Here is a 72,089-nt window from a genome sequence, read left to right as displayed (position 1 = left end):
GGGAAAAAGCTGAATTTGCAAAGGCTTCCACCTGCATTGTGTAACAGGACATAACTTCTTAATGTTTCTGATTACCTAAGATGAATTCTAACGAGCACATTTTTACAACCTAGATCATTAGATGGACATAAAATATTCCTCCAGAAGTGTTTGTAGAAAGGATTCTTAACAAATGAATTGCTAAACCTCTGAGAGCTTCTTCATACATTCATTTGCATGCCTTTGTAACAAAAAAACCAGTTTGCTGGAAAATAAACATGAAACCTACAATTCAACCAAATCAAGAAATATTTTCTGTCTTCACTTACTATTTGAGTAAAGTGATACTTTTCATGGAATAAGAAAACTCTCTAGAACAGACTGAACTCAAAATGGAGGAAGAATTTCACCTTTGACATATCTGCTTCCCACAGAAATGTCCCTAAGGTGGTATTATGGACCCAGATGAGGGTAAACTATAGCCTGTTGGATGAGGCAGCCACTAAAAGTTGGAAGTGTGTATGATGGAAAGCTATTTTATGCACAAGTGTTTGTGCACTTGATTCAAAGCTGGATTATGAACAAAGTTCTTCACCATCTGAAGTGAATGGTCTATAGCAGGTTACAGAATAAATTTCTGAGCCACATGTAAACAACTGATTTATGTCATGTATGACAACTGTAAGAACTCAAAAATCAAGCTTTGAAATGTTAATTTTTTAGTATCTATTGTTTTATGCTCCAAAACCAATCTACACTCAGTGATAATGCAGCTCTTTTATTTTCTCCCTAAAGCATTCCCAACACTGACATGTACAATGTAGTGACGTGGTGTTTTGCACCATTTGCAAAGCATTGTAACTTAATGAAGCCATCAGTTTTGTTCTGTTCAATAGGGCAGTCCCACCATACACACACCCTAGGACTCTCAGTGCTCATCTACTTAGGTTACTTCTACAGAATCTCTGCAATATAATACATTAAATTTTTGTTTCTTATATCCATCTGTTTTCAAAATAACTAGAGATCATGATGACTGGAAACATTGCTTTACACCTCCAAAGTTATTCTTTTCTATGGATTGCTGTGCATTTGTGGAATTTCTAGTACAACAAAACAAAATGAAACAAAAATATAGGTCCAGGCTTTCTTTGCTCTTCGATATTATGGAATATGCAAACAGAGAGATCTCTACAAGGTAGATGAGAGAGTGACCAAGAGCTAGGGATGGCTGATAACAGAAGACATAATACTGCTTAAGGTAAGGCAAGCAAAAGCTGGGAAAACGAGAGGATACTAAGCAGAAGTACTAGAGAAGAAATGAGGTAATATTTGAGCTAAAAAGCTAGATTGAGAGCCTAGCCCACAATCAGGTTAAAAATCATTATCTGTATTACAAGAGAGAGAAAGGGGAACAAAGGGAAAGATTAAGGCCAATGTGGGAGTGGCAACAAAACTATAGGAGGCTGGAGTGAGGTAACCTTAGGCCATTCAGACTAGAAAACAAAATCACACACAGAGTTCCTGGAGTATGTCTGCAGTGGAATGACACTTTTCATGGATTTTAGCTGCTTGGATTGTGTCATGTACCTGATGGGATAAAATTTTGAGTGTGGCCCCAAGATCAATCTGAAACTTTCAAGTAGACCCAGTAAGCAACATGTATCAGATCTTAAAGATAGGGCACTGAACTCTGCAACACAGAGTTGTCCAGTATAGACCGCTGCATGTCCTAGAAGGATGGTTACTTAGCAGTGTGTTTTTCTTTTCATCATTTTGATAATTAGGATGTTTTTCTCACTATGTTTGAAAAAAATACAGTATTTTCATTCATTTTCCTTTTATTTTTAATTTAAAAATCCATTCCTAATCTTATCTTTTCTGTGATCAAATTTTGGTTAAGCTGTGCATAAACTTCTTTCCAAGGTGGATTGTCCAAGTGGACACGCTTATGGTACCAAGGCGCTTTATTGACCCAGGCAGGGCCAGTAACAGTGTCAGGGAAAAACTCTTAGGGAGGCGCTTATAAAGGGGAAGGGGTGTGACGTAAGGAGACACAAGGGACCAATGAACAAAGCCCAGGGGAGGAGCGAGGGACACAACTGAACCAATGGGAATGGCCCAGGGGAGAGAAAAGGCTCAGGGGACAAATCATATGTTAGGTAAGGGAAGATTGATGTAGAAATTTCTAGAAATGAAAGGGGGTTGGTTACAATGAGGGACAGGTAACTGGTGGAAGGAATGAACCATTATGAGGGAGAACATGGGGGGAACTGAGGGTCAAACCAAATTCTTAACTTATAAAAAATAACCAACTTTACAATAAACCCATACAGGACGCACAATGCTACAGTGGATGAATTCAAAATACTTCAGCTGAAAGAAGAGGTATTAAAATGGTGTAATTTTGTAAAAATGTATATCAATGTATTTTTCTATTGTATATCAATATTCTTACTTTAGTTGGGTCAGAGTCAAGCAGTTATAATTTTTTTTTCTTTCTATCAAAAATGAGTGTTCCTATTATCACTGTTGAGAAGAGGATCACATTCTAAGCATCAGAAAGCATTTTGTTGTATCTACATAGATTTTTGTAGTCTATGGGAATGTTACTTGTTTGCTTTAACAATAAGCATGACATATCTAATAAATAACCTGCAAAAGTAAGTTAAGGGCTCTTTTTCAGACATTCTTTCATCTCTTACAAACCCAATTTTTTTCAATGACTTGAACTTGGAAGATAGGAATAGTGCAGAATGATTCTATACTACTTTTTAAAATGCTGCTGAAATCTTGAGCTATGTCTTTTTTTTTTTTTTTTTTCCTGTGTAGGCAGGGAACCAAGAGGAAAGAATACTTGGAAGAAGAGAGGAAATAGAGTTACAGTTACTTTTTACCTGTAGACATCTAGAGAAACCTTGGACTAAGAAATATCTATTAACTGTAAGAACAGCAGGTGATGACAGCATGAGTCCATTTTTCCCCTTTAATGAGTAAGATCGTTAGTAAAATTTTGCTTGAAGATGTTAATAAATCTATTCTATGCAGAATCTGTCATGATGCAATACCTTCCCTCACCAAGGAAAAGTTTTTTTTTTTTCCTTTCACTCATTCATTACTTATCTAAGCTTTAACCTTTCCAACATCCCCTGAGTTAGCTTACAGCACAGGCTTTTCTACAATGATTTATGCATCACATAATGAAAGATTCATAATAAGCTACACTTTTTCTCAAATAACCCCCTAAGTAATTTTGATTTGCTCTTTTTAAAATATTTTTCACAGTAGTTGATGCCATTTTATTCACTGATTAAACAAGACTACTTTGGCAGCACATAATTTTATTAATGCCTGTTTTAAAAGTAAGTTGAACTTGGTTTATAATTATGCACAAGTAGAAAGTTGGTTAGCTTAGGAACAATGGAATCTGAATTTCATCACCCCATGAATAAACTTTATTGGTATCAGGAAATAATAGCATCTTTGTAGCCATAACCCACAAACTTTCTGAGACACATATGGCCAAGTATCTGGTGGTAGATGGTGCCTGAAGGCTGAAGGACTTCAACTGCACTGGATTCTGGGAGGTTCAGGTCTCCTTTCTGCCAGGCAGTGTAGGATTTCATCTCTGTCTGCTTTCCAACTGTGAGCCTATTTCCTATATTTTCCCAGAAAATCTCATAGGTAAATTGAAGTGAAATGGGAAATCAGTCATTTTAAATACAGACCATCTATCTAGTGCACAGTAGTTTGCTTTCAGGGACATACTGTTACTATGTTAGGCTTGATAAGAAAGGTTCTCCTGAAATATTTTGCTGCAGTCAGATTCTTGGCCAGAAACAAAATTGATTTTGGTGAGTTCACTGAACAAAGTGGAAGAAATATGCTGAATAAAAATAAGTTATTACATATTTTTATTTATTTTTACAGTCTTTAATTATGGCAGTAACAATGAACACATTAATTCTAATTTCCATTGGAAACAACTTTTGCTTTAATTTCATTCATTAACAGAATGCTTTTTTAATGTACTCCTCAGAAGATACAGAAAACCTTGAAATGTTGAAATTTTCTAAAAGATGGATATCTTCAATTTTTTAATATACTCAGTAATAAAAAGACTTTTGCATTTAAGACAAAGATGCTAAAATGAAAAATCAGATGTGTGATATCTGGCAATGTCTAAATGAAACGATACAGGGAAGAATCTACAGGAATCATAATTAGACAAATTATTTCAGATTGCCAATTACTGCATGTAAGCACTTAAAAACAGAGGTAAACCATAATGAGCTAATTATTACTGAACTAATGTTTAACTGTAATTAATAATTATTTCTAGTATTTTGAGGTTCTAATTTTAAATCAATATTCTATCCACTGAAACAAAATATTTCCCTAATGAGAAGTGTTTTTTTCTAATTCACCAGAAGAGACTCCTAGAAATAAAATGGGAGATAAGCTCATCTGGAGAAAAAAAAATCACAAAAAAATTGAAAGGAAACATATAGACTACAACTTTGCTGTAAATATGGAATAAAACAGATTGAGTACATCGAAACATTTATTTTTAACTTGAAAAAAAACATGTAAATGAGACAAGTAGACATATCCAAGTTATACTTTATTTCAATTTTTTTTTTAAGTAATTATGTCAACATTGTCTTGAATAAAGGGGAGCACCAGTGTCTAAGCACAACAAACAATCTTGGAGGCAGAAAATCCAGTTTATTTGGTTTTTTTAAATCTTAGAAAAGTGGAGATAATTAGAAGTTTGACAATTATTGAACCACGAAATTGTTTGAATTGGAAAGGACCTTCAAGCTCATCCAGTTCCATCCCCACTGCCATGGTCAGGGACACATTTCAGCTAAAGATACTTTTAACAGCCATCTTGTCTCACTGCCAGAGGTCTGTTATCCTAGCAGCTCATGTAATCTGACTGTTCTACTTAGAATTATGATTTCAGAGAAAGAATAGTTCTCTTGTTTGTTTATCTTTTCATTTCTGAAGAAACTACCTGCAGTATCAATATTTTTGAATAAAATAGTAACTTGCATTAGAAGCTAGAATTTAAGGAATTCTGAAAAACTCCTCATTGATGTACAGCATTTTAACTAAAAATTATGATTATTACCCTAGGAGGACTATGCTGGATTATTGCCGTTATGGGTTTGAAATACATTGTGGATTTTTAGGCTTTAATCAAACAGTATTGTTGTCTGCTGTTTTATGTCCTGAAAAAAAATAATGGTAGGACTGTAATCCATTTGTCTTCTATTTTCTGGAGATTTATTGTTTGCTTGGCTTTTGTTGTGGATTTTTTCTTTTTTGGTTTTTCATATCTGAAATATTTTTGCTGATGAATGGGAGAGATTTGATCCTATTGTATGTTTTAACTCTCTCCAGTTTAGAATCCTACTCTTAAACCTTTTAAAATACTCTATTTTGAGCCTTTCTAACCGCAATGCAGGAAAAGCAGAATATTATCAGAGATATTTTTAAAAATTTAACTGCAGAGTAAGAAAAACAAATTAAATGTCCACCTCTTAATTAAATAGTATTTCAGGAAAAGGTTCAGTTAAAGTACTTCACCATTTTTAACCTATCAAGTGAAATGGTGCTTCTGTTGTCACTATTATGTTGTTTCTGAGATGCATCCAAACAAGTGAGGGCAAAAGTGTCTAACAGTGTCTCTGGATATCTATGGATGCTTTGATATTTAATGTAAAAAAATTATATGATCTGTCACGTTATCTACTCTTCTTCAATAGATTCTATTTTAATATATTATTTAGTTGTTAGTGCCTGTCCTGGAACCCATTCTGCTCCCCTGGCAGTCAGAAAGCACAGATTCTAAGAAGCATATTTCTGGTTAATAGTAATGGTCACAGTATAATGAGGTTTAAGTTGGGATTAATTTTTTTTTTTCCTCATCCAATTTGTCTTTTTTTCAGGTGGAATGGAGAGATACTCTCTAGAGAAAAAGGTGTTATCATTTGAAATGAAGGAGGGAGGCATCTTGGGTCCAGTTCCTAATCAGGAATCACCATGGAAACAGGAGCTACCCCCTTATATGTTTCTTGTGAGGAAGTGAGGAAGCAAGAACCCCACGGGTAGGAGGTTGTTCCCTATTGCCTATGCATGCAGATCTGTGTAAGACGCTGTCTTTTCTTCTTTTAAATAAATTTCTTTTATGTGATACTTTTGCAAACATATCCAATATAGACACAAATTTGAGCTCTTTAAGTTATGTTGAAAACTTGGACCTTTCATATATGCATATAAAGCAAAATCCTTAGAAAACTGTGCGCTAGCTGCTCATAGTTCCCTAGGCATGTCTGTCATCAACACCCTTTGCCTCCAGAGTTAAGAACCAGACTATAAACACAAACTCAGCTCATCATCATTCTCCTGAAAGGGAAAGAAAAACACAAAAAAAAAGTTAATGTGATTCTGCATCACACTAACATGCAGAATCAGATGAGACTATTACCTTTGTATTCTGATAATGCATTTTGCTTGAAATATGCCCTTCTGCTTTCCTCTTTCACATATACACTAGAATCTTCAAATTCTCAAGTTTTTTTACCTTTGTACTTGAATTAGCCTTCAGAAGCTTCTTCAGTAATAAGATAAAGTTGAAAATTTTTTTTAACCATCTAGTCTTTTGGGAGAAGTATTTAAAAAAATTCACGTCTTTCTGGAAACATACAAATTTCTGTAGTACCAGTAAACCCATCAACTGTATTTATAATGCCCTGTAACATAGGTTCTAAAATTTGGTAATTCCTATTGCAATAGGTCTATTAAGTTTTTATAACTAAATAAGTATTTGGATGAATGAGTTATTGCATAAAACAAGTTAATCATTGAGATCCACTGCTAGGAAAGTTCTGATCCTCCTTCTCTTTGAGCCAGGAAAATGCTGCTTCAGGATGAGAATGCAACCAATCATAAAACACATTTTACATATTTGAAACTGTGCTGAACTGCCTGTAGAATCTTTAAAAGACAAGACAATGTTCTCCAAAATGTGCTCACACATTCTATGTCGTTATTATTCATCCCTAGCCTGATTGCTATAGCATAGGTTTTACTCCAGTGGTTGATTTTATAGTGAAGATTTGTTCAGTAGAAGATTTTTGTATAGAAGGAAGATTTAATCCAATGAATTACTTTTTCTTTGGAGTTTGTTTTGGGGATTTATTTTAATGTTCCTGCTGAAAATGCCTTTGGTTTGGTTGTTTGGACTATAGCTGCAGCCTCTGTGCTAGATTTCTTGAAAAACAACCCATGGAAATGTATTTGAAAATGAAGTTATTTCATTGAAGCTCTTCTTCATGTATTTTTATGTCTCTTCACATGTAAAGCTGTCAATTATTTTAATATGAATTAAAATTTTCTGTGTAAGAGCATAGCTGTAGTTAAGAATGAGCTAATGAGAAACTAATGAATCTACAAATAATAGAAGTTCCAGCTTAGAAAAAAGATCAAAAGCTTATTTAAAGCAAATATTATTTTCCTTAGTGAAATTCTATTCAAAAATAAAATATCTATATTTATTGGCCCAAATAGAGAGCAATTCATCTTATACTACAGATCACTCACGGCAGAATTCAGTTGTTTTACATTGGTGCCAAATGCTGTTTTAAACATCCTTGAGTGCTGATACTTCCCATTTCCAGCAGTCTTTACTGAAGGCTGTAGGTTTTTTGAAGATCCTGTGTCATGGCAGTTGTACCTAGCAGTAGCTTCCAGAAAGTTGTTTTGCTGTCTTGTCAGTAGAGGTAGCCTTTATTTGCCTAAATCTAAGCCTCAGGTGCCATTTGAGGGACACTCAACAGTCATGACTGCAGGACATGACAGGACATGGCATGGAGTGCTAACTTGAGTTTAGCCTAAGTAGAAATATCTATTCTTAGTTTTCAGCATATCCACTGTTTTTATTTTTCAGTAAAGGAATTGATTTCTTTATTCTTGTTTCTAACTACCTATTGCTATTCCTCCATAAATCCCTACCTAGCAATCTGTCATGATGCAGTACTACAGAGCTCATTTGTACTTGTATTTCCATGTTTGTGTCATGAATGTTACGATAACTTTTCACCACTTGGAGGTCTTCTCTTGGTTCATGTTGATATCTTCTTCTTTTTCAGTCTAGTATCTGCTTCTATGTTTTCTAGAATGCTGTTATAACTTTACTCTTCTTTTCATTGGCCTGCATCTGCAATTTACATCTGAACTTACCATGTACATTGACATCTACATTTGTCAATGGCTATTTCTTTTTATTTTTTCTTTTAATTAGTCTGAAGATCAGGTTTTTTCCAGCTTAATGCTTTGAACTCAATAGCTGACCATGCATGAGCATTTACAGCCATGTCTCCAGTGCCACCCTATGTCTCAACTCATCATCCTCAGTAGGTGCACCTCTGTGCCACATGCTGTGTCTCCCCTTCCTAAGATATCATCTGTGATACTAAGACTGTATTTTTCAAAACAGTATCATTATGTCAGTCATAAAACCTTTGTGGTGCTGACATATAAAGATAAGATAGCCAGAACCACCTGGCCAATTGTTAGGTAAAAAAGATCTGTTAAAAAACCAACCTGCTAAATCAGGAAGTTCAGCTAAAGTTTAGAGAGAAAACATCTGTCAAATGTCAGTGGGGAGGGTATAAAGCTTGCAATCTCCTTGTTAACAGTGTCAATGTGTATTATGGGGCTGCAAGGTTATGATAGGTATATAATTAATACTGATGAAAGAAAACTTTTTGCAAACCTTGCCTTTCTACATATTCTGCAGGCAAATTCAATAGGGGTAACATCCAGGCTGATTCAACAGAAATCATTTTGGTTAGTACATTGGATAATGCAAGAGGCTGAGAACACCAGATAGTAGTTATTAAAGAAGAATGACGTACTTGTGCTGGTAAAACAGCACCATCTGCTTTAAATGTTAAAAAAAATGTTAAAAAAATTCTGCCCCAAAATTTCATGCACTAGAAGAGATGAGTAGGAGAAAGGTTTTATGGCATTTGTGAGAAGCAAGATGACTTGTAGAGGAAACTTTTCTTTTACAGTAGCACTTCAACTTCTGTTTCACTTCTTTGTATTCCTTATCTCTAGGCTGCTAGAGTTACCTGTTCTTCAGGAGTAATTCAACAGCTACTTTAGTCTGCCTTATATGTCTTTTCCTTTTAGGAAACGACGATTTTCGTTGTTCAATTGCAATGCTGTGAAAGAGTGTTTTAGAGTGTGAAAAAGTGTTCCCTTATTCCTCACTAAATAGAGGAATTTAATTATATTCTATCTTTTGCAGAAGAGTACCCTGTTAGAAGATACTCCTTGTTGCCTTAGAACTAAAAAATGAATATGACTAAGAATGGTTTTCAGGAGAAAAATTATATAAGTTTTGTTTGGAAATCATAATTATCCTTTAAGGTACTTACTGGCCTTTTATTATTCCCAAGACTATAGTCTAGGGGATAAAAGTGCATTCCCAGTTAGATATTCCCCTCTGAGGGAATCCTCTTTATTTACCCACAGTTTTGTTTTGCTGTACCATGACTTTGGTTTCTTCAGGAAGGACTCTTGGCAAGTACAATGATAACATTCTGAGAATGAGCATAATCACCCATTAATAAATTCATCATTATAGTGTATTTCCTACTTCAAATCGACTTTGAATTTTAATCTTTAGTTCATGTGTAAGTCTAAACACTCAGGCTTAGGAATTGCTGGAAGGGGAAAGATATTCAAGGAACAAAATGTCTTTTAATATAAATGAGATGTGCATGTTTCTACATCTTCTGTTCCCTGTACACCCTGGCACATGCACAGACACATTTTTGAGCCAAATTTCCATGATTTGGGAGCAAAAGAACTAAGACAGGAATGAGCCCTCATCTTTAGTCCTTTTCTTGAATAAGGTGCTGTCCAATGACTTTCTGTCCAATGACTTCCTGTCTGAATATTTTACTAAGCCTAGTAAATGTCTATGTATATAAATAGACACCTACACTGACACAAAGAAAGCATGTTTCCTACAGGAAATAATTCCTAGAAAATTCACTGTCAAACATAATGAAAGCAGATCTCACTGAATCTTTCTAAGGGACAGGATTATCTACAGGGTTTTGTAGAGTTAAGTTTTCAGGATCAGCAGTCGAGAAAAATTTTCAACAAGAGAAGTAATTTTAAAAGTATATTAACTTCCCCCCCCACCCCAGGAGCATCATTTAGAAACCCAGAAAAAAATCAGAATAAAATTCTACCAAAGATTTCAAAGGAAAACTGGTAACCTGGTAATCTTACCAGTGATTTTGAACAATTTTCCTATTGACATGTTTAAAGTATAAGGCTCTAATCGGTTTTAAAACCTTGAAAATAAAATGAATGGCATACAAATGATATTAGGAAGTACTTGATGCTTCTGTGAAGCCATATACTTCACATACATAAACATGATGGACAGGACGTGAATATTACTACCAGGCAGTTTTAGTGCTGTCATTTTAAACGAGCGCAGCTTTTGTTAAGATGCCATTAATTTTTATTTAATTGATGCCTTGGTTTTAAAGATTGGGATCATTCTGTAGCCACATTATTATTCTATGCAGCAGCTTACTCTGGGCTAATTTGTTTTCATGTCTGCATTCTTTGGGAATGTCAGATCTGTTTATTCAGAGCAGATAAATCTGCCATGTGGTAAATGATAAGAAGGAGATGGTCAAGTATGTTATGTTTCTAACCCTTTGAGTTCTGTCAAAATTATTGTAAAATGTGTGATATATTTTGAAAGGAAAAGAATAATGTGTTGTTTTATTCTGTGGAACACTTATGAATTCCATATAGAATACTATTAGTCTAGAAATTGGATGTGCCAGTATGCTATAGAGAAATGAGTTTTTTAATATAATCTTCTGCATAAAATGAAAAATGCTATTTATCATAACATTTGGCATTTAGATAGAATTTTTTGAGACTCTAAGAATTTTATTAACATCTATTAAGTGCAGCACATGACGCATTCTTTGAGGTAAGCAATTCTATCATTAAATTAAGAAAAAAAAGATAGCATAAAGAGTTGGTGAACCATCATAATCTGCCTTTCCTAGGCTTCTTGCTTCTGTGAGACCACAGTCCTTCATTCCTCGAAAAGAAATAGCATTCCAAGAAGCCAGAGAAAATTTAAGATTAAGTTTGTATTGCCTTATTTCAGTAAGAGAAACATTAGGGTGTATTAGTTTATATCAGTTCTTTGTTTTTTATGTTATTGCTGTTCTCAGATATGGAATAAAATTCTCAGTATATTAACTCTTGTTAGGCTGGTGGGTGATGATCTTTTAAATTCATACGACTACTGATAATGAACAATTCAAAAGTAGTATTTCATTTAAAGATATTTCTTAGCATAAGAAATATCCCATTGCATTTATACATACTTTCATTTAGAAAATACATATTTAGTTAAATGTATTTAGTTAAATGTATTATTTGCTATAATTTTCTAATGGCACTTAGGTGTTGCACATAGAGATTTTCATAAAATAATTGTCTTTACTATTAAGAATTTATTATGACAGAGGTTTAAAAATAGGAAGTGGACTGTTCATTGCAATATCTTAAAACTGAGTTTCTCTTTGACCTCCTGAATTCTTGTGATTGACCAGGTGCCAGTTTGCCCTGTTATACAGTGCAGCTAAACGTACTGTTTAAGTTATATACAGATAACTGCTGTATAAACAGTTATATGTATAACTGTTTATAAACAGATAAAAGTACAATACAGAGTTACTAACAGAAATGTGTTCATAACAGGAAGCTATTTGCTGCTATCATAAATCATGTCATATCCCAGACAGTTTTGGAATGACATTATCTTTGGAAGATCAGTAACTAGGTGTTTCTCTGTAGTTTGCCCTGCAGTTCTTACTAGTAATGAGAGTTTAAGAGCCTTCAAGACCCTCAAGGAGAGAAGCAAAATGAAGCCACTAAATTTTATATTGTTGTAAGGAACAAATCTAGATGAACTTGTAAAAGTGTCACATAAATTTGGTGCTTGCACAGAAAATATATTTTTCAATTGACTGATGAAAAAAGAAGAAAGTATTAAAGAAGTTTAAACTAGTGTTTAAAATGTTCAATAAGGAAAAAAAACCAGCTAACTATTTCTTATTCTAAGAAAAGTATTATAGGTATGACCCCTATATGGTCCATTCACTTAGGAGTAGGACTTGAAGATCCTTGCTGGTCCCTTCCAACTCAGAGTATTCTGTGTTTCTATGATTTAGATACACTGGATTAGAGACTAGAGCACAGAAATAAATCAAACCTTGAGCTTTTGTTTTCAAAAGATATTGCAGAGCCCAGGACATTATGGAATGTTTCTGCACAGCAATGTTTGATAAATATGAACTGAGAAACAGGTAGTTTTTCCTTGAGAACACCTGCAAGAGAGAATTGGAATAGGAACTACTTAATTATCTGCCTTGCTCTTTCTCATTCATAGTCCCATGCAAGGTGGAACACTGTGCATTGGATTTTGCTTTGTGAGTATTGAGATCTAGTAGTCTGTGAAGACAGAATAGCCTACAATATTAGGACAAGGTTTTTTTGTCTCCTTCTAGTGAAAATATGCTTCAGGCAATCCTTCTCAAAGTACACATGAATACTTTAGATTCTCTTATAAAACTTGTAATGAATAGGAAATCCAACATGGTATTCTTTGCTAGTTCTTCTATCTTTCTTCTTCTTACCTATTTCCCCTGGGATTTTTTTTCCTTGCTTTTCTTTTTGCTCTGTTTTCATTTTTGTTTTTTTTTTTTTTTTTTTTTAGAGATTTTACGAATCCTCTTTCCTTTTTCTTGTAACAAGCCATAATACCAAAGGATTGGAGAAGTCTTCATAACACTCATCTAGACTAGAGAGGGTGACACACTTAGTCTTAAACACCAATTACCTATGTCAAAATACAAACAGAAGTCAATTTTACCTCTACTTGTTCCATCTGTTCATTCCTTCCAATACTGCAGTTTTATGCTAAACCTCAAAATCTCAAAGTATGTAATTTAAAAGATTATTCTAAAGAGGTTTTTTGAGATGCTTTTCCTATTTAAATAATAAAGAAAAATCAGTTACCTATGTGATTTGACTGTCCCTCAAGTTTCTTTAAGTGAAGCATGACAAATTTGCCTAGCATGCCAAATACAAGATAGGTCTTTCAACACTTCATGGACCATAAAGGACTAAGATGACTTTATCTGGAATCTGTAGTACAACAGAATTATCTATATCCTACAAGAAAAGTACTTTTTGTCCACTTTTTTTTTGAACTTTTATAGAGGTGAGAAACTAAACTTAAAACTTAAATAAAAGTTTAAAAATGAGATTATCTCTTTGTATTGTCATGCAAAGTGTGATTTCTGTTGTTTTTTCCTTAAGTTCTACAAAACTATCCTGATAAAACAGAGAAACATTTTCTCCCCTTTTCACGACAGTGTCTTTTTAGTATAATTATTCTTTTTACTTATGGCATTTAATAACAAAATATTATCATGGATTGTTCTGAGTTGCAAGGGACACAGAAGGTGCTAGTAACACCAGGGTCATGGGTTCAATCCCTATGTGGGCCATTCACTTAAGAATTAATCATCCTTCTGGGTCCCTTGCAACTCAGAACAATCTGTGGATTTCTGCTTTTTTGCAGAACTGCTGTCTATACTATTGAAATGGATTAACAATTCTCTGAGGTCAAACGAAATCTATAGAGTTTAGCCAGCTGGACTGCTTTTCCACCTTTTTTTTTAATTGTTCTGTGTAGAACATTCATTATGCCTAGTTTTTCCAACTACAGAATAAACCACCATGTCTTTCTGGGAAAATAGGAAAGATTAACTCATCCACTGGAGATTTTTCAAGTGTTTGTTTCCATAAAAGCAATTATATTTCTCCTTTTCCTATGTTAGAAAAAAGTCGTATCTAGAATCTCTAATCTTAACAGTGAAGGCTTGCTTGGCCTTTCTGTTACCTAAATGTTGTGCTGATCGTGGTTAATGTTTTGCTTTTGTGAAAGTGTTTTTTGTCTATGTTGGAAAGTAATGTCCCCCTTAAAGGGTCATGACTTGAAAAGATACATGAAGTGAAGTGAGTGGCACAAAACAGTAGGTAGCAAAGCATTGTACAATTCGTTGAACAATAAGGTCAATTACTTCATATGTACTTGTAGTTCAGCACAGCTGGATGGAAAAAAATGCAATATCAGACTGGCATCCTGTAGCAGTCTAATGTAGAATAATAATAGAGTTTAAATTGCCAGTTTACCAAAAGTGTCATTCTGGGTGGGCCAGCACAGAAATGAGAAGCAAGCTGTCTGTCAGAAAAGTATTACTAAAAGAAGTAAAGAGTATTAGTAGAACAGAAAAGAAAGAAAATAGTAGACAGTGCATTCCTTGTTAAAGCAGGGGTCTGATGTCCTAGTTCTTATACATATTTTTGTCTTAAAACTATCTGATCAGACTATTGCAGAAACTCTTTACTATTTAAATGTTGTTAGTAGCTTGTTATAAAGGCAATTAACATCCATAAAAAGTTCCCAAGTAATCAACATATGAGTTCAAAAGTTCATTTGCACTAGTTAACTTCTTTAAAATGAATGAGTACTGAGATCATATACAATTCTTCAAGTACTGCACTCCAGTGGAAAATTTGAACAGTAAAGATTAACTTCCTAAATGCATAAGAAGCGTGAGTCAGTACTCTAGTAAGGAGAAAGAGCATTAAAAAGTAATAGAGGACAGTCAAGGAGGAATTTAGCATATACTGATAAATATGCAGTGGAAAGGTCATTTTATGTCCTTAAAGTCATCCAAAAACAGGATGAACTTGCTAGGAAAGTCATATATATCCTTTAACAAGCTTTGTGATTAAAAAAAGTTGACAGGAACTGTTAAAGAATGGTTTTGATGTGATCTTCCCAAATTTTATATCAAGTCCACTGCTACAGACAGTTTAGGGCTTGCATGCAAATTCAGAAAGAAAGTAATTACAGAACTTGGTAAATATTTTCATAAGGATATTTTTGGCATTACATGAAATATATTAACTAAGATGGGTTACCTTCATTGTTATAAAGGAAGTACTATATTTTACTGATTTTTAGGTTTTCTTGCACACTTTAGGATATTTGGTTCAGGTTTATTTTGTCCAGAAAACAGGTGATAAAATTTTTTATGTTTTTCATTGTATCATTTTTATTGTGTGGGTTAAACATGTTTTTAATGCTGACTCAGAAACATAAATGCAGTGATAGGATTTGTAAAACAATTTTTCCTTTCAATATTGTTCCTCTGTTCAGATAGTACAGGGCTGCAAAACTATAAGAAAAATCCAGATTATGAAATTTACTTTCTCTATAGTATTTCTAAGTTTCTTCAAGTTCTCTTACATCATCATCCGTGGGTTATCCTTCCATTGGAGTTTCCAGCAGTACCATTTTTTTTGGGGGGGGGGGGGGGGGGGCCAGTTATTGCAACTTTAAACCCCAGGTTCCTTATAAAAAGTCATACAGCATAATTATTTTTCAGTTTTTTTGAATGTAGAAACTTCTGTCTCTTTTAATGTTGCAGGTGAGGTCCCTACATAGGAAGGAGTCGTCACACATAACTCTGTCTAACTCTTCCCATCGCTGTCATCCAGCTGCTTCACTATGTCTGCTGTGCAGGAAAAGGAGGAATCCCAGAAGTAGATGGTGAGAAGGACAGAGATGGAAGTTAAAACAGCAGCTGGTGTCAGAAAGCTTTTGTTAGTAATTGCTTATCCTGAATTTAAGTGGCAGCAGCGTCCACACTGCTTGAAAGGCTAGTGTTCCAGCTATTTTCACTAAGAAATCTGGCAGTCACATTTGCAGTTTATGCCTAACCTAGAGTGCAGTTTTCTCTCAAAACAGTGAAATGTGAAGTTTCTTTACTCAGGGGAATATATTCTATGCATCACAGGGAATTCTTTCTTGCAAGCCTTTTCAAATAAAATCGGTATAACTTCACACACTTGCTTTTTCTGAGTTAGAGGTTAGTAAAAGCCTGGTAGATACCAGTTCATATGTTTCTCCTACTAGCACAGTTTTTAATTTCACACTTCTAAGCAATTAAATTTGTGTTAGCTGCTTGTTAGGTCAAGCACTAATTGTATGTTAGTTTTCCTTGATGAAGAACCACAGAGTGTGTGCCAAAGATATTAAAATCTCCTTCTTTTAGAGAGAGAGTAATCATGGTGCTGTTAATGAAGGAATTGTTTCTGATGTGAATGTAGTTATTTACACTTGGCTTTTTGCAGCATGAGAACATTCTTTTACAACAGACATTACCCATTGCTAGAAGCTTGCTGCCAGAGTAAGTGAATAAATGGTCTAATCTACTGTGGCTGCATTTCTAAATTGAATAAAATAAAATTAACTTTAGTGTTGTTATCAGTGTACTTGGCTGTTGTCTATATGACAGTTCCTTGGGAAAATTATGATTGACTGCTCTCAAGGCAACAGTTTGAATACAGAGGATAATGGACACAGGAAAACAAGACAAAAGTGAACAGAATTGTGTGGTCTCGTAGTTGCTGATGTCATCAGTAGTGGCAATATCAGCAAGTTCTGATATTTTCATTCAGTCTTGCAGCACACATACAGATTTTGACAAGCTGCCAAGCTCTAAATTTGACTGTTTCTAGCCATGCTGGCTGTCTCAGAAAACTTTTTTTTTTCTTTACTACCTGGGTAATGCTTTTTTCTTCCTTGTCACAAAAAAAGAAAACATCTCTTGCTAACCAAAATTTATGGAGCAATCATAATTGAATTCTGTTTAGTCATACCAGCAGTTCAGGGAGAAAGTTGACTGCTAGAGATTTGCTCTATGCAGGGTATATTGACATAAACATCACAAGATAAAACCTGACAGCTACACTTTCTTCTGAGTTTCAAATCAGATTTTAGTTCATTACTTGTGGTAGGGATTATGAAGTACATAAGCTTTCAATTCTAAAAATTGGTTCTGTTTTTTCTTTTCTCAAATCACATAACAATAGATCAAAAAATAAAAGTATTCCAATCTAAAATATAGCCATAATTTTCTAACATTTTTTCCTCACATATCAGACTTTCTAAAAAGTGTAATTTTAATCCCTATAGTGTCCTTCAGTTTCTTCAGAATTGGTAATAGTTGTAGAGCACTGTTAGAGTCCACAGACTACTTTCCTGTATGAAATTCTAAAAAGAGTTAAAAGCAATTACTGAATTACTGGGTAATCATTAATTTAAACTTCAACATCAATATTATCTAAGATCACAAAAACCAGAAGAATTTATGTAAAAATAGTATATTACTTAATTTGTTCTGAAGGTAAGTCAAGAAACTCTATCAAATGAATGAACAGGTTTTTTAGTAATAGGAAAAGAATGAGAAAAATCTCAAGGGTTGCAGTAGTCTATTCACAGGAAGGCATCAATGTCTCAAAGTACCTCAGTGGTTTCTCACCACAGTGCAGTTCTGAAGTTGTTCAATCATTTTTAGCATTTTGAGAAAGCCCACAAATTCTTTTTTTTTCAGTATTTATGTCTTTTTCTAAAACCAAGGTAAGAAATTTGCTCTAGAGTTTACTTAAAAATTAATTGGTTTTTCATATTGTTTCATATAATTTTCATTATTTTGAGAAGTTAAAAATAAGAATAACACATTGCATTCTCAGATACAACCTGAGGGAAATATGTACTGCAGATTATCTTCACACACACACAACAGTGTGCCCCCACTCAACAACCTGCTAGATAGAAGGTATTACATAATGACAGTTTAATGAAGAGTGACACTGAAGCTCTTAAACACACTAGACCTGCATCTGCTGCCAATGGTACATCATTCCATATGTAGCCTCACTGAAACTAATTGTGGACAGAATTATTTTGTTAAATTTGGAAGAAAATATCTAAACCATGGATGTTTGAACATATGTATTTATCTTTTATTGAATTTCAGTACAGGACTTTCAAATGTCCTTGTAAAAGTGGCTATAAGTTTTAGCTAAGCAGAGACTAGAGGATCTATTCACCTAAATCTAAATCTTTGGCCACTATTAGAGAAAAATCAATTGAAATATAAGAACATGAAAAGGAAAAAAATACAATTATCTGTCTGTCCTGAAGTAAGGAAGGAGGCCTAGCATGTTGCTCCTAAATTACACAAACAGTCAGGTTATAAAATGAAGGCACAGCCATTCCACATTACTTTTTCATGTCCTTTTGTGAGGTAGAATGTCACTAAGTTAGATTGATGGACCCACTGGGAATCTTTCTAAAGCTTATTGCTCTCTTGCACATATACTGCTGGTGTTTTCACAGATGTATGGGAAATTACAGCACAGCAGCAGTAGCAAGTTTATAGGTGAGATCAAGGGATGCTGAACTGTGAGGGAACACTTAGCCTTTGTGAAAAACTAGCAAATTTGTTATCTACAGCTTCTCCAAAAAGGAGTAGTCTCCGTGGTCTCCTTAAAATTATTAGTATAGCAAGTAAATACAATTAATCTTCACATTGTTAGCAAGGACTTTCAGTACTTTGAAAAAATCTGAGAGATTCTTTATGGATAGGGGAGATTTTCTTTGATTTTTTCTTTCTGAAACACAATAGAACTGGAGAGAGATGACTACAGGAAGACCAAAGGATTTAGTAAAAAGCCTAAGTGAATCTTCACAGTCAGAGATGCAAATAATGATCTCCAATATGCTGATAACATTTTGGGAAAAATACTCTCCTCTGGGGTCCTGCAGATCCTTTCAGATTTGGCAACCCAATCTGTGGCTTAATGGCTGACCTGAATGGAGGGCAGAACAAAACTTTAGTATTTGGAAGAGGAGGGAAAAGGCAGTAAAGGCACCTTCCCTATCAGAGTGCAGAAAAAGTGGTGCTAGCTCCATTAATCTTTGTAATGACTGCCTGCTACCTGTTCCCATAAGCTCCCTCTGGGGCATTGTAAACTGCAGTAGGCACATTGGCTGAACAGGAAATCCTTCTCTTCCTAAGTGAAAGGCCAGAAACTGGACCTGAGGGTTTGCCTCATGATCCTCAAGAAAATGAACTTCTATTAACTTTTTTGTAGTCTGTGCTTTATCATGACTTTAATGGTTTAATGATTCAATGGTCCCTGTAATTCCGTTTGCAGATAATGTAGCACTTGGCTCCACTGTAGTTTGTATTTAAAGATAAAATTTTGCATGTTACAGCTTTCACACATGAGAATTTACATCCAAAAATATATTTAGACTATCTATAACTTTTTTCCTTCAACAGATTGCTTATGCATGATGAAAAAGAATTTTTTTACTTGATTACTAATTTTTTCCCCTCCACTTTTCATGACCAAAACCAGCTTGGTTCTCTTTGAATACATGGATCAATTTTCAAAGAAAATGAAAATTAAAATGAGATAGGTGTGTTTTATAGCTGCCTTTCCTTATAAAGTAAATATATACATGTCTTCTAAAAGATTACTGCTGTTCAGCATCTCTAACATGCAGCAATCACATTCATTAAATTTGCAAATTATCTCCTAAACAGTGACTTATAAGATGTTAATGCTGAAGTAAACACAGAAAATTGTGTAACAAACTCATAAATATGTCTAGGTATGAATTAACTGCTTGAGATAATACAAATAGTTTTAAGTTAGGTTTTTGGAGAGAGGAAGTGCAAAAAAAAAAAAAAGATGCAGTCAGCCCAAATACACTTGACTTAGATGTATAATTTTAGATGCTAGTCTCAGCAGGAGTGGCATATTGCATCTCAGTAGTCAGTACTAAAAGTACTAAGAAGTACTTTTGATTGTGTGGGGGGGGGCACTTGGTTTATTTGTTTGGGTTTTTAAAGGTATCTAAGAAACAGGCCTTTGTTAAAATCTAAATGATTTTAAATATAGTCATACGTGTATACATATTCTCTTATGTGACAGGTGGCATGTTTTTCTACATTCTGCTCACAATTTTTCTTCCTAAACTTGCCAACTTTCAAACTTTCTTCCTAAATTTGCCATATCAATAAGAGGTCATTTTTTTTTCTTTCCCTATTATATAAGGATTGTTTCTGGAGTATCTGCCTGCAATAAACAATTATTTCTGCAGAGCAAGTATTCAGTTTTTCTTCTGCTTGGACAAGGAGGAAGAGCAAGGTCTGTCAAAATGGCTAGGGCACACAAATTGTAGCACAGCCTTCAGTTGATTCATCATAGAGGTTTAATTGTAAGTAGAAAACCCCCCAGCTGTAAACCCTATAGCAAAGGTAGTAGTCATTGGGGTGATTTTCACCCCACATGGTGAAAACTTTTCTTATCTCATTGGAGAGTTCAGCTATACTGCATTGCAATAGTGGCACATAACTCCTGTTAATACCATCATTGGAATGTCTCATATTTTTGGACTTTTAAGTATCTTGCTAGTCAGTATAAAAACATCTTCCCTTTTGAGCAGGTCAGTGAAGGGATGTCCTTATTTGAGCAAAAACTCTACAGACAGGCTGGATCACAATCCTAAACCCCCTGATTCCCCAGCAGAAAGATTAGAAAGAGAAAGATTCAAACCTTTCAACCTCCTTTCCACCAACAAAAGTCCCACTCAAACCTAGGCTGCTCATTTGATGAATCCATTTGGGGGTGATGATGGGCATTGGGGAACTTCTCTGTGCAGGATTCTGTGCATAAATATCTTGCAGTAGGAAGTTATCCATATTCTAGGCAATAGTATCCACATCTGCCAAATATTTTTGGAAGAGAACATAAACCAAAAGAAGATCAAATTACTTGAATTGTTTCACTTATGCCTCGCAATCATTACACTTCCTTAATGAATATTTCACCTCCTCTAATTTAGTCTAAAAATCCAAATTAGGCATTTTCACTCCATGTGCAGATGTTATTTTATACAATTAGGTCAAATGGAAGATTTTCTTGAACCGAGGAGCCAAGTTTTATATACCTGTGCACTTCCATATGAGATTATCCTTTTTACTTATATATGTCTACAACAAGATTTGCATGAGCAGAAACTCAATTTGCACATTCATTTTCTGCCATAAGAAAACATAAATCCTACATTAACTCTGAGAATCTGAAGAAACCAGATTTTGCACTTGCATGACATTAATAATGCCAAGTTTTCTCCTTAATTAAGATATCCTAACTTCACCTAAGAGAAGTAAAATTCAGCAAATATTTTATGCTAATTGAGAGTCCATCAGTCTGACAAACAGCATGTCATTAATTTAAAGACAGTCAAAATGATGACACATACCAGAGACTATAACATGCAGTTGCTGACATTGGTAACAGAGCACATTTCATTAGTAAGCCTTCTGTCACATGTTGGTGGCCATTCTGCCCTTAAAATAATAAAAAAAAAAATCCCTTAGTAATAGAATTAGACTTATGTTGTCAGTCAGAATAGCCAATAAACCAACTATCTCTCTGATCCTGACTCAAATTTAATTTTGCTGCCTGACTATGCAGGACACTTTATAATAAGAAAAATAATAAAAATTTCCTGAGGCCCAGTTTTGCATCAGCTGTAAGGTCCATCTTAGATCTTACCATCTAAGGTAAGATCTCCTTTTTTTCTTCCTGCATATTAAAACATCACTTTTTGGCTTATTCAAAAGAAGCAGTACATTTAAAAATTTGAAGTACCAGTTTACTAAGTATTTTAGAAGTTAATTACCTCAAATATAATGCTGGCCAAAAGAGATTCCACCCCCATAGCTCATTCATATCTTGCATCTCGCATCTCTGTGTACTTCCACATTTTGGATGTTTAAAGTATGGGTGACATATTATTTATATTGCTTTTGCACCTGACATTTATTTGTTTCTCTTCTCTGACAAGATGAGAAAATAATGTGTCTTGTCTTGTCTCAACACATTCCACTTAGATTCTAGCTTACATAAGTGGAGAAACATGCATCTTTTTGTCATATACATGGTTCAGTGACAGTCAGTTTAGATATTTGTGGAGAAGAATATACCCAATATATTGTTCAGTATGCACTGTGCTTTCTCTTTCACTCAAAGCCTTTAGAGTGTACAGGACAGACACCAAGTTCAGTAGTTATTTTTATTCCTTCAGATTTCCTAGAAATTTCTTGCTTTTGGCAGTTCATGTGCAAGTGGAGACAACTCTGCAAAGTATTACCACTAGTGAATTCACACTGCTTAGCGAGCTGGTGAGTAGCTTGACTACTGTTGAGGAGACCTTTTTTATATATTTTGGCAGGAAAAAGTGGAATACATTTCAGAGCAGTCAACGCAATTTAGGTGAGACTGACAGAGATTAAGAGTAAAATTCTTTTGAAGACTTCAGCAGCCACTCAGAGAAGAGAACACAATGAGTTTAGATGATAATACAGACAAACACAACTATGCACAGAGAATATGTAGGAATGCAAGAATTGGCTGCATCCACACAGGATTCAGCAAATATTTTAATTTTATGCCAGTAAAAATCAGTGATTGTGAGTGCTAAAAGTTGGAATTGCTGCCTGTGGTATTGTTTGTCTAACTAAAGAAGACAGCACAGGGCCCAATTAACTCATGTTATCTTTAGTTAGTGTCAGGAGATCACTCAAGCAGAAATCACGTAGCTTTTGTGTAGAGGCCAGATTGCTAAACTCAAATCAGTTTTTCACCTTTTTCATTTTGCACATCCTGGCAGGAGTACGATATTATGAGTGCTAGAAACAGCCTTGGAAATATTTGAGAGAAACACCCCCTTAAATGTATATTTAACATTTTAATTATATATTTTTAAACATATTTGATTACATATTTGCAATTGTTCTAGTTAATATGTCAAGATGTTCATTGGTGATAAATTTAATAAATGCATACCATTATTATGGTGATTTAAAATTGTAGTTATAATTGACCTAAACTGTCTAATATCTCCTTCCATCACTAACCTGTAGGCTTGCAGAAAAATAGCCTCAGTATTCTCTGTCAATGTTTCTAAAATACTATCAATTTCTGTCAAACTCCTAATGTTGATAATTTATCAACTTCCATTTCTGTGAAGCTGTGCTACAACAAAGGCCAAAACCAGCAAGCATTCTTTTGGCCAAGACTCTATCATGCTGGTCTAACCAATTTTAGTTTAAATTTTTCCTCAAACCCAAAAGTCAATAGCTGAAATAGATTGAATCTGTGGAACAAGACCTGTCTACAAGAATTGTGGAAAGGAAAACAAAACTAGAGCCATGTTGCTCCAAATCAGAAGAGTAAAAGGGAGATTTTTCTGACTGCTTTTTGGCAGGAGAAGGAAGAAAACCGGATGGGCTCAGTCTCACCTCCTGTCTCAATATGTGTATGTAGTCTCCAATGCAGTGATGTTCTAAATCAAATCTGTTTGGAAAAAATGCCAAATGGACATAGGCTGTTAAAGTGAGTAATTGGCAATGTCATTGTGATTGATACGGTCTATTGCAATTCACATCCTTCTATTGGTTTTCAGTCATTTTCTCAGCCATCTGGTTTAGGTTAAATTTTTAAATGTTCAAAGTTAATCCAAGTAAGACAGTTTTCAGGTATACTGCTCTGAAGAAGAGAGAAAAACTCTAAATGGAAGTTGGAATGCAGTCAATATTTTACATGTTTATACTTTGAATGCAACTGAAGTTTCACATAAGATCAGAATGCTGGTATTTAACTTTACCATATTATATCAAAAACACAGCTTTATATGACAGCTTAGTGTTATTTTGGAAAAAAAATCCCAAACCTTTAAATTCAATACTTCAAATACTCTTGAAGCAATAAAATGATGTATAGATTGAAAACTAATTCAAATGTCTTCTTAGATGCTGTATAGCTACTGAATTATTATTTTATTCACCAAGCATGTATTCATACATGCTTGGTGAATAAAATAAATAAATAAAAAGATAAAATAAAAGATAAATGGAAGTTATATTCAGAAAATTTCACAAAAGAAAATAATGTGATTTTTGCCTAGCAAAATTTTAAAAATACAGCCTAATTTAGAAGGCAGATCTATGTGGCCTGCACTTCCTCAAAGCAGGTTTGTTTGTTTTACCTATTTCCTATATAAAAAATATTTTTTGCTAATGAAGTCCTTTATATAAAAAAAAAAAAATATCTGGATGTTCCGGTGACAATTTTATTAATATTGCTGTATACTTTTAATTACAAGGTTAAGGTTATAAATATCTGCTTAACTGTAACAATTTGAGATAAAATTCCAAGTATATCACTAATAATAACCTGGACTGGTTTTTTTTATGTTCAGCTGGCTCATTTATCAGGATAATCTCAAGGAAAGTACAACACTACTTTGGTAAGAAACACAAAATAAGTATAAGACATTACCTTTCCATCTAGAGGTTTTCTACTGAAACTGTGAAAAATCTCCTCAATTTGCTGCATTTGGAAAGTACACTGTGATTGGAACATAAATAATAAGGATCTGTATGTATCTCAGAGGAGATATCTGTTCCAGCTGTACTGTGGTTATTCCATCCTTGGATAATAGAAACCTAAGTTGTCTGTTGCTATGATTGTGCCTCATAGCTGACAGGGCTTGTTCTGAAAACAGGAGGAAGCAGGAACCAAAAGAGGAATTTTTATTTCTTTTAGAAAGAATAATAAATTTGGTCCACAAATAAGATTTAGATCTTGTCACAGATGGACACATACAATCTTTATTTTCTCATTGCACTGAAAAGTAGTCTCTTTCCTTTTGTAGTCTTTTTTTTTTTCCATATCTGTCACCCATGGAAAATTGATTCATGCTCTTGAATATCCTTTATGTAGATGCTTGTATCACACATGAGAACTAATAAGAAAAAGTAAAATAATTAGGGAAGTGCATTCAAATTTGAGGCAAAATTGTGATTAAAAGCATTTTTTCAGATCTCTGAGCATGGCTTGGGATATTTTCTCTCTTATTCAAATTTACCAAGGCAGAATGCTAGTCATTGTTCTGAAACACTTGAATAGATTTTTTCCCCTAAATTAAATTATCTAGAACAAGGTAAAGAAGAAAGTAAAAATATTTATATGTGCACAAATAAATAATTTCAAATTAATAAGAAAAGTGCTAAAATACTGCAGAAATATTTTAGAAAGTTATCTGTAATTGCAAAGTTAAATGCAAAACAACAGTAGAAATTTTAAAGAAATAAATTTTAAAGCTTTCTCCAGAGATGTGTGTACTTTTAGAATGCTAGGAAAAAAATCCTTGTTTTCTAAGCAAAGAGCCATCTGATAGTCTGACTGGGTTTAGATTCAATTTAAGATTTTAAAATTTGTAAGTGCTACTACTTGTATTCAGACCTGCTATTCTGCATAACTCATTTTACATCTGAAGAGGAAAGCACCTTGCTTTCTGTTAACCTTAGTGGAACATCTGATTTTTTCCCAACTGTTCAGTATTTAATGAAATATTTTCTAACATATGTTACCAGCTCCCTTGGGGCTGACTAGAGTGAAATGATGTTGAATGATTGGTGTTTGAGAATATATATATATGTAGGGTTTATTCTAGAACAAATTGTTTGCAATTGAAAGCAGGTATGTAGCCATTTCACTTGTTATTATCTCCAGCAAAATGAAAGCATAAAAACATTACTTAAGAAAATGCATAAGAGGAAAGAAAGAAAGAAAGAAAGAAAGAAAGAAAGAAAGAAAGAAAGAAAGAAAGAAAGAAAGAAAGAAAGAAAGAAAGAAAGAAAGAAAGAAAGAAAGAAAGAAAGAAAGAAAGAAAGAAAGAAAGAAAGAAAGAAAGAAAGAAAAGAAAAGAAAGAAAGAAAATTTGCACACCCTAAACCTTACCTCTGTCAAGGGGTACAAACATGGCCTCAATAAAGCACACTGCTACCTCCAAAAATAGGAAAATGTTTTGAGTTATTAATCATTAGTAGTCCAGTCTCTCACAAAATAATATCAGTTATTTATAGAAAAATAAAGACATTGACTAAAGTGCTTCTAAAGCTGTAAATGAACAATTTACTGGAATTATATCAGCAATAAATATTTACTGGTTTTTTGAGTATTTTTGAGTTGGAGTAAATAATAGACAGCCTTTTATTTATATATTTTATAAGCAATGCTTTTACAACACACTTCTTTGCAATCACTTCATTTTCAGTGATTCCCTGAGCCAAAGAGGTATCACACCATTTAGGAAATCAAAGAGAGATGGTGTCCTCACTATCTCTTTGCCATATTTCAGATCCTGTGTGCTGGAAACATCCCACCTCAAGGTATGGCGTCAGGAAGAAGAGATGGCATTTGTTTTCCCCAGTCACTGTTACATGTGATAGAGCCCTGCTTTCCTGGAAATGACTGAACACCTGCCAATGACAAGCAGTGAATGAATTCCCTTTTTTTTTTTTTTTTTTTGTTAGTTTGTATGTGTAGCTTCTGCTTTACCTATTAAACTGTCTTTCTCTCAACCCAAGACTTTTCAGTCTTTTCCAGTTCACTCCCTCATGCCACTGGGGGCAAATGAGCGAGTGACTGGGTGGTGCCTAGTTGTCATCTGGGGTTAAATCACAACACAACTATGGAATACTCTTACAAAAGTAGTAGTACCTGAGTGACATGAAAAATCAGACTATTCCAGACATAGCAGCAGGTGAGTGAAAACATAACCAAAAGAGCAGAGCTGGACTAAGGCTGTGGAAATAGTTTTGATTTGATATTCAGGGAATATTAAAGTTATTGGATTCAGGTCTAATGATCAATCAGTGTTTCAAGGGTCAGAAAGATCTTAAACGACACATTTCAGGACACCTAAGATAGACCTGAATCCTTCTTTGGAAATAGCTTCCTTTTTCCTTCTGGTTTTTTGGGCCATAAAAAATAATTAAAAAACCCTCCATTTAGTTAGGAAACAAAATTTCCTTTTAGTTAATTTAATCTAAAGATAATAATAATTGCAAGTTGCATCCTCTAGTTGCACCTATTTATTTATAGAATAAATCTATTGGTGCCAAATTTTTTAAGAGAATTTGGTGGCAAAATGACAGTGTTTCTTTGGAGGTAATTACTTTTATTAAATGATGCACTGGTTTTGAAGTCAAAAGGTTGATGATCCACATTGATTTCTCACATTTGCTTTAAATAAGAGTGCAATTGAACCTGTCCAATCAGCACATCACAGTGTGGAAGTGAAATATACTTTGGAAGTACAGTTAGCTTGATTGCATGGCACCCTTTTCAGTTAAAAATAAGTAAAGGATTTTTCAAATTGCATGGGTAATCTGAATGAACTAAGACTTAAAAAGCTTGGACAGCCATTTCTGTGGGAAGAGGATACAGGCTGCAGTTAAACTATGTACTTTGAATAACTCTTTGGCTACCAGTCTGTGTTCAAAGTCAGATCCATGATGCAAAAATAGGCAGATATGCTGGTTACAAGATGGCATGTAAAAATATGGGATAATTCAGTATTTTTTCACACATCTGCCAAGCAAAGAACTCGAAGAGCCACCAGTCCAACTGCTACTACAATGGGCATGTACTTTATGGGATCCTTCATAAACTTATGAACTGCCATGATAAAACTAGAAATACTGAGTGGAAAACACTGCTGGAAAGCAAATAGAAGCCTCTGTGTTCTACTGGATAGAAATCTTGTTTTGCATCTTGAACACCTTCATGATAAGTTTTTGCTCACTGTTCTTTTGCCAGCTGTGCCCTTCGGTTTAAGTGTGCTTTGAGATAGCAGTGATATTTTCTCTCACTGTTTGCTTTTTTAGGCAAAACAAGTCTTTTTCATTTATTCTCCGCTCACAAGATAGACTGTCATTCTCCTGCTGAGAGGAACTGTACAATTAGCTCAAGGACAGTGTTTCTGAGCAGCACAGGTTGATCTGCCTGGCTGGAAGTGTGTGAATATTTATGTCCATCAATGTGGGCTAAACTTCCTTCGGTTTTTCTGTATCTTGATTTGAACTAATCTTTAATGAAGATATACAGCCAGAATTGCAGACCATAGGTGTGAAAGAAAGGGTGTTGAAAGGATAAATGGAACATTTGACAGTCTGCTGAAAGAGCGGTTTGTCACAGTATTTGCCTACTTCAAATGGGCAGTTAAAACCTTTTCTTAATGGATGGAATTTTGAAATTTGCAAAGAATCAGCAATAACTTCGTTTCATGTTAAGAATTTAAACAGTGGGTGAAATTAAGCAAGAAGAAATGTACTTCTGAAATGAATTTTATTATAAACTGAGGCTGCAATCTTATCCAAATTCTTCCTTCTGCTGGAAGGAATTACTGGAGGATTTTCAATACATAACATAGTGTTACATATGTAAAAAATAGCAAAGCAAAAGTGCTTAGAAACTAGAGACAATACTTTCAGGTGTCCTAAATATATTTTTATTAAAAGGGTATATAGGCCTTATATCTTTGATTTCAATATTTGGCATAGAAAGGGCCCAAATATACTTTGAGCCTTCCTCTTCCTAGCCTTACTGCAGAGTGATGTCAAGCTAGAAATAATTTACTATCTAATTAGTCTCAGTTTCAGAAGATGTATATAAGTGTTTTGTCTTAACATGGTTTTGGTGTAGTAAATAATGTAAGAAACAATAAAGAAATGCTTGAAGTTTAAGGATGGTTAATAGCACTCTGACGTTCAGATTTTATGTAAAGTAGACTTTTAGATTAAAAGAAATAATTTTATTAAGCTAGACTGATCACATTTCTGGGCAGGTATTCAAAAGCCAAGATTCCCACCTTGGAGAAATCACCTGTGCTTGTTTTTGTTTTTTTTTTGTTTGGCATATCTGATGAAAGAGTTAAGGAAATGTTTAATGGGATGCTCCTAAGACCTGCTTGGAAATGTTAGTCCAGTGAGGAGCCTCCTGGCCTATGTGTTCTGTCACTAAAATTATATGAGACTGATCCCTGCATTTCTTTGCTACAATTTTACAAACATTGCCATGGATACATACCTGGTCACTTGGGAAAATTTGGAAGATAACCATATAATTTCTTGTGTATCCCTAAATCCCATATAGTATCTCAGAACAGCCTTTTTTTTTTTCCTTTTTTTTTTTTAGGATTATGGGTTAGTAATGTCTGAAGCCTTGAATTATTATACTTACATACTGTTAGGATTCCCTTTAAACAACGTTTCTATAAATGTCTGTTTCTTTTAATTGGGAGCCATTGGTTTAATCTAGATATGCATATTTAGAAGAAGGGTGGAGTAGAAAGACAGTAAGACAGTAAGGAGTAGAAAGACAATGGAACAGCAGGGAGTGGAAAATAAAGAGTGCAAAATCTTGCTCCATCAAATGCAATTCCATTTTCACTGCTCACTCACTCAGAAGACTGACACACAGGGTTATTCTGGTACAAATTACCATTCAGTTAGCAGAGCTTTATGACAAGATGTTCTAATAGCAGTGCATTGTCATAATGTCACTGCAAAGCTTGGAGATGGATTTGGCAGATGTGATTTCTTTTTGGAGACATATGATAATAAGAACAACCTACATTTTTTGCAGTGTAAAAACTCAAAGTAGACAAGGTCTTTAGCTGACACAGTGGCACTGCCAGAAGTACAGCACACATTTGTATAGAGAGAGTAAGTGGGACAAAGCTTGCTAAAATAAAACTCTGCATAAATTTGCCAAGCAAGCCAAAGGTGTTAGTTTCATCTTTTATATCATGCCTTAATATCTAATACAATATTAGAATTCAAAGTGTCTGGTGAACTATTTAAAGTTGTGACTGAAATTGTAATCATTGGCAAATGACTAAAGGGCTTTTTTGAGTCTACAACAACAAAATATACACAATGGCACTGGATTTACAGTCTATGATGGGATTGAGACTGTAGAAACAAATAGGTGCTTTTGCAGTTTCTTCAGGTTGGAAGTAGGATACTCATCTAACAAACAAGTTAACTTGCCTTTTGGCTAAAAGAAACTATTGTGTTATCAAAAGTACCTTAAGAATAAATACAGGATTATTTCTAGGAAGCAGATAGGAGGAATTCAGAGAATTTTCAGTAAGAGCATACTGTGAATCAACAAGAAGAAATAAAAGTAGTGTTTGGAGAATTAATTTACATTAAATAGGTTTGTAAGAACAACGTAACCAGTTTTCCTGATTTGTCTGTCAATTTGCATTGGAGTTTCAAGTCTAACTAATGAAATGCTATTTTAAAATTCACACAGTTACATATTTTTTTGAACTGTAACACAGAGCATTGGCAAAACTATAGAAATTAAAACAAACCAGTATGTCAAAATCAACATGACCATAGACAACTGATTTGTGTGAAAAAGGAATTGTTAGTGAATAACTTACCTGCATTTTAAGTGTGAATTGAGTGCTGTCAAATACAGTTTCTGGTTACTCTGCATAATTTAATTAGCTTTTTATTTATATTTTATTAATTAATTTTTTTGCTTCTGTTACAAAGTACTGACCTTTTGATTGGCAGACAGATCTTTGTGGACACATTCAAATAGTAAATTTGTCTGCCTGAGACAGAGAGACTTTTATCATTATATTCCTGGCTCATGAATATAATATTGTGTTGCAAACTGTTCCTGTTAATTCACCTTGTAACAGTAATGACATCTGGATTTTTTAAAGGTGTAGTTTGATTGCTCTCAAGGAGACACAGGGAGATTTTAGCATTGATTAACTGTGTTCATTCTGCTTCATTCTTTGGGAAGTTAAAACAAGCTTAGTTGAACTATCTGGTAAATACCTAAAAAATATAAAGAGACTTTTTAACCATATTCCAAGATGACATTTCTGTCTGTAGAATAAAATTTCTTGACTGATTTAACATTGCTTCCTTTATTCAAAACAGAGCTCGGATATTTTGAATAAAATTTCAAGGACTTTTAGAGAAAACAACAAATATTTTCCTCACCCTAGTATAATACTAAATGCCAAAGACACAAATAAAAGTGTGTACTGAAGAACATATATATTGTGAAAAATTTCACATAAAATCCTGGAGGTTTGGCAAAGCTGGAAATGCAATCTTACATTGGCAATGCCTCAAATAATTTTTAATCATAGTGAGGCTATTGACCTCAGGTCTTCTGTGCTATATTTTTTGTAGTGCTATACATGTTTGAAGCTCCTCAGTTTCTAACCAAAGAAGATTAGGTTTTTTAATATAAATTTTGCAGCTTTTAAACTTTTAAACATCAACTGGCTGAGAAATCAATGAGCTAAAGATTATTTAAAGTGTTAAAATTCATGGGCAGTATGCACAATGCAAAAATAGATGATAAACTAAGCCATGAATACAAGGGCTTTGTAATGAATAATACACACATACAGAAAGAAAAGATTTTGCTAAAAACTTTCTTCCTTTGTTTAAAAGCTTTCTTCTAGTTTTAATACAATTTCTTTAGTGGTGCTCAAAACAGGAGATAGAGGGAATTTTTTGTGTTGAGAGGCCAATTACCAACTCATTTTACATCCATAACTTATTCAGCTCTCTCATTAGGTTAAATGTCTTAGTCAAATTCTAATCTTAAGCCTACAAATGTGATTTTGTGTGTGCTTGTTTAGGACTTTGCCTATCTGGTTCTAGACACATTAAGAGTCATTTATGAGCTCTTCATGAATAAAGCTTTTGCTTTGTGTTCTTTCTATAATTAGAAGTTTCAGTGTATAGCTTGCATACTAAATAATTCCAGTTCATCTCTAGCAGTTCTCAGAGTTTTTTGGTTGGGTTTCATGAAAGTGTCCAAAGACACCTAGAGAAACATCAGCATAAATGAATAAGAACAGGTTTCCAGTGACTGCATTCTATTGAACTGTGGTTTTGGTTTGACTGGGGGACACTGTTGGGAGTCATACAGATTGAAAAATACTAAAGCAGTAGTATGCAGCAGAATCATGCTGTTTTCACAGCTGGAAATGGTCAAGTATATGTACCAGTGTCTACGTTTTTTTCTTTTTCCTATTCAGAACAATATTGAATGGAAATACCTCACCAGAAAGCCAGAAGTACTCAAAGTCTGTAGCTGTATCAAAGGTGTCAGCACTGATCTGCCTTCTTTGAGGCTGAAAGTCATAGAAAAGGAAAAAATAGCAGAAAAGCATCTTTTTCTGACTCATGCAATATTCTCTCTGCAATATTGTATTTCTTCTCAAGCATTCTGCTTGACTGCTGATTTGAAGTGTTGAACAAGAAGTTTATAATGCTGCCAACTTTCCTCTTGTTGAACCACCAGACAATTCACTGCAGGTTTTCTCTTGTATGGGCTTTCAGAGTAAATGGGGTTATATTCTGAAAGGACTAATATTCAGAAAGTCAGATTGGACTAGTCAGACTCTGTAGAAGGTGTTTGTGTGATCTGCAGGGCATAAGATATTCACCTAAAAGTGTGTTGTGCTCAGAATAGGAAGAAATTTTGGGGAATCAGAACACAAAACCAAAGAGGAATATTTTATTATTTTAAACATCCTGCATCTGGTGAAATTTATCTAATTTGCTCAACACAGTGAAAATGTTTTTATTTTGTCCTATGGCTATCATCCTTGCATAGAAGCCATAGTTCTTTCTTCTTTTAGTTTTTATGACTGAGGAACCTTTTTTTATCTGCTTGAAATATTACAAAATGCCTAATTCAGCCTGGCTTACAATATGTCTTACCTGTTTAAGTTTCTATTTGGAAAACCAAAGAATAACTTTTTCATATGCTATATTTCCGATAGGTTTACAGTAGTAATCAAGCTGTAATCTGTCCACCAACCAGGAACACCTATAAGCCTTTCTCAGTATATTGTGTATTTTAAAATTTGATCTCACTAAGTGAAAAAGCTCATGGGTTTAATAAATATAATGTACAACACATTTAATAACAACCAACATTTCCATCAGTTCCCTGTGTTACAGTGTTCTATTATAAAGAATATAAAATAGAAAATGTCACTGCAGGGAAATTAAAATTATATGTTTCAGTAATAAATAATGTACCACGCCTAAGAGATTTGCATAATGAATGAGTTATGTCATTTGCTTAAATCTTTACCTTTAAAATAACTTTTTGGGTGCAACCTAAGTGCTTAAGTTTAGGCATTCTAAAAGCTTTAAGTATTCTCAACACAAGTTGTGGGCTTTCTTAATCTTAGACTACCCTCTGGGACAGGAGTGGAACTAGACTACATAATTTCCATGATACTTCAAAATATCACTGTTTTAGTTCACAAAGTATACAAAATACCATCAAGTATTAACTTGCTCTGTCACTTTCCTAAACTTTATTCATAGACAAAATACTTCTGTATTAAAAAAAAAAGAAACATCATAAACCGAAGCTATTGGAATAAGATCCCAATATTACTGGGTGGAACGTGCCTGGGCTCATCTGACCCTTGCTGCTGGACCAGAGGCGGCAACTGTGGTATTTCACCTCAGAGACACCTTTGGCTGGCTGGATGTGGCAGCTGGCACTTAGAACAAGTCCAGGCAAGCAGGAACTCAATTTACCTCTGGTGGAAAGTCTTTAGGTGATGGTGAAGGAGAAAAGGAGATGGATTCTGCCAGAGGGTTTAATCCAGAGCTTTATTCCAGGGTTACATGTCTCTGAATCTTGTAACAACTCCAACAGAATAGCAACTGCATGGTCCCAGTGTCCTTTTAAGCCCCAGGGACAGGGGGAGGGAGGGGGTAGGTGTGCCACCAGGTAGGAAGGGGGAAGGCTCAGGAGAGAAGTGGCACCTAGGTAGCCCAATGACCCCAGGGCTGAGGGGCATCTTTTGAACTGTTGCCAATCAGACCATGCCCCTGCTGGAATGTTAAGATTGACGGACAGCACTTAGCAGGAGGCAAGGGGAGGGGAAGGGAGAAGGTACTGGCACACCTGGGAAAGGACTGAGATAGGTAAAACAGGATATTGCATCACACTGCAACATGAAGCAAACAAAACATTTTGAGTGTTTCAAAGACATGTAAATTCGGGATTATAAATGGTATTCCATCTTTACTGGACAAGTTAATTTTTCTCTACCCCTTACTGTCTCTCTATGACAATTCATGATTTTATACACCTCTGTGAGACTCAAATTTTTTTAATTATTTAAGTACTTTATTAGGAAGGTAAAATCTCCCTTAATCAAAAATACAAGAATGAATATCCAGCAACCAAGGAAACACTGTTTATTTTCATAGTTATTTTTGAATACATTTTTATTTCAAACATATTAAATTTAAATATACCTTACTGATTCTGCTATGTACTGTTATTGAATAAGTGACTTTTAAAATATCTTTTAGTATGAAAATGAAAATTGTATACTTCCAAAATAAATAAATTACACTTGATGCATTTACATTTTTGAAAATTTGCAGCAAATATTGATATGTCTCTTAGAAACTAAATGTAGTTAAGTCATATTTTGCAAAGAGCAGTTAATTTTCAAACCAATTTTTCTGGTCATAGGCATTAAACTGTTCCAACTGTCAAATCAAATGAAAAAATTAAAATTTTGCTGCACATATTGTTCAACTGAAATAATTCCAAAAAAGTAATGTTTCAGTGCTGACGTGCAGATAATAATGAATATTATAAGTTGAAACATATCTTATGGTTATAAGTGCCTTCTCTGTACATTGCTGATTCTGTAGCAAAAAATACAACAGCCACTGGAGAACTGATATTTTTGAAACAGAGCAGTCCTTTAAAGTATCATATTGAAATGAATTTCTAAAACTATTTCTGATGTTATATCATCAGTGTGAGGTTTTAAGATTCAGAATAGGTCTGATAAAAAAGCAAAAGTCAGGAAAAGATTCTTGACCTTTCCTGGTGGTAACAACAGACCACAATTACCTGTTACCTGCATCACTAAAGTGTATAAATGGGCAAGACATAGAGTATCACTTCTGTCCAAGCAACATAGTAAAACAAATCAGATATTTTTATTAAGTACTTTGTTAACAACTCAATTGAAGTAAAAAAGGGCTCTGTTTTCACATTTATTTGAATTCTGATAAAGTAAAAGTTTAACTGGATCTTTGGCTTATGTTTAAGAGTAACAAGATTCTGCTCTTTTGTTTCTCTGAAGGATTCAAATGCATCTAAATCTGTCTTGATCATGGCAATTGTCCTGTGTAAAAACCCACACTCATTCCCACAAAAATGACATTTGCATGTCTTTAAAGGAGTTACATATTAGCAACTATCACATTACTAGTTTGGTGTCCTACATCATTCTTTCAAAAGGAATCTAACTTTCAGTAAAAACAAACTAAGGAAACATGGGAGAAAGAAATATTTGAATTAGGATATTGTGGAGGTAAATTGTTACAAGGTTTTATTTTATGCTTGTATAACTGTCTACCTCCAGGAAGATAATATCTGATTTCATATTTCATACTGTCATTCCATATGTAGGTCAGGACTTTCTTGCCCTTTGATTGGAAGACAGTGCTAATTAAAATGAAGATAAGCTGTGCCAAGATCTAATGTATTTTTCTTATCCAAACATGAGGAATTAACAAAAAAAAAACCCATTAAATAACACATGGAATCTTGCCCAAGTATTTCCAAGGTGCTTTTCCCAATGTTTTTACAACTGTGGTAGAATAAAGCAGAGAAGGAATGCTACCATGAAACTGGATTCTGGAATTATCTGGGGTTGTATTAATATATTTAAGTCAGCATTATACTGGATATTGCAAAATAACCAGAAACAATTGCGAGCAACAATTGCACTTCATAGAATCATGGAATGGTTTGGATTGGAAGGGCACGTCAAAGATCACCTACTTCCAAAGTCCCTGCTGTGGGCAGACACATCTTCTACTAGACTAGTTTTCTCAGAGCCCCGTCCAATCTGGCCTTGAACACTTCAAAGAATGTGGCATCCACAAATTCCATGGCTAGTTTATTCCATTGCCTCACCAACGTCAAAAATATTTTTTTTTTATAATAATCCAAAGCTACTCTCAATGTGAACAAATTCCCCTTTGTCTTGTTACCACGTGCTCTTGCCTCATCTTTCCTGTAAATTCCCTTCAAGTACTAGAAGGCCACAGTTAGGTAACTGTGATAAAGCCTTATCTTGTCCATGCTGAAAAATCTTAATTCTCTGAGCGTTTCCTCATAGGGGAGGTTTTCCTTCCCTCTGATGCACTGAGTTTTCCTCCTCTAGGCCTGATCCAACAGGCCTCTGTCCTTCCTGTGCTGGGGACCCCAGAGCTGGATGCAGCCCTGCAGGTGGGGTCTCACAGGAGCAGAGGGGCCGAATCCCCTCCCTGGCCCTGCTGCCCACGCTGCTTTGGATGTAGCCCAGGACACCTTTGGCTTTCTGGGCTGTGAGTGCCATTGCTGGGTCATGTCTGGCCTCTCATCCACCTGCACCCCCAAGTCCTTCTCAGCAGAGCTGCTGTCCGTCTGTCCATCCCCCAGCCTGCCCTGACCCAGGTGCAGCACCTTGCATTTGGTCTTGTCAAACCTCATGATCTTTCTACAGGCTCATTTCTCAAGCCTGTCCAGGTCCCTCTGGATGGCATCCCATCTTTCAGGTGTGTCAAAGGCACCACTCAGCTTGGTGTCATCACAAACTTGCTGAGGGTGTGCTCTATCCCTTTGTTTGTGTCGTTAATGAAGATAAATAACACTGTTCCCAGTACAGATCCCCAAGGGACACCACTTGTCACTGAAGTCCATTGGAATTGTGAGCTGTTGACACTGCCTTCTGGATGCAACCATCCAACCAATTCCTTATCTACCTAACTGTTGAATCCATCACTCTCCATTTTGGAGAGAATGATGTTGTGGGGGACCATGTCAGCAGCTTTACAGAAGTCCAGATAAATGACTTCTGTAGCTTTTCTTTTATCAACCCATGTAGTTACTCCATCATAGAAAACTACTAGTTTATTCAGACAGGATTTTGCCTTGGTGAAGCCATACTGGCTGTCTCAAATTACCTCCCTGTCTTCTATGTGCCTTAACATAGCTTCTAGAAGGATCTGTTTTATGCATTTCTCAATAAATTAGTTGTGATGATATCTGTGGGATTGCAATGACATGTTGCAATGATATGATGTCTATGGATAATTTATAAACTGCAGCTGTCCAGTTTTTTACATATTAGATCATGCTAGTGACTGAAACAGAAATACTGGTTTTGATTACGATAATTTTCTTTGCGATAAGATTTGTGCTGAAAGCAGTGTTGATACCACAGGGATGTTTTAGCTATTGCTGAGCAGTGCTGACACAATGTCAAGGCCCTTTGTGCCCCTCACACTGCCCCACCAGAAGGAGGGTGAGGGTGCACAAGGAGCTGCGAGGGGACACAGGATAGCTGACCCCACCCACCAGAGGGATATTCCAGACCATACAATGCTTTGTTCAGCAACAGAAACTAGGGAAAGATGAAGGAAGTAGGAGGACCTTTGAATTGTCTTAGCCCAAGTCACTATAAAACCATGATACAGTCTTTTTTTCCCTGAAGATGACTGAACACTGGCCTGCTATTGGGGAGTGGTAACTGAATTCCTTACATTTTTTCCAGTGTGTGGAGATTTTGCCTTGCCTATTAAACTGTCTCTGTTTCAACTCACAAATTTTCTCAATTTTATCATTCCCATTCTTTCCTGCAATCTGAAGTGGGGCAGTGAGTGAGTGGCTGTGTGGAGATTAGTTGCCCACTGCTCTTTAAATCACAACAGCAGAGTATTGAGTCTAGGAAAATTAAAAACTGTGTGTTTGAGAACAGTGTTACTTTTATTTAATTTTAAATTAACTGGCTTTAATTTTAAAAGCCAGTTGGGTGGTATGCTTAAGAGTACTGGATACCTGTCAGGTATTTTAAGACTTAAATTGTTGAGATCAATGGATAACAGTAATTGTCATTAATTTTGGTGAACTTCTATACCAGTTTGAAATATTTCCCACTTCCAGTTATGGAAAGGCTGGTATGAGATGCAGAAGTACATATCTGATGACAACATCAGAAAATAGATGCATCAGCACCAAAAATGTTTATGTATTTCATAAGCTGAAGTAAATGGAATATAGAGAATGCTGGAATCAGTAGACTTCTCTGAACCATCAAATAGGTTTACAAACTAGATACAAATTTTTGTCTCCTTGTATGTCTTATTCTCTAAGTTTACAGAAAGCTCTATTTTGTAAGATTTGAGTATAAGACAGACAGAAGAATGATGTGATACACTATCTGAATTCTAAAAATATCAGAGTGGGTTTATGGTTTTGATTAATGTGTAGAAGATCTGGGTTCATCTTATATTTATTCCATTACCTTCATGTACTATATTATGCTTTAATTGCACCATAAAAGAAATAAACAAGTTTTCAGAGGGTTTTTGTTTCCTTTTTGTCATCTTAACTTTCTTTTAATCCACCATATATTTATATGTATACATAGATAAAGCAAATGCTGGAATAAATATAAAATATTTGTATTTAAAAGTGTGTATAAAAAAAAGGGGGGTAGTGACAATATCTATATGACTAAACTTGTTATCATGGTGTCAAAAGTTAGACACAATTGTAAATGGGTATATCCCAGATTTATTGGAGGCTCTTGCACAGCTGTAATCGGCCCATCTTCACTGAGCAGATTACAGGGACATGTATTATTCTAGGCTCTAGAAACAACAGCCACTTCATCAATGTTGTGACTAATCTCATCCTGAATCTCAGGATACAGATGTAAGAAACTATGGTACAGTGCAGATTCCTTCCTATTCCTTAGTATGGATGAAAAATTACATGATTCATCTGAGCTTGTGTATTTACACCACTGGAATAAAAATGGTAGTGCTCAGTGGCTTTTTATTCACTTTCATCTTTATTAAATCCTCTGATTCTTCCCAGTTCCCTCTAGACTGGCTTTTGATTTAGGCAGTTTAATAAAGGGATGGCAAACAAAGTAGATAATAATATGTTTTAAAGTAGACACTGTTTTGCATATAGAAATTTCACTCTGCAATCAGATAGAGTTGTAAAATGATCATTCAAGGGAAAAATTCTTTATTTGGGCTGCAAAACTTAATGTTTTCAAGGCTTTCCCTTCTCATTTAATAATCACACCAATTGTGTCTTACTCACTGTCTTAGTTCCATAGAAAATATACTGCAAATAATAATACAAATATTATTCAGGTAACTGGTTGTACCTTTAAGTTGTCCTGAGCTGATCAACTTTAGTAAATGCATTAATATTTTCTCAGTATTTGTAAATTTTCATTCTTCCTCTTGTCCCTTAGAATAAAACTGGCCAGACACAAACCCCTGCAATTTTGATTTCTTCTCTCTTCTGCAGTAAACATTGTTGACACGATTGATTTTTTTCCTTAATGCATTTCAAATTATTTCACTGAGTTTTATTTTATTTTTGCAGTACAGCTATTTTACATTACTGACCGATAAATTTGCCTTTTAGAAATTACAAAAGAAATTTTACACAATGTGGAAAATTTTATTTTCTTAATTCTAATTCTTATTAACGTTAAAGAATTTATTTGAGAAAATATTTTAAAAGACCTTCTCACATGCTAATAATCATTGAACACTGTCAAGATTTTTTATTAAGCCAGAACAGCATTTATTAAATTGGTTTATTTGCCTTGTAGTGTTTTATAGAACAATTATACTGAGCTTTCCTAGTGTTAATATCTAACATATACAATATCTCTGTGAAAGAAAGTCTATGTGATCCTCACTTTAAAATTAGGGAGAATTTTAAGGATATGGGAGGACATTTACTTAAGGCAAGTCACCCACTGTCTGAAGCAATTTCCCTTTTACATGCAGACAGGTTGAAAGGAGTTAGGTTTAAAATTAATGAACTAATAGAAGTTTTGCAGTTCAGACTTTGAAAGGTAGAGAGAAATTTTCATAACGGATGCAACAGTGTCTCTGCCTTATGCAGCCTTTAAAAAGCACATTCAAGGAACCATCTATTTGCAATATATTTTTTTAGCCTTTAAGAAATAATCCCTCCCGAACAGAAAGAAATATGCAATAACATACCTTCATTTGAAAAAATCTAGTAAGTAAAATGTCCTTGCAAGAATGATATGAAGTCACAGTATTTAGAATCTCAAACCTTTGACACAGTGGGATTTGTTTTCATACTGAGTATTTCCAGTTCTCTTCAACGCTGTGTCTAAGTACAGTAAAAAATTATTATTTTTCTATAGCTCCTGTTTCAATTAATGTTTTATTGAAGAGTTTCAATATACTGTACTGGGAAAATTGGATAAAATTTCATGTAAACTTCATGCCATTACTAAAGTGGCTTGGTTATTTTGGTGTGAAGTGAAAGGGAATTGACCTGGGATTCTCAGCATTTTATAGTAGATTATCATAGCTATGAAATAATACTTTTGTATACAAGTGTCTCAGAAGAAGCTGAGATTCTTGGGTGTTTTTAGAACAATTTTAGTACAATTGCACATAAATTCCAATTTATTCTTAGAAAATAAAAGAAAGTTACATACATTTTCATGACAGCCGAGGCATCTCTTCCTGAATATTAAATAACTTGGTGCCTTACCAGGTACTCATCCATATTACTTTTTCATCCTCTAACATTTAAACATATAAAAAAAAAGACGTTGCAAAGTATTTTAACATGTGAATAGCAATTGGAATTGAATTGTAGGTTAAAAATGTTGGCTGTATCTTATAGTAAGTCAAACTTTCTTGTATTTTGCTCTATTCAAATCTACTATCTTCTTTACATTAAGTGTTTTTATTTCCTTCTTTACAGGAAGATGTAGTTACTTCAATGTTCTTTAAAATACATTTCTGAGTTGTAGAAAAAGATCAGCTTTTTTTTTCTTAACATGGAACTCAGTGTGTTTTCTCACAAGCTATTGCATTTCTTGGTATTTTTACAGCAGCTCCTAAATAATTTTTTACCATAACTGCTAAGTTAGAAAAAGTCTTTTCCAGGATCTACTCTTAGACTAAATAGTAAAATGAAAATAAAGAAAATAAATCTGCCAAGAGTTAATATAATCTATATTCTGCTGCCAATTATTATTGCTGATCTATTTTACAAAACTTTACTGAGATGTCCTTTCATATTTAGCTATATAGTCAATTTGGAATTTGAAAAATTATGGAAATTTGACTTGATATTAATTTTTTGTAAACACAGAAATACCATAGCAGTTCTAGCTTTATGGGTAGATTTACTGGGGGATTTGGGCAATAACATCTAAAATGGAGATCCTCAGAATCCTTGTCTGGCATGAAAGAAGCCCAGTTCCTTGGGCATGTAAATTTCTCCTAGCAAAATTCTATAGATACCTAATTTTTTGCGGCAGGGTATGAACAGATAGTTGAAATTCTGACAACACTAATCTGTTTGGAAGCTCTCTCCTGTCTAAAGTGCAGCGGGAGTCATAAATTACAGGTTTCTGTACTTGTCTCTGTACAGAGCCTATTCCTGAAGGCATCATGAGCAGGAAATAAAAAGGTAACTTTCAGTCTTTATTGTGTAGCAGCTGCCTGTAGCATTTTAATAAATATAAAATGAAAAAAATACAATAGAAGAGTTTTACACAAGACATGTTATATGTAGCATTCTACTGAGATATATAGAGTGGTTTCACAATAATAATAGGAAACAAGACTTCATAAATTTTCAGTTATCTCTGTGTTGTCCACCTATTCTCTCTTAAAACCCTTCCAGAAAAAGTTTTAATCCAATATCTCATATGGGAGAACATAACTCAGGGCAACCATCCCCCTGAGCTGGTATATAGGGATGGAGAGCAGAATAGCTTCTTCTTCTGCCATCCAGGGACCTGCTGGGCCACTCAGACACTCTCAAGTCTATGGGGCTGGGTGGGATTTATCCAAAAGTACCATGGGAACTGGTATAAAAGCTCACCTCCAGACCACCAAGCAGGTCTCCATGGTTTATCATCAGCCCTGATTAACTGGGGAGGTCTCAGATGACTGGAGGTTAGGCAATGTCATGTCTACCCATAAGAACAGCTGGAGAACTACAGGCCTGTCAGCCTGACCTTGGTGCTTGGGAAGGTTATGAAACAGATCGTCTTGAGTGTATCACACAACACATAGAGAACGGGGCCTAGACAGCATGGGTTTAGGAAAGACAGGTCCTGCCTAACCAGCCTGAACTTTTATGACCAGATAACCCACCCAGTGGATGAGGAAAAGTCTGCAGATGTTGTCTACCTGGACTTCAGCAAAGCCTTTGATGGAGTTTCCCATGCCATTCTCCTGGAGAAGCTGGCAGCCCATGTGTGGGACAGGTGCAGTCTTTGCTGGGTCAAAAACAGGCTGGATGGCCAGGTCCAGAGCGCAGTGGTGAATGGAACTACATCCAGCTGGCAGATGATCACTGGTGTTCCCAAAGTATTGGGCCCAGTAGTGTTTAATATCTTTATTGATGAACTGAACGAAGGGATTGACTGCACTATTCCTTTATCACTAGCTGCTGTGGGTATTTGCCATTCTCTCGGGTCCAGGCTGCAAACCACAACCAAGATCAATGTAGATGGGACCTCTCTGGACTCTTTCTAGAGTTCTAGAAGCATTTGGGTAATGCTCTCAGGCACATGGTATGGTTCTTGGAGTTTTCCTGTGTAGGGCCAGAAGTGGGACTGAATGATCCTTATGAGACCCTTCTGGATATTCTATGATAAATCTGAACCTCATTGTTCTCTACAGCTGCCTGCAAGCAGGTTGTAGCCAGGTGGGAGCTGGTCTCTTCTTTCAAGCAACCAAGAACAGGACAGGAAGACACAGCCTCAGGATGTGCCAGGGGAGGTTCAGGCTGGCCATCAGGAGGAATTTCTTCACAGGAAGTGTTGTTGAACATTGAAATGACCTGCCAGGGAGGTCGTGGAGTCATGAATGGATAGGATACTTAGTGCTGTGGTCTAGTGACAAGCTGGTGATTGGTCAAAATTTGGACTTAAAGCTCTTGGAGGTCTTTTCCAACCTCAATGATTCTGTTATTCTGTAGCTCCAGATCTGTCTATCATAAGTAATTTAGTAAAGACTGGTAGTAGAGTCTATTAGGTAAAAAAACCCCTTGAAATAAATGAACAATCAAAAAAATAATAATTTTCTTCCTAAATGTCCTCACTAGAGAGTTATATTTCAATAAAATTCTCTCTGAAAAACTGGTATATAAAAATTCTGACTTTCTTTTCCCTCAAGTTTTCTTAGAGAAAATTATTTTCTGTCCAATTTAACCTCCTTCCAGATGTGTGGTCAAACACGTTATGTGCAGAATACTTTTTCCAGGAGAATACAAAAACTTTAACAATTACATTAAAAATGCAAATATGGAATTCTTCATGACTGCTAATGGTTTTTTCTTATTTTGATTTCTCTCACCCTGTGATATCTGATTATGTCCTGTAATTCTCTGTCCATTCCTGTGATAGGCAATTCCTAAAACTTTCATTTTGAGCTATGCATTAAAGAAGAACTATGCAACAAAATTTGAACAGTATTTTCCATATAGAAGGATGCATAGAAAGTGGTGTGATTACACAGAGGAAAACAGCAGATCATTAGTATTGTGCTGTAAGGTATTTTCTTTAACTTCTCGAGCAGTAACATAATGATCTGTCTGAACAAACGGACGACAGAAAGATCATGTGAGTAATACAGAATGAGGAGTTAGTCTTATTCACCCTTGTCCTTTCTGAACTTGTCTTACATACTGTATAAGTAATCTCTTTTCTAAGCTAAGAAGCACTTGACCACCACCGTTTTCAATATGTGGAAGCTGTTTGACCATCTCTGTCACCCATCTTTGAACAATTTACGTTTATCTGTGCTATATTCTTTCTTTAGGTGAGTGAGAACAACTGCACACAGTGTTCACGGTATAAGCAATTCATGGATCTGTACTGTGAAATAACAATGGGGGTTTTTGGCTAGCCATTTTCTTTGGGAATTCATATATATTTTTAATATATTTTTCAGTTTGCCATTAATCTTATATGATTAAGAATTTTGCCTGCAAAACAGGATTAGGTAAATAACCTAGAGCATAAGTGTCTGTAAATAAATGACCAGAAATAGCATGGTTTCAAATGGATTAATACAAGAACCAGAATGGATACCACAGTATGATGTTAGTGGGTGTGGTGGCTTATCTGGAGATTTGCACTGCTTCACTTTATTTTCTGTACTTGCTTGCAAGGTACTGATATCAAAGGCTGCACAGGAAGTTCAGGAAAAAGAGGAAATAATGCATGTCAGGGAAGTACTTCAGGAGCAGATTTTTTTTTAGGTTATGAAGATTCTGTAAGTACTTCCCTAAAGAGTTTGCAGTAATGACTCATCTGTCATAAGTGTAGAAATGCTGAATTTTTATTCAGCTATTACATCTTGAGTACTTCATCCCAGTGACAAACATTTTACAATTATATTATTTTGTCATTGTAAAGAGGACTTGGAGAACAAAGTGATAGAATGTCTGGTTCTATTCTAGGCTTACAGAATGACTGATGATATGTGGAAACTTGACAGCAGTTGGTTTGTTTTGTTCTTTCTCACTTCAATAATGGCTATTCGAAACACAACAGCATTCAAACAATAAGCATCTCTTCAGTGCTGCTTCCTTCAAAAACATATTCTTGTAAAACAGAAAACTGAAGGTGGGAGGAGAGAAAGAGAACTCAAAATCACGTATAAAACTTAAATAATCACTTTTCGCTGAAATAAAACTGTTTTCTTTACTGTCATTTATTCCTTGGATATCACAACAGATTTTTCAAGGAAGTGTAAAACAAACAAACCAAATAGAAATGAGAAAAAAAAGCACAACAAAACTTCTCTCAGAAATAACATTTAAACCTTTGTATTTTACTTTTTAATTGACTTTGGCTAAATCTTTATTATTGCACTGGAAAAATCAGTTCTGCTAAATAAAATCTCAGCTCTGTTTGGATTCCTTTACCCTGTCCCTCTTGAGGCATATCAGCAACACACACAAAAACTGAGAGGTGTTTGGTTTTAATTAGGAAGGGTTGCACAACTTGGAATGACCTGTGCCATTGCTTTTTGACTCCTGTATCTCAGGTAACTTAAATGGATAAATTGTTGCAGAATACATAGGTGAGCTGCTTTGTTGTGTTTGTCTCCAAGTGTGGAGTCCTGCAGAGGTCAATGATTTTTATAGTATGTATCCTGAGGAAAATTTACACTTACTAAAATGTCAACTGAAAGGATGAATACTGGTTAAAGTTAAGACTGTAGGGGAAATTATTTAAGGAAAAAGGACAATTATGTGCTCTACTGAAGTATTAATTACTAAGGGAAAAATGAGCACTTATACTAACTAAATAGACATTCTTCCAGTTTGAGTGACAGCTCATATATAGCTGCAAAGCACAATATTTTTTATCAGATACCTAGGAAATTTAGGTAAATGTGAAGATTCTTAGGTGTCTAAGACTTGAAGTTCTGTAAGTGAAATTTGTTTCAAAGCCTTGCCTACAAAAGAGGAAATTATGTTTGGATGTCAGAGCTTGGTCCAGAAGAAATCTAGAAAGTATTTTAGTTACATGAGGATCTTTTCATGGAATGAGTTTTCTAGCAAGAACTTTGATAGTTAGGGGTCTAGACTAGGCTGATCTTGTCAGGGTTTATTGGTGTGAGTGTAATTTTGTGCTGATTCTGAAGAGTATCAGTGCTGGATTCTTTTCACTGTGATTCAGAACTGTGCTGCACTGCTTTGTGCACAGACCTTCTCTTCAGTTATCCTTGTGCTGCACAGCATTCTCTATTATGAGACAGTCCCTTAGAATCTAAATTGCCTTTGAAGACAGTGGGCAAAAGCTCAGAAATTGGTCTCCTGTTGTCTACTGGCTATTTATTCTCCCAATGAAAAGAAGATTATCACCTTTGTCAGACAAGATAGCTTTTTTTCACTTTACTACCAGCCTTTTTCAGAAACTTCTGTAGTGATTGAGAAGGAAACAACAGTTTCACAAAAGGATAACTTTTCTTATTTCATTTCCTGCTGCACATATGCTATTTTTTCTTCCCAGACCATCAATTTGACTGTCGCACTAAAAAATGCAATTTTTTTTATTTCCCTGCTCTTTTGGACGTCTACTTTCATCAGGCCTTTTTTTTGGGGTTTGGTTTGGCTTTTTTTTTTAATAAAACTTAGAAAGAAATTTAATGAAATCCTGAAATAGAATATATTTTCATCAATAGATGAAAAAAACATTGGAAACATGATTGGAAGACAAGGGAATGTCTTTCTCTTCAATAGTATGGAAGTAGGGAAAGGCAAGCATTTCTTTGTTCGAAGGCAAGCTCAGTTATGAGATCTCATAGTGAATTGGTGTTTTCCAAAGAATTTAGCATGAATCTGGCTTTTTGGCCTTTCTAGCTACCTAAAAAGTTCAGGCTGCACATTTGTGATAACACTGCCACAAGTGTCTAAGTGATCAAACAAGGAGATGCCAGTATTATCTCACTGTCCAGAAAAGTAATTATCAAATGAAACCTAAAGTTTAAGATCAGAGATTTTGTCATTCATTTAACATTTTACATTTTTTTAAAAGCTAACAGAAATTAGAGTAGTTTTTTCTCACCACTAATAGTCTATCCTATAATTCTCTTCAGGTCAATCTATGATTAGAAGGGAATTCTCCAGACACATAAAAGGAGTGTTCCTTCGGGCTGCAAGGAACTTTAGGATATTGAAAACCTATAGAAATGGAGACAGCATATGCTCTTTGGGCAGTCTGTAGAGACACTAAAGTTAAAATGCTTTATGGAGATGCAGAAAAATCTGTTGCAAAACAAAGAAAGATTTGGGTGAAATATGTCTTGGATAAAATTTTTTTTGGCAAAGACATTCTTATATTTTCATTAAAATCAATTTAAGACCTATGTTTTCCCCTCTACAAACCCTTTCTAGGGTAATATCCTTTTTTTTTCCTTTTTTTTATGCAGAGGGATTTTAAGAGTACTCCTTATACTTTACATTTCTCTCTCTGAAATAATTTTAATTTGAACTCGATTTATCAATTTCCAAGCAAGTTTTGACTATGACTTAGCATAGCATATGGTGTTTGGCAAGTAAAATACCTGCAATGGAAATGGTCCTCAATGTTCAATATCTTTTTAAGTTGTCGTTCATGTAGACTCCCCACCCTCAGTATTAATCCAGAGTACTTATGCTACTTGCTTGAGACATCAAGCTATATTTATATACTTCTTGCAGTTAATTCCTTGGAAAAAAAATATAAAAAGTATGAGATGATCTGCATCAGGCTAGTAACAGTGTTTGACAAGCCAAGCATTGAAGTATGTTTAAGGAAAAGAGAACATAAAAAATATCTTCCTTCCCACTTCTTGGTGTAATAAAGCGATTTGTCTAAGAAATTAAAGTGGTCAAGTTAAAATTTTGAATGATTCATCTGTCTGTTTATAATTGATAAATATATGATTGTGAATCTAGTGGGACCCATGTAAGCAGTAGCAATTTTATTTTAAAATATGTTGACTTAAAATGTTTTTTCTCGTTCAGTTCATATATTATAATAAGATCTAGCAGAGATTATTTTAACAAATGTTTTCCAAAATAAATCACAGGAACACTAAGTAAGATCAGTCTTTGCAACAAGTTAAATCCATTTCTCTGTTTGTAGCTTCCCCTGAAGGGGAAATATTTCTTAAATCTATTTGCACCTCTTTGGTTATGTTCACTTAGAAAAAAAGTCTCCAATTAAAGTCTGAAATGTTCCTATTTTTTTCTTGACACACTTAAGAGTGTACTTATAAACCTTTTTGTATTTGATTATATGGTTAAAATAATTTATGATCCATTAAAATATTTTTAGAGGGACATGGTACAAACATTACTCAATCTGTCTTTGAAAAGTTATTGCTGATTTTGCAGGATGCTGCCTCCTGCTTCCGTAGGATTAAGCACAAATAACAATTTAAATGCGCTCATGGCTTACAAGGTAGACTGGGGAAGATCAGTGTCTTATCCATTAAGCCATCAAGGTTCTTCTTAAACAGCAGATGTGAAGCTTAAACTTGAATTGCAAGTGTGAAGTTCAGCAGCCTTTGGTGCGGTGCACATTGGTATTCAGAGTTCTAAATGTCATTACACAATGACAGACTATCAAATATGTTGAATCATATCACTGAAAGCCAGGAGACAGAGCAATTTTCAACTAAGTCCAATTTATGTTTATAAATGGAAAGCTCAGTTTGAGCCCTAATTAACTGAACAGACAATGCCTGCATGAGGTTAGATTATTATATGAGCCTGTTTGTCTCTAATTATATGCTAATCAATTTGATTTCCCATTTAAACTCAGACTGGGAGGCTTCCTTGTAATAACCAATTCACATTGAAGCAACAAAACAGCTTTATATTTACCACATCAGCAGGGTTTAATTGCACATTTGGACAATGAAAATTAAGATGGATTCATTTTCATTGTCCTTGCAATGAAGCAGTATGCAATGCACTTTTAGTTTGAGCTGACACATTTATGGTAGAGATATTAAAGTATAACATCCAAATATTTGCTAACATATTGGCAAGCTATTTTGTCCATATTGTTTTCTAAATTATGCACTTTGGCTGTGCACTGTTACATTTTCCACTTCTTAAAAATACTGACACTAACTGTATTACTTTGGTATGGCATAGATCAAAAGAATAAAATTAGGATAAGATCTCTTTCTATAAAAAGGAGACAGTCCAAATTACATATGAGGAGTACAGACACATTTCCTACTGTGAGTCCCCAAAAAAGCATTGAAAAGCCTGCTATATTCCTAAGCCTGTGTGCAAATTCCAGGTAAAAATCAAATTCATTTGTGGGCACTGCAGGAAAAAAAAATGGAGAGATGTTAATACCTCTTTTTCTGCTCCCACAGATACAAAACCATGATGATTTAAAGCATGCTTGAATCAATGCAGTTAAAAGTTTTTTCTTACTCATGGCTTTTAATTATGCAAACCTTTAAATAGTGTCTACATCCATGACTGTGGATATGTCCAAGAACTTTCTGAGTCCAGTACAAAATAAAGCTGATATCCAAATATTTGTGTGAGTTACTCTTTTAAAATGCACAAATTAATATCTTCATGAAATCTGCCTGATATCTGATTTACTTTTGAACCCCTTGACACATACTGAAAGCATATGTGTATGAAATCTTTATCCCAGCAGAAAATATAGCAAAATGTAATAATGAATAAAGCAGGTTGATGAAAAGACAAAATTAAGTCTTGTTTTGATTTTTATAGCTAGGTTCTTCAGTTGGATGTTAATTGTTAATTTGATAAGATATAAAAAGGAAGATTGCATTCATTGCTCTAAAATTTATTAAAGCCTTGGAATTTTTGGAAACATAATAAGTGTCACTCCTAGTATAAAGAATTCCATAGACCATTTTTGGGATACTGTGCAGTTCTTTATTGCCTTCTTGAGACATATTGACTGGCATGCCAAAGCCATTCTTGTGCAATTACTGTTCAACATAGCAAGAGAAAAATACTTTTATTTATAGTATTATTTCTACAAACTACACATTTTGAAAACACTCAAAACTGTTGGTCTTTGATCCAAGGAAATCAGACTGTGAGAAAAATAAAGGTCTTGTAAGTAAATTTTGACTGTGAGGAAGTGTTTTATATTGTTCTGGGGCTGAACGCCTTTTTTAGACTGATCCTATTTGCACTCACATTGTGACTGAACTGGTAATATGTAGACATCAAAACTCACTCTTTTTTAGGTGGAACATAGTAAAAACCTACTTCATTGACCAATTTTGTAGAAGACCACATAGAATAATTTCATCTCCTTTCAAATATTTGGCAACTTAAGCAGTTTAAATTTATAAATAACTTCTTCCTTGTATTTTCTTGAGAGGAGTCCATTAATTTTTCAGAGGATAATTTGCTGTAATATTTCAGTTTTTTTTTTTCTTGGAGCAGTGGCCTTCTCTGCTACTGCTGCATGAATTTAAGCATGTCCTGCTTCAATCTCTCCACTCATTTTCAAAATAGTGTATTCTAGAAAACTGGCATTATCAGGTGACTAGCATAAACAATGCTTCTATCATGAAGAAGAAAACATTAACAATAAGAATTGTATCTGTGCAATTTCCAACGGGGTTGTAAGTGAACACAACAACACATCTTTTTTCAGTTGCTGAGCTTCTGGAGGTCATGTGTTAGACCAACATGAAGAATTTCAGCTAGTAATGGCAGTATGCGGTGTTTGAATGTAACATAAATTTAAAACTGGTGACCATACGTGATATGAAATATAAATATTTATGCAGAATTTTTAAAAGTGGACAGATATTTGGCAAAATTCAGAAGTGGTTGGGTTTTTTTGCTTTCTCTTTCCCAAAACTTAAATGATATAGCTGAAGTATAAAACAGTTTCCACCACACTAGAAAAGATTTGGATAGTTAATCCCTCTGTCAAGTGAAAAAACTCAGTAGCTGGGCAACACAACCTCCAGTTGTCTCTGTATTTGCTGAACTACCAGCCACACTAAAGTAAATTTCAAGCTAAAGATAGATCACATGTGTACTTAGGTTTTCCCTCCAAATCAAAAATTTAACAGAAGCATGGATAATTTTTTAACTGTTGACCCACCTTTTTTTTATAAACTGTTGAAGGGATGCTCAGGAAGTATGAAATAACTGCAGGTTTCAGAAAAGTCAAGTTTAACAGAAATTTGCTGGAAATATTGAATGAAAAATGCAGAAAATTATAATAGTACTATGCCAGTGGTGCATAAGAAAAATCATGTATGCAGTACGATGACTATGGAAATGGCAGAAAAAAATTAGACCTGAATTTTCTGTCATTTGATGTTCCAAGAAAACAAATTGGCAACAAATTTCCTAAGGAGAAAATTTATTTCACTTTTGAAGACTACTATTTTTTTGGAGTTTCATATCCAGAGGTTGAAAGTTTAGATTTAATAGGGAGTCACGTAGATACATATTAATATTAGTCTATAATAATTAGAATACAGTAATCTTAACAAGTACAACTATTGTGCAATCAGGATACATTTATTCTTGTCATTTGTCCACAGTTTTACTGTACTTCTGTATTTCTTGCTGCTGAGTTGTCTTAGCTAGTGCCACTTCCTTTGTTCATATTTCCCTTATCATTACTTGGCACAAATTACATTGATTTGTTATGTCAAATGTATTTAATGGTTGCAGTTGGTATCTCTGTATGTGAAAAAAAAATACAGCTTGTTCATGGATACTTTAGCTACTTTACAAGGGAGTCTACTAGTTTTGATTTGCATTAGCCCATATGGGTGCTGTCGTTAAGATTTTCCTTTTTGTGGATGTGAGCCAGCTCTCAACCAATTCCAAAGGAAAACTATGCCACTGTACTAAGGTGGCAGTGAATTGGTGCTGCTGCGGTGCAGCACCATACAGAAATGACTAAGGACCCTTTTGGTTTGGCATTCAGCCACCTAACACTAGGGACAGAGCTTGCACATGCTTTCAGAAACAAGGTGAGGACAAAATCACTGAAAGGTTCAGTAGTTGAAAATTTCATCTCATTGTCTCTATTTAGTACTTTTTAAGGTGCAGCACATTAATGATACTGCAAATTTTAATTGGTTGCCCAAACTGGCTAAGATACTCATTCTTTATTTTAATTAGACAAATTTTAGCAAGTATTTTAAAATGATCCTGGTAATGTTTCCCAAAATATTATGGTGATAATATTTAGCAAAATGTGCAGCAGTCAGATTGCACAATCTACTTCATCTTTTTGAAGCTATAGCAACTCTGCTTTATGTACTGAAAATGAAGAAATGAGTTTTTAGTAGTTCATTTTAAATGGTCACTGTGGCTCATAGAAGGGACCCTAAAAGAAAGCCCTCTTGATTCTGTTGGGGAAATAATGTCTTCAAATCTCATCAGCTTCTGTTCCTTTGCCATCCACTGTTTCATTCCCAGCAGCTTCAATTCTGTTCTGTTTCAGTTGACGCACTCATTTGGTGCTACTTCATCCTTGAACAAGTCTGCTGCATTTTATCTTCTCTGCTTGTCTGAACACATTCTTCTTCTCTATTAGTTCAGGCAGCAGTAGGAACTCACCCATCAGGACCTTCCTTTGTGGACTCTGTTCTGCGTTACATCCTCTGCTCAGCACAGGAATGGATTGTTTGACTTCTATCTTGGTAAGAAAACAGAGACCAAGCAAAATGTGTGTGATAAAAAAATCAGTTGAGCAGAACCCTGGGGAAATAGTGTGGAAAATAGGTAGGAAGAATGGAAACACCAGTCGAACAAGAAGAATGTATATGAACAGAGAATGCTAAGCAGAGCATCTATATTTTTAGTTTGATTACATTGGATGAGAAACTATCATATGATTGCTTTGCAAATGTATAATAGAGATAAGAAAACTGAATAGCAAAGTGTTCTTAGGTAAAATGTGTGTATATGGAAGTATTCAGCTAAGAAATGAAGATAAAAAAATCCTGTGGATGATACAAATATCTATATCTGTATATATATATATATATATATAGTGAACTGTTTCACTATGTCACATAGAAAAAGAAATGAAGTAAACTGGATATTATAATTATACTCTTCCATTTATTTTATGTGCATTATTCAGGTGAACAAGGACCAAGAAACAATTAAAGTTCATGTCTAAAAAACATTTAGGACTATCTAAAAGAGCTGGGATTCCACTTTCTAAGAATAAAACATTTTACTTTAGATGAGCAAACACCTAATTCATTTTTTTCTCTCTTTCTGAAAAGTACTTGAGAACATAAAGGAATAAAATAACTTGAAGCAATTTTGCAGTGAAAAAAGTGTGAACGATAACAGCCTAACAGAAAGAGAAAGAAAAGGATGAAAGAGCAGAGTCCAAAGGAATTTAGAGTCAAAAGAAATGTTGTATGAGAAGAGTTCTTTTGTCTTTAATTGACTAAGGACATTCATAAGTGTTTTAGTGTAGTTAAGTGGTAATGTGAATACTACACAACAGAAAAATAGTAAAATTGCAGGGAATTAGTTTATACTTTTTATCACAAGTAATAAAGTGTTCAGAATTATTGGCAAGATAATTTCCATTGTATTAACTCATATGTTGTATTTCAGATTTGTCAGAATATATTATTTATGGTGAAAACTTCAAAATAATCACAGAATGACTGAGATTGGAAATCACCTGAGCAGGAATGGATGCCACAAGCAAGGTCACCCAGAGCTGATTGTTCAGAGGAGTGTCTAGATTGCTTTTGAATATCTCCCTGGAAGGAGGCTCCACAACTGCTCTGGGCAGGCTGTGCTAGTGTAAAACCACTTTTCCTGATTTTTAGAGAGACTTTCCAGTGTTTCATTTCATGCCCCTTGCATCATCTCCTGACAATGGACACACTGAAAAAAACCTGTCTGTGTCCTCTGTACACCCTCCCTCCAGGTGTTGGCAAGCACTGAAGAGATCCCTGAGCCTTCCCTTCTCCATACTGAGCTGTACCCGCTCTTTAAGCCCCTTATGGAGAGATGCCCTAGTCTTTGAATCACATTCATGGTCCTTTGTTGGATTATCTCATTATGTCCATGTCTCTGTTGTACTGTGGAGACCAGAACCGTAACTCCAAATAAGGCATAACCAGTTCTGTAGCCTTGAAACTTGTTTCTCTCGTTGATGAGAAAGGTTTCATCTGTTGTTCTGTATTGGGAATACGTTGTACCTTTGATGTTTCATCTTTTACATCTAGAAGATGGCTCATCTCAGTATGGAACACAGAACAGACTACAGAAGCAAGATTCTTGAAGAGGCAAAAGAACTCTTAGAGAGGAAAATATAACTATATCATTGATCTGTTTTGGTGTTGGCTTCAATCTCCTTCACCAGACTTTTTTATACTCAGGTTACTGACAATCAAAGACTTCTTTCTGATAAATTACAAAAAAAACCCTCAAAACAAAACACTTCCTGGAACCAGAGCAATTAGGTAAGTTTATGTTCACCTTCATCTTTGTTAACCTGACATATTACAGAGAAAATAAGAAAGTCAGAAAAGTCAGAATTCAGAATTTATTTTACATTTTAGCATACTTTAAGCTTTATTCGTCTTTTAATAAATAAGACACATTTTAGTAGACAGTCTGAACATATTTAACAAGATGTTTTTGAAAGTAAACCTTTTTTATTTTCTAGTGATAACGATTTCATGCTGCATGTCTAGAACATTGTCTTTCAGAAAAATCCCTAAGCACTTCCTGTGAAACAGTTCCATTTAGAAAACTCATTCTGTTTACTCAGACATGGAATTGGGATATAATGAGTTTGGTATTTGAACAGTAGGAAGCAGCAATATGTTACATTTAGGAAAGAAGGGAGGAGGGGCTTTTCCCCATGAAATTTCTAAGATCATTTAAGTGCACCGAATGTAATTAATTGCTAAACTGGAATTCAACCAAAGGAGTGGATCTATTTCTTTCTTGCCAAAACAAACTAAAAAGCCAAACACAAAAACACCATGGTGTCTTTCATAACAACTGGTGAGGATTTGAAATGTAAATCATGTTCAATTGATTTAGTGGCCAGAATTTAAAATGCTAATCTTTGATACTTGTTATTTTGGGTTTTCTTTTATTCTAAATATAATGGAAACTAGTTGCTTTCATGACTGGAGCAGCCACAAATGCAATTGATCTTGACTGCCTGAGAAATCATCTTTGTCAACAGTCAGGGCTGCTATATTTCTGTCAAAAAAAAAAAGAGAGAGAAATAAAAAGACAATTTTCTGTGTTGTACAGAGAAATCGCTAAATGGCCTAGAAATCTGGGCTCAATAATAAAAACAAAATATCTTTCAAAAAAAAAACCCAACCAAACACCAAAACCAAAACCCACAACAAAACAAAACAAAAAACCAAACAAACAAAACAAAAAAAAAAACAAAACAAAACAAAACAAAGAAACCCAAAACCATCAACCATGTGCCAATCTCAGTTTTGTAACCAGCTGTCAATTATTTGGTAAGTCTCTCCCTTCCTTTTTAACAGTGAATTCCTCTGATATGTTCCCAGGCTGATTATTTCTTAAAAAAAAAAAAAAAAAAAAAAAAACACAAAAAGAGCAAGACTTTGTAGTTCTAAGCATTGCTGTTCTGACAATCTCACTGCTTTTTAGACCGTATGAATGATTAATCCACAGCAATATAAAATCTGTAGGTTTTACAAATTATTTTGAACATTTTGTTTATATCACCTACAACCCTTTTCCATCTGAAATTGCCATGCTTGCCTCTGTCAGAAACATAATAGAGTCTTAGTTCAAAATAGTGCCTTTAAGATTTGGAAATCCAATTAAACTTATCTTAGAATTGTCAGGGTGTGGGATAGGTGAAGCTTTTGAGAGGGAGGTTAGACAGTGAATAACTGTGTTGGCTATTAGCAGGAAAGGGTGAAAAGACAATAAGCACAGAAAATTTGTGAGTGACAAAAAATGGTAACAGTTCTTCAAAGTAATTTGAAGTACCAAAAATATCCAGGAAATATTCATTCTGTAAAAACTAGAGTTTAAGAAAATTGTTCACCCTCATCTTCTTGAGGGTGACTAAGCACCTGAAAAGGTTACCAAAAGAGGTTGTGAAGACTCCCTCCTTGAAAATACTTAAAAATCATATGGACTCAGACCTAAGGAACTGTCTCTAGGTGTCCCTGCTTGAGGAGTGAAGATAGAGCAGATAACCCACAGAGGTCCCTTGCAACCTCAACTAATCTGTGATTCCTAGTTCTCGTAATTCCAAGAATGACATTATTCATTTTTCTTCTGGACAAATAAATATTTCCTACCAGTGCGCCTGTGCTTCAGCATCAGGTCACTGATAGTTTTTGGTATTTCATTGACTAGCAAGTGATGAAAGAGGAGGAAAATAAGGAGAAATTTTAGTGATGGCCAGTGTGAATAAAGACTGTGCCCATCTGAAAGTCAATCTACTAGTTTTTTATTCTGTACAAGTCAATATTCTCCTGTGATCACAACCAAATCCTCCAAATGCAGAGACACTTCAGTTTCCCAAACTGAAATAGTTCAAATGTCATGTTGTAATAAACTTACCCATTCATATAATTTCAGTTCAAATTAAAAATTTTAGTTTCCATTTAGGGCTGTTTATTGTAATTTAATTGCTAACGGCAAATGCTGTAGAGGAACCAATCCTTTCTTCTGAAGCTTTTGTGCTGAAGGACTGTATTTTGTGTAAGAGTTTTCAAGAATACTTTGGAGAAGTTTTACTATTGATAGAAATCCTGCATGAGCTTTGCATATAAATGAAAATAAATAACTAACAGCAGAAGAGTAAATTGTGAATTGAAATGCTGGAGGACTGGGGGAATTGGGATATACAAGAGTAGTGGTGTATTTTATGTTGAAATAAGCAATTTATGCTTTGGTGAACTAATGTTTTGGTTACAATAAGAGCTAGTTAAGTATGATAAACAAGGTTCAATATATGTTTAGTTGATTATAAAACAGAAAGACAGAATTACAGAATGTGTGAGTTTAGAAGGGATTAAGAAGGTCATCTGTTCCAACTTTGTCTGCTTGGCAGGGTCACCCAGAAGTAGTTGCCCAGATCTGTGTCTGGATGGTTTTTGAAACAAGAAGAAAGAGCTCATACTCTCTCTGCGCAACCTGTGCCAATGCTCAGTCACCTTCACAGTGAAAAAAAGGGTTTCCTGATGTTCAGGCAGAACCTCTTTGTGTTGTGATTTAACCTGGCAGGCAGTTAGAACACCACACATCTGCTCATTCACTCCCCCACACAGTCAGATAGGGAAGAGAGTTGGAAGGAAAAAAAAGTAAAATTAATGAATTAGATAAATACAGTTTATTAGGACAGAAAATAAAATTATAATAATAATGATAAAATAATTAGAATATTAAAAATAAATGATGCACAATGTAATTGCTCACGGGCTGGTGCCCAGCCAGTCCCTGAGTAGCAGCCCTATGAGCAACTTTACCCTGGTTTATATAAGGAGTGTGATGCCATATGGTATGGAATATCCTTTTGGTCAGTTGGGTTCAGCTGTAACAGCTGTGTCTCCTCCCAGCATCTTCCTCTGCTCCCTAGTCTACTGGCTGGTGGGGCGGGTGAGAAGCTGAAAAGTCTTTGACACAGAGTAAGCACAGCTTAGCAGTAACTAAAGCATTAGTGTGATATCAAGATTATTCTCATCCTAAATTCAAAGCATAGCACTGTCACAGCTACTAAGAAAATTAACTCAGATGAAACCAGGGCATTTTGCTTCAGTTTGTGTCCATTGTCTCTTGTTCTGTCACTAGGCAACACCTGACAGTCTTCAGTTCATCTTCCCTCCATTCTTTTATGCACTGATAGGATTTCCCAAAGCCTTGAACAGTCCCAGATAAACTTTACTCATAGGAGAGATGCTTTGGTGTCTTAATCATTTTTGTGGTCATTTCCTGGAATCTGTCCAGTATCTCCATGTCTCCAACAGAGCTACTTAAGTAGTACATTTTTTTCTAAGTACACTAATCATTATTCCAAGAACATTAACCCTTTACTCCTAATTGCCTGTGTCAGTGATTTTTCAAGATAATTTTGAATTAAGTAATGAATAATCCATATGACGCTAAACTTAATGAGATTATTAAAAGATGTGGTATGGATTTATCTGCAACATGTCAACCGAACTGATATTCTTTCTGAAAGGATAACTGAAATCCTGAAAGATAGAAAGCATCAGGCAGTAAAAACATATTCCAGTAGCTTTTTCATACTATCCAAGTTACGGTGATCAAGATATTCTCTGAGCCCTCTTTTCTCTTATAGCGTATCTGGTAGCCCTCTAGGTCTTTGGGGTCCTCCAGGCTTTGTTTATACAGGCATTCTCTGTAACCTATCCTGCATGAAAGGACAGAAAATGCCTCCTAAGCATTGTAGGTACCACAATGACTCTATCTAAAATGTTAACCCTTAAACTAATTTCTACTGAATAACATCTGAGAATGTTGATACAGTCCCCCACAGAATCCTACCACACCTTTTATAAGACTGGGTATATAAATATGGAGACAACTTACAGGAGGTATATAAATAGTTGCAATTGATGTCTTTTCCTGGTCTTAAAAATTGAGAGCCAGACACAGTTAAGGGATAAGGGATTTTTATCTCAGTATTTCAATAAGGATGCACCATTTCACCAAGGTGGAACGAGTCACAATGAACCCCCACGATAGACCTTGTATACAATTTATAGACCTTACCAATTAGTATATCTAACCAGGATGCCCCAACAGGAGGCCTGGATGAATGGTGTGATATTCCCCCATCTGTGGAATTCCTCCCTGGATGGGCCAAGTCTCTAGTTTACAGGATTTGTTCTAGACTACCTGGGTTTCCCAAGATAGCATAGAGTTTTCTGGCCTCCTTCTACGAGGTCTTTAGGATGTTTGGTCTCCTGGCCTAACAGAATACTAGGACTATGCTAAGTTATCAGACTTAAGGAATTACAAGTATGCATGCTAAGAATACTGAAGATACATAAATGAAAAGGCAGAAAATCATCTTGGCATCAAAATAACATTTTTTTAAGGACATGTGCTTTCACAGAAGAGTTCAATGAAATATTAAGTTTTTAACAAATTGCTGTGTTTCAAAGCAATATGTCATATCTTGGAAGCAGAGGGGAGAACCAGACATTAAAATAGAGAAAGCAGCAAAATGAGGACACCAAAGGTATTTCAACAAGTGTGCTTATTTGCTTAGATAAATTTGCATAACTTCTGGTAAAACTAGACTAGATTGTTTTAATTTGTTTTCAATTACCAAAGTTATCTGCCCTAACATTCACATTTTACATTTACAGTTTACCTTTTTTTACACTCTTCTTCTGTTAACACAACCTTTTCTTTTACCTGAAGCTGAATACTATTTCAAATTTCAGGTTGTTGTTTTTGGGGTTATTTTGCACTAAGTAGTGCAGTTTCTATCTCTTTATTTTAGTTGCTGACAGATGGTTCCATTTAAGTGATACCCTCTGGCTGGCTTTCTAAAAGAGCTCTAAAATTGTTACAAACAAAAATTCTGGTGTAAATTTCCTGGCTCCTTCTTGTGGCTAATAATGATGACACTTTCTTATACTATACAGAACACAAACTGTTTTATTTATTTAATACTTTATTTATTTTAAATTATTTATTATTTATTATTATTTATTTATTTAAATTATTTATTATTATTTATTTATATAAAATTTATTTAATACTTTAAAAAAATTATTTAATACTTTTTTTTTCTTTAAATGATGCACATATCTTGCATCATTTGCAAGAATGAAGCCAGACATCAGGTTTTTTTCCTTTCTTGGAAACTTTCAGCATTTCATATTAAGCAATAGGGAGGTTGTTCTTCATACTTAACATTTTTCTAGCTTCAGATTTTTTTTTTCTTTAAGTTCTTGGCTCATTTTGAGTCCTTACTCAGGAGCTTGCTTGAAAATTAATCCTGGTTAAACTGCCTAAGGTAGTAATGCTGTTCTGAGAGTACTTTCTTAGTCAGTGCCATATCACTGAAGAAGAGAAAAAAAAGTAACATGGTAAAATAAAATTTTGAGTCTGTATTTGGTATTGTTCTCTTCAATTTTCCTGAATGTTATAGAAAACAATTTAATAATGATGATTTTTTTTTAAAGAACAGTATTCAGTTCTACGTATCTTTCTTACCTCAGCTAGAGGTGTGTCACCATGAGTTGCTGAGGCAAAACTGCTGCACAGGTACTTTATTATTCCATCATTGTCTCAGATCATCAGTACTTTACTAATTGTGAGTCACTCTAAGTTATCCTGTAGCAGACATTGTATGTCTTTGAGTTTTCCAAGAGGCTTGTGACATTAGTGGTTATAGCTGCTAACCTAGGAGCAGTCTTTGCTCAGGGATCACTCTGTCTATTGGCATTTTATTGGAAGGCTGCTGTTAATGCTTAAACAAAGCTTGAGACAATGCAATGTGTTAAAACTTTCCACCTTAGTGTGGCTGCTGTCATCTGGAAAACTGTGCTTAAGCAGGGCTGTGCTTGGAAGCTGCTGTGTGGCTACTGTGAGGCTCTGGTTCATCAGTGATGCAGGGTCTAGGAGTCAACCAGACAGAGGAATGGACATGAGGTATATCAAAAGAGGGAGTATGTGGGCACTTTGACAGTATTGGAAAGAGGAGAATGAATGACAAGACATGAAAGTTCCCATGGAAAAATCAGAAAGAATGTAGAAACTGAGGACCAGTAAGTACCCTAAGCACTAGCAATATTCATTCTATTTCTTTAGATAGATAGAGATATAATTGTTTTACAGAGTGCAAAACAACTTTGAAGAAAAGATTCAGGATAAAATTACATCCCATTTTTTAATCTGAGAGTTTATTGATATATCAAAAATTTTCCCCTTGCTCTGTCTTTTGTGATCATGACTCCTTTTCTTATTTTGGGGGGAATATGACCCTGCACTGAAAGAGTTTACTGAAGTGATCAAAAAGGAACCTGATGATGGCCAATTTCTTCCTATCCTGACAGTTTGGATCAGCTCAATAAAAGGACTGATGAGTGCTGGAGTACCTTCAACAAAAGGCTCAAGAACATGCAAATAGAAAGATTATATAAGAAGGAAGGAGAATAAGAAGCAGCAGATGTTAAACTCTCAGACTGAGACATAAAATAGAATTTAATCTGGGGAAAATTAAAGAATTTTTTTATAGTTCAGTGTTGCAATCCATTGACAGATACATTTATAACAGATTTTTATTAGAATCCATGCTCTAGACCACAAAAAAAAAAAAAGGAGACAGATTACATTACATTTTCCTTTACCTTTGATAAATCTTAACCACCAAACATCTTGCAGCGTTGACTTTGTATTCATTATGGAACTAACTTAAACCACCAGTTGTAGTGATGTTTATCAATTCACTCTTTGCCTGTCCCTCAATAGCAAACATATTTCCAGAATATGAAATTTTTTTGATGCATAAGTGAGGTGGAATTCATAAATGAGAGTACACCTACTCTGCTCTTACAACTGAATTATCATGTTATTCCAAACAGAGGGTTCATCTGGGCTATGCTGCAGAACAGCCCTTTAAGTGCTCAGGTCAGAAGGAAGAATCTATTTGTTATTTCTCATAGAATAAAGCTGACACTGAAGACCCATGTAACATATCACAGTGTAGGGTTGATTCTTTCAGTGACTGTTCAAGAAATCTTACTGATGGTTCTTCATACTGTGTTTTTTTGCTAATATTGTAATATTTGCATAATGTGTGTGGAGGTATTATTGGAAGCATCTTGAAGAAAACATGTTGCAGGAGGAGAGGAAGGGGAGTTGAATCTGGAGCAAAATTTTGTTATTCCATGCTAAACCTGGAAGCTGGCTTGTTTTCCATAGCAGTTGGGAGATACTGTGACTACTTTGGCTTGCTTCTCTTGGACTTTCTTTGTACAGTGTGTTTTTCAACCTGTACTGGTTTGAAATGATCAGAATGGCCCTACCTTAGTGGTCCAGAGTAATTGTCAGGGTAGTGAAGTCAAAAACACATTTTGGACTTCTTTCTATCATAGTTTCAGAAAACATTAAAGGGAGTTTGTGGTGCTGCTGTGCAGTAGTTGTAAAAGGTCTGATATCTCATCTGTAATAAGAGGAAAAATACTTATGATTTTTTGAGGTGATACCTAAATATTGTGTCTCATTGATCTATAAAAAAATTTTGGGCTGGTGGGAACATGGAAAATAAAGGGTTATTTACAAGCCGACTGCTAACATTGGGGATTGGAAGGTTTAATATAAATGCTAATTATTTTCATCTGTAAACAAAAGAGAATTAGTATACTACATGCAGTCAAAATAGATGAAACAGTGGGATGCATGTAATTTAGTATTTTTTTTATGTCAAAATATGTGAGTTTTCTTTGATTCTGGCATTTCTCACTGAGAAAGAGATAATATCACATTTTGGAATCATCATTTAATAAAAGTCCTTCTCTTACTTTGCACATAAATGAAAAGAAAATACAAAACATATCTTGCTTGTAAAGTGTTAATTTTAAATTGTCTCCTAATTGAGTTTCTCATATTGTAATCTCAGTTTTCATTTATACCTGTGGTGATTCTAACAAAATCATTCATGTTTGAATGAAAATTTAACTTATAAGAGAGGATAATAATTGCTAGATTAATATGAAGCTAAGTAAGGGACAGTTTATGTTAAATATCATTAATTTTATTTTTCCCCCAAAAGATGGTTGGGCATTGGAATAGGCTCCACAGGGAGGTGGTCATAGCACAAAGCCTGACAGAGTTAAAGAAACATTTGGCAAAACTCTCAGGAACATGGTGTGATTGTTGGGGTGTCCTGCGCAGACCAGGAAGGAGTTGGATGCCATATGCCATCAAGTGCAGGGATATGCACCAAAGCTTGCCAAAACTGATCCCTGCGGAAGGCCAAAACAGAAAAGAAGGACTTACAAACACACTGGAATGGACATACCATCAAAGGAAATGCAACTGAATGGAAAAAAAAAAATAGAAAATTGGGAAATTTAGTGACTAGAAGAAAATGGACTGGGATTATATTAGGTTCAGTGCAAAGGACAAAAATCGGCCAAAACTAACCTCACAGATCTTGCAAAAGCAGGGGAAAAAATCAAGGAGAAAGACACAACTTGAAGGGGAAGAAATCAGGGACATGGCATGAATAATTAAGAAAAAAAAGAAAAAAGTTTTCTCCAAAGTCAAAGCCATCAAAAGGCATGCCATATGCCATCAAGTGCAGGGACATGCACAAAAGCTTGTCAAAATTGATCCCCGCTGAATACCAAAACAGAAAAAAAAGGACTTACCAACACTCTGGAATGGAGATACCATCAAAGGAAATGCAATTGAAGGGGAAAAAAAAAGAAAATTGGGAAATTTAGTGACTAAAAGAAAATGGACCGAGATTAAATCAGGTGCAGTTCAAAGGGCCAAAACAGGCCAAAACTAAACTCAAGTTGTTGCAAAAGCAGGGGAAAAAAATCAAGGAGGAAGACACAACTTGGAGGGGAAGATATGAGGGACATGGCATGGATACCAAAAGAAAAAAAAAAGAAAAAATCTTCCCCAAAGTCAAAGCCATCAAAAGGTACAGCATGCCATCAAGTGCAGGGATATGCACCAAAGCCTGTCCAATTGATCCCCATTGAAGCTGCAAGATTTCATTTTCCTTTCAGGAAGGGAAATGGGATGGTGCGAAAAAGGAAAGAAAGGCTTGCAGACACTGTGGAAAGGAGATAGGATCAAATGAAATGCAATTGAAAAAAACCCAAAAAAACCAGGAAATTGGGAGATTTAGTGCCTTCAGAAAATGGTTTATGAGGAAATGAGCTGCAGTGGCAAAGGACAAAAACAGGCCAAAACCAACTTCACAGATGTTGAAAAAGCAGGGGAAAAAATCAAGGAGGAGGACAGAACTTGGAGGGGAAGATATGAGGGACATGGCATGGATACTTAAAAAAAAAATTTATATCATAAAAAATTTATATCAATAAATTTCATTAATGTTTTTTTTTTTATCCAGAGGGTGGTTGGGCACTGGAACAGGCTCCCCTGGGAAGTCGTCATAGCACCAAGCCTGAGAGATTTCAAGAAACATTTGGCAACAATCTCAGGCACATGGTGTGATTTCTGGAGTGTCCTGCGCAGGCCAGGAAGGAGTTGGACTCTGGACTTGATGGATCCCTTCCAACTCAGAATAGTCTATGACTATGACTTGAAATTTCAAGTTAATACAGTTTGTCAGATAAAAAGTGATATTATGAGTTTTATTTCATTGGCAGTGTAATATGACTACAAAATAAGTTCTGCCACTGCTTAAAGCAGCAAACATTTCTTACCTCTTTAATTCATTCATTATAAACTTGTATTTTTAGAACAAACCTTAAAGATTAGATTTTTAGAAACAATTTGTGGACTTCGAACATATTCTGAAGATTTCCTTTCCACTTCTGTGCTCAGTAAAATTTTTCCATTAACTTTGACTAGCCAGATGCTGAAACAGAATAAGCTTATGCATAAAAAGTTTTTGTTAATGAAATCACACTTCATATGAAATCACACTTCATATGAAAATATCTTGTCTTTTTATTATTTTTTCTTACAGTAGGGGGAAAAAAGGTATGAGAGAGATATCTTTATATAACAAGATTTAAAGAATAAATTATAAAGGTAGAGACATTTACAGGTGTGACATGCATAAATTCAAAGTCCAGAGTAATGGAAGCTTTATGTTAAAGAGGAGGCTTTGGTCAACAACTTAATAGTCAATCCTTTTGAAGGAAAGAATTCATTCTGTAAAACCCAATAGCAAAATTTTAAATAAATTATATTTCCTTAGTTTCCACTATGTCTAGTGCTGTGGTGATCCTTGCCACCAAAGAACAATTTGAAAAGCAATTAATTTCATAATATTTTTAAATTAAAATTTCAGGTTACTATTTGATCATAGTTAGAGTTGAAAAAAACTAAGGACATGGAGTTTAAGTCTTCATTCACTTTGCTTTTCACTTACAGGTTTGATGCTTACCCTGAACATAGATTAATAATTAACTCCAAGGCAGGATTTGTTCCCATAAGAAATAGTAAGGGTCATAAAAATATACCAATTCTTGCTTAGCTCCAACTAATCCAGCACTTTAGAAACACTCATCATGGAATCTATTCTTTCAAATGCTGTGAGTCAGGAAATGTATCACTATTATACATATAACCAATAAACCTTAGCTTTCCCTTAGGGCCTGTTCCAATACTTTATTCATGTAGAGTTTTAAGTAACTTGCTCAGCACTTGTTTCAGTGTTATAAGGAATAGATTATACTTTAGCTTACTGTTACGCAGGGGATTTTTATTTTTGCTGAATAACAAATCTAACAGAACTATTACTTCTGTAATGGACACTGATAATGTATTGTTGAACTCAAACCAAGGTAGTATGAAAACACACAAATGCTGTCAAGAAATGAGGAATAAGCTGAACAAAAACCAAAAGTCCCCATGCATTTATTTTTATAGAAATATACATATATATATGTGCGTGTGTGTGAGTGAAAGCCTGCCCACACAGGTATGTAAAGTGTGATACTGTTTGCTATCCAGAAATAACTAATACAGTGTAGCAGTTCAGCACTAGTAGAAATAAAATGCAACCATTTCCATATATTTCCAAAATATATTCCCATGGAATATTCCATAGGAAAGTGGAATGCCAGATGTATCATTCAAGGACTATGAACTAAAATGCAGCATCAAAAAAATGTAATTTCTGTAAAAACTACAATGATTAGTGCTGTACAGCAATGACACACCTGCAAGGTTTTCATTGACCCTTCTTTCTGCATGTGAGCAGAAATATTTGGAATTCAAACTCCCAAGTATTTACATGGAAAAATCATTCTGAACTTTCCAGCACAGTGCTCCTGTTTGCCTGTGCTCATAGTCTTCAGAAATTTACCACCTAGCGTCTTCTAGAAACATACCTAGCACTGGTATTTCTTTTTGTTACTAGCTATGTCTCAGTATCTATATCAAATTGTCACCTTGGCCTTTTGTCCATTCTTGCTCTTCCCTGCAAGAAGTTCTCTTTATCCTTCATTGGACAGAGATGTTCCTTCTCTCTCCTCATCTTTCTCTTTGGCCTGTATTTTCCTCTCTCCTTCCAGCTTTGGTAGGACAGTAGTACATAGAATAAAGCATAATGACTCTCAAAATCTTGGCCCCTCATAGGGGAAGCCAGCAGGCAGTGTCAGTATGTTGGCCTTTTCAAAACTTTTCAGTTCCTTCTTGTGAATGTGTTTGCTAGGGAATATGTGGTGGACCTTTCTGTCTGCCTTTCTCATTTCAACAATCACTAAGTGTTTCCTGTACATAAGCTGCCTAAGAAAAGTAAAAGTTTGAGGTCCTATTTAAGGGAATTTGTACAGATGCCTTGGTCCCTTTCTGCTTTCTTTCTTCCTTTACAAGTATCAGAACTTAGTTCTTCATCTCTTCAGTTAGTGGTCTGTTATTTGGTAATTTTGGCTCAGATTGGCTAGACTGCCTTCATAAAAAATTAGAAAATGTTTCCCTGAGATGCCTTTATACTAGTTATCATATGCACCAAAAGTTTGACAGCACAGTACGGACTGCTTCACACTGCCAGAGAGATATACCAAGGAGTAGAGCAACCTTCCTAATCAGGAAAGGCTAAGAAAATTTGGCTTGCTCAACCTGGCAAAGTGACAGCTTCAGGGTGACCTAATTGTGACCTTCCAGTACCTGAGGGGACCCTACAAGGAAGATGGAGACTATTTACAAAACTATGTAGTGAATGGCTTCAAACTGAAAGAGCACAGGTTTAGATTAGTTATTGGGAAGAAGTTCTCTGCTGTGAGGTTTGTGGAATAGGTTTCCTGAAGAAGTTGTGGATGCCCCATCCCTGGAAGCATGTAAAGAGAGAGCCTCAGCACGTACACACACACACGCACCTTCTAACCAATGCATTGAGTGCCAAGAAAATTACTAACCAATTAGAATTAAACATGATAACTTGGAAAACTGGATAAAAATAGGCTGTAACATTAAAGTGGGGCTTTTACCACTGAAACTTTGAAGTGTTATGCCCATCATTATTTGCCACTATTGTCATAAATCTGTATCTCTGAAACACCTGAAAGAGGAATAATTTTCTGTATGGAAATCTGTAATCTTTCTGACTGTCACAGTAATTACACAAAAGAAGCTACTTTCCCCCTCATCTCCCCCTTATTTAATGAATATAACATATCTAAAAAATGCACAAACATACTTGGGAAAATTATATTAGTTTTAACTTTTATGAACTTTAAATTCATATTCTGAACAACAAATTCTTAACCAAATAACTATAATTTCAAATCTTTTTTTTTTTAAAGTTTCTTCCAATTTTCCAGAGCTTGCAAAAGAAGAAGCAACATTGGATGGTCAGGGAAAACTCTACTGAAATGTTTCTTGAAGGAGGAAAAGAGCACCCAATGTCATAGAATTGTAGAATGGACTGAGCTGGAAGAAACCTTAAAGATCATCTAGTTCCAAGCCCTGTGCCATGAGCAGGGATACCTTCCACTAGACCATGTTGTTCATAGCTCCATGAACCCAGCCTTACACACTTCCCAGGGTAGGGCATTCCCAATTTCTGTCCTTGGAACTAGGTTAATAATTTTAATTTTTTACTAAAAAAAAAAAAAAAATCCAAAGTAGAAGCAATGGAGGAGTTGAACAGCAAACTGAACTGAGAGGTTTCAACCAAATTGTATCACTTGATCCAATTGCCTCACCTCAGAGGGGCCAAACAGACTTGGCTACAGTGCAATCTCAAGATGATGGAAGGAGGGAGCTGCTTAGTGTGCCTAGTGAGATTGCAGACAAGGAGAATCAAAGATCAAAGTACAATTTTGAGAGTGTCAAGAGCCATAGCATTCTGGAAAGAAATACACTAAGAACACAAGAAAGCATTACAGATGTATTATTCCAGGTGCCCTCTCGTCAAATTAACTCCCTAGCAGGCATACAGTGCTTGTATAGAGCACCAAGTGAGAGGTTTTTTTTTTTTTTAAACTACCATGAAGTGAAAATCTAAGGTATACAAATCCAAGTGCAGCAAGCATTCACATTTTCAAACACAAAGAATAGTCATGTAGCTGTTTTCTTAAGCAGTGCTCTTGATTGATGGGCTACCTGGAATAACAGTCTATTCTCTGTCTCTGGAAATAGAAATGTTTATTTTGCAGTTACTATGATTTCTAGCCTTCACAGCTGAAGTCTACAAGTGATGTTTGCCCAAAATAAATTGTTTCTATTCTTTTCCTGAAATCTCTCATCTCATGGTCTTGTGAAGTTTTATTATTCCCTCCTGTATTAAGAAAACATAATGGCAAAATATTGATTTTTATATATGTATATATACCCAGCTAAACACAGAGACAAATACAAATAATTTTTGCTCATCCAAAACCTTTTTCTGCTTCACTTTAACATAGTCCACTACTCATCAAAATATAAAATGTAATGAGCATTTCTATTGAGTCAATGTGAAATTTTACTGAGAGATCTAAACACCCAGTCAGTAGTGACTTGAACCCTTCTAACCCACCACAAGTACAGATAACTGCATAGAAGCCAAAACTTTCATAGTACTGGTCTTCAGCTATCCTGTCCCTGCCAAAATTTACACATATGACCTGGAATGAATAAACAGATAGAAATTTCCATTTTAAAAGAGTAATTATTTTTAGTAATTGATCCCATGGAAATCTTTGGCTGACATACAAAATTATTTGCAAACCATTTACAGACACTACTTCATTTTTATTTGGAAAAAAATAGAAATATGGTGATAATGGATTATTTCAAGATGTAGAATGGGCGGTAGGGAAAGAACACTTAGCATAACTGCATTTAAAAAACGCTTTAAAGTTATATGACATGTAAAACCCAACAATTTTATTATATTATCAGATCTATGATAGAGGGTATAGCAAAATAATACTTGTCAGAGACTTCTAACAGCCTACACTTTCTTCAAAACATTTTTTATTGTATCAGTTTTGTACAATTAACATTCCTATGGTTGTGAGGGCACCTAGTGGCAAACTAAGCATGTTTATATATAAAGTAGCTGATCCTCAATTATCAGAAACCAGATTTATTTTCAGAGAACTATTCTCTCGCTTGAATAAAAAATGCTTTTTGTGTATGATTAAATTCAACATGAAGTCACATTAAGAAATAACAGCTGGACATAACACACTGGCAAGTTCCCTGACTCCCCCTCCCTTCCCTACTTCTGTCTGATATGTGTCTATAGGAGCTGAAAAATAGACTCTGAAAATAAAATCCCTGTATATCCTGTATTCCCTGTCAGAATTCATTACTCTCTGAGCAGCTTTTCTTAGACATTTCACATGAGAAGGGTTTAATGTTTAATGCTAAACTTACTTATTTGAAGATATTTCATGCTACACTGGATTTTGATTTAGCAGAGGGGTATGACAGAGCAGTGAAATCACAATACAAGCAGAACATAGTAATTCAACATATAGCAGGAACACAACGCAAATATGATTCCTATTACTGGTCCTTATATGTTTGTTATGATGGCACTGGGTATCCCCAGTCACCAGGAGGGAATATTTATATTGAATCCAGCCCAAGCCTGTTTCTATCCAAGTTCATTTTGTTGCCTGAATTTTTGCACTCTACTGAGCAACTTGCACCCTTCCTCCATGCTAGTCAGGCTAGCTCAGGAAAACACTCACATTCCTCATTAGCTTGAGAAATAAATAAAATAATCAATTACAAAACCAGCTGATCCTCTCATCACGTACAGCCAGCTGATCTCAACCAAAGTCCACGCTCCAGTCCTCCTTGTGCTGACCTAAAATCAGCTTTCTTTGAAATAGCTGTTGTCACTCCTTTCTTCCCTGAGCTACATGAACCAATTGCCTGCACCCACCTTGTCTGAGCAGTTTTCCACAGCAGCATGAGTGTTGTTCAGTCACAACACCATCTCTTTATCTCTTTTTCCTTGCCTCCATCTGGAGGGGACTATGCAGGGGCAGATTTCCCAATTACATCACAGCTGTGCTCAGACACCACGAGGAGATCAGGAGATCACCTGAAAAAACTGTTTTCTCTCTTTCATCCCAAGACATGCAACATAATATACGCAATAGGTACAAAGGTAAGGAGATATTTTTCATTTACATTAATTTCCTAAAAAAGATATTTAAAAATATTTCATCATTTCAAAAACCAAGAATTTTATATGAACAGTGAACATCTCTCTGGAGGTTTTATGATTTGTTTAATCTATTGAAATTTCACATGCAGCTTTCCAATAAGCTTCCTCAGTTGTCTTCCTTAAGGCTTTCTCCCTGATCAGTTGGGTAGATTCATCTGTGAAATTGTTTTTCCTTTTACTCATTTTTGTCCAAGGCCCATATGAAGAAAAACAGGCAAGCATTCTGGCTAAGCCTTCATTCTACAGAGCAAAGTCCCAGTGTTCCCAAGGTGCACCATACAAGGATGCTTTACTTGCTCCTCACAGAATCCTTGGCACTGAGTTTTGTCGTACACTTTATTTGATGGCACATTCTGGATGCCAAAGACACTGGCATTTTGATTATGATCTAGCCGTGTAATTACAGCACTAATTCACAAATGCCAGCTTTAACTTGGTTTGTTTGGGTTTTTTTTTTTTTTTGTTGTTGTTTAGTTTTTGGGGGGTTTTTTGCCTAGATATATCCAGCAGCAAGCAATATCTCCACACGATCTCCAGTGGCCTGTGCAGATCCTGAACAAAGTCTTCAAGGCTGGTAACAGGCAGTGCAGCTCCTCTCTAGAGACTTGGAGAGGCAAAAAAAAAAGTAGATTTTTCTATGGGACTACAAAACAGTTTTTTCACACTTAGGAACAGAAAAAGCAAGGTAAATTTACAGTCTAAATCCAAACGCATATCTGTGTTTTGATCCTGTACTGGTGCCTCATGGGGCCCACCTCCAGAAGCCAGATCCTTCCCCAGGAGTCAGTAACCACCTCCCAGCAGGCACAGAGTTCTGACTGTGCAACCTGCTCCTCACAAGAGAGAAAGAGCACTGATCCTGCTCTCCTCAACGACCTCATGTAGCTCAGTCACCAACATTTTGACTAACAACTCTTATCAGCTGGATCTCATTATCAGCTACAGAGAAAGTTCACTGAACTCATTATAGATAGCAGATAGGAATCACTTGTTCATCTTTTTGTCAGGATACAGAAATGCTGTGCAACTCTATTGCTGTATTATAAGTTTTTCTCTGTAAAACTGCAGATTTTGACATGTCTCACTTAAGCTAACAAAATTTTTTTATGTACAGAAATGGATTCTTTTGTTCAAATTATTCTATCCAAACTACCTCTCACCATTACACTGAATCATTATAAAGTAGGAATAAAATAGCACAGAGTGAACTGCCCTCTGAATCTCTGGCACATGGTCTTGCAATTTTATCTGGGATTTTTCTAGAAGAACTAACTGCATTTAAGACCTCTTAAAAACACAGTGTCAGTCTTTTCCAGCCCACATTAGGAGACCATAAGTGAGTAAACCTATTAACATAAACACAGGAAGAGGTTAGTCAATTAGCCAACCTGATTTTCAGTGTTTATACAGCTGTCAGGCAGTAATTTCCATGTATGGATGAAATAAGTAAGATATGCTCAGCCAGAGAGGGATGGCCATAAATGTACAAAATACAAATATTTGTGTGAAGATTTTGCTATAGTTTAGATATATAAAGACACTGCATTGCCTCACCCATGACAATTAAACTGTTTTTTATTGCATCATTATTATAGTGCTGAAAAGATAGCATTACTCTCAAAGTGATCTGAAAAATACTTGCTGTACAGTTAAAACATTAGAATTAACTTTTTTTTAGATTACTTGAATCAGAGAGATATCCTTTCACAATGGCAACAGAAAAGGGAAGTATTATTTTTACCAATTATGATGTGCAAGTGTGAATAATTACAGGAAATGAAAACTATAAAACAGATGAACAAACTTAGAAAATTCACTGACATATCACAGAAATTGCAAATGTATCTACAAGGTCTCTATCCAGTATCACTAAGATGTGTTTTGTCATTGTCATCTTTTCATCTTTATTTGTCCATCTATAGATATCTTTTCTCTAAGTGATGTATCTCCTCTATACCCTCTTTATTGTCCTCACACAATCTTACCATTTCTCTACAGCCTTATCATTTCAATACTGAAAGCATACAAGATAAAGTTGATTTTCATCACCCAAAACTAGGATACCATGATTTTTGTAGACCACAGATAAAGAAGGCATTCTGATAAGACTTATTCTCAGCACTGAGGAGATATTCTGGAGCATTCATTCACACATGAACCAGGTCATGTCCTAAAATGCATTCAAACAGATGATGGAACTTCACTTTTCTCTCATGAA

The sequence above is a fragment of the Molothrus aeneus genome, chromosome 5, assembly GCF_037042795.1.
Source record: "Molothrus aeneus isolate 106 chromosome 5, BPBGC_Maene_1.0, whole genome shotgun sequence".
NCBI lineage: Eukaryota > Metazoa > Chordata > Aves > Passeriformes > Icteridae > Molothrus > Molothrus aeneus.
This window is presented reverse-complemented; position numbering follows the sequence as displayed.